Source organism: Sinohyriopsis cumingii, chromosome 2 (genome assembly GCF_028554795.1).
Source record: "Sinohyriopsis cumingii isolate HCF-2022 chromosome 2, ASM2855479v2, whole genome shotgun sequence".
NCBI lineage: Eukaryota > Metazoa > Mollusca > Bivalvia > Unionida > Unionidae > Sinohyriopsis > Sinohyriopsis cumingii.
The window spans coordinates 114,134,160-114,206,248 of record NC_142962.1 but is presented as its reverse complement, the minus strand read 5'-3'; the positions used below and the strand labels follow the sequence as shown (position 1 = coordinate 114,206,248).

Below are 72,089 nucleotides of genomic sequence, written 5' to 3'. Positions count from 1 at the left end.
TGCAACTTAAAGGTGTGATTATTTTGTATTTTAAAACTAACGGTTAAGGAACATTTGGATTGGTTTAATGTTTCACAGCACATCTTTTACTGAGTGCCTAAACGTTGAAGTGAACTGCCTTGCCAAGAGAAACCACAGAGAACTGGATTGATTGTATGCCAGAATGTTAACTCTCATCCAACTGAACCATTGCAGCTCCTTTCTCCATTATTGGCCTATTGCGACATGGAGGATGGTGCATGTCATCCCGTGAAAGGTTAACTACGTAGGCATGTAGGTTGTTGACTGTAGGCTGTGTTTTCTCAGTTTGGTATCCTACTGCAGTACACGAACTTTTTTCTTCACGGTTTTAATTACTTTTAGTAACAAAAGCAACTTTTTAGAGCTAACCTGTCGTTACTTGAATAAAACCGTTTAGACAAAGGTTTCATTTAAAATTCAACCAGTATGTAGACCTATATAAAGGTTAATCACATTCTAGTAAATGTTTTAATTGTAACTGATAAAAAATAACAGCATATATAAGAATGCGGGCTTCATAAAACTATTAAAGACAAGGTTTTCGTTTACCTAACAAATACATCAAGAAGAATGTTTAGAACTGTCTTTATTTTTTTTGTGGTAAACTCATCAATTGAAATCGAGTCGTGGTTTTTACTCTTTATATCGTAATTTATTAACAAAGCGAAGAGATATTTTGACTCCTAAATAGTCATTAACGTGCTGTACATACTCGCGTGTCACTCAGATAAGTAACATAGAGCCAGATCTGCCGTTGTATCGTGCATCATACAAATTTAGGTCCAAGTAGTTTATTTTAGACTAATCAGTAGAAAACAAACCATCATAAAACATCTGATCTGCCAGCAGATCTATGCATGGGTTGTTTGCAATTGGGTCCACCATTTACACGGGTATATACGGTAATTGCAATTAGATCCACCTTATACACAGATATATACGGCAAATAAGAAGCTCTCGTTGTCCCCTGGCTTTAAAACCGTAACATTATTCCCATGGCTTTATGAATTTAAATCCTGGCATTAAAAGAGAGATTCAACATATTTACGTTTTACCACCTCCTGTGATTGATTGATAATGATTATTACCTCCAGACAAAGGTAAGACCCAATTTTGTAGAGAATTTCGATAAAGCAAACATATAATCAGAACTGGTTATAGATGGAAAGTGACCAACGTTTTATTGTTAATTCTTATATTTGATAAGTCGTATTGTGTTTCGTACCGTTTTATACTTCAGTTTAATGTGTAATGGGCAGTATATGTGAGATACGGTTCAGTAATACGAAATATACAGGTTACTTCCTCATTTAATAAAAATATATTATAATTACATTCAAAAGTTTATGATCGGAAATATTTGTTAAAAGATTAAAAAGAGGGTAGCCCGGAAAAATTACGAAGAAAGGCATGGTACAAATAATTAAGGCAACAAAACATTGTTATGTCTTAAATTTGTTCTTACAATTTAAGTAGGTGAGTTTCTGGAGTACTCTTAAATGAGAGCACAGTGTGATTATGTCTAGGTTTAAAAGGCAATTCGTTTCAGGAAGCTGGTACCTGGTACCCAAAATAACGTTGTCTGTAGGACTTGGTTTTGACAGTCGGAATAACGAGAATATAAGTGTCAGATGAGGAGCGTAAGGACCAAAAGGGTGTGTAAACAGGGGTATGATCAAATAGGTCTGTTGGACTGGATTTTGATTCTGGAGCGAATGGGTAGCCAGTGGAGGCGACAGAATGAGAGAGTTGATAAACAGTGAGGTAGTGGTTCTAAGTCAATCATTGGTTTCCTCAAAAGCAGGGTTACAATGGCAATTTGGAAAAATGACGGTAATTCACGGGATGAGAGAGAGAAGTATTTATAACATCGGTTAGAGTAGGCAACATTGACTCCAAGCACTTAAACAGCAGTGATGTAGGAATCAGGTTTAATTCACGTGACTTTTGCACGTTCTTCATCAGGACAACTAGAGTTGTCTTCGCCGGCATTACACTTTCACCTTCTGCTATTTTATTTTCCATACAAACATAAGCTTTCAAACTCTCCAACCATAACAGATGTATGATTTTTCTATATAGATGAAATCAGCACACAGTTATCGGATGTATTTACAATACAACAATGTCATTCGTAACACAGCAGCAATAGGTATGAACAGGTTATTTCCCTTTTCTGTTCGTATTGCGCAATAAATGTATGTAACAAAGACGGCAAGTTTTAAGGGATATTGGTAATACGAATTGGCTTAGCGGGTGGGTGGGTGTGGTATAGTCAAGTATCACGTATATCACGTACTGAATTTAAATTTATATATTGTTAACTTCATAAACCGTCCCTTAATAAACCGTCATATACACTGGGCATACAATGCACGTGGCAAACATCAGGATGCGAAGCAATCTTAGTAGCCGTATTGGTCTTCTTGCCAGTCAACCCGGTCCATTGACTGACAGTCATATTACACGCATACTTGTAACCTGATGCCAATCAAACTTTCCATATTTAATGTACAGTTATGATCGGTTCTGATAATAGCAAAGATAACTGTAAAACATCCCTGAAATAATACTATAAAATGACTTATTTGCTTGTTTACATTTTACTTCTGTTCATTATATCTTTCACGCTATGTACTTCTGTAAGTATTAATCCGCCAGAGTTTATATCATTGGGTATACCCAGTCTCTCGTTCTTAATATCCCGTCTAGTGGTAATGAAAAGTACTTGTCATTAGGTATTTCTTCTAAATAAATCTTATATGTATAGTATTCATAAATTATATGTATATTGAATTGTATTGCAAATAGGATAACTATTCTAGTCGTGGCATGCATTTTCGCTAGTGTGGGAGAAGGTACTTCTCGCAAACAGAAAGACTGAATCAATTAAGAAAAAGACAAACTTTAACAATGTTACAAACTGATCATGTAAGATATATCTCCAGTTGTTTAGTTTACAGCTGAGTTCTGGTGGCTGTCACGATTGTCACTAATCGTGAAGGTTAAACGAAGTATATAGTACAACATGCTCCAACATGTATTCGGTGTTCTCGATACAGCCTTACTATGGTTCAAGTCCTACTTAATCAACAGGACACACATTGTGTACGTAAATGGAAATCATTCCGGCCCAGTTGATCTTGCTTTTGGTGTTCCATGAGACTATGTTCTCGGCCCTTTTCCTTAGCCTCTATAAACTCAGCCGCTCTCATGTGTCTTCTTATATCGATCTCTAGTGTCTCAACAAATGTACGCTGATGAATCTCTCATATAGAAATCTAGGCTGGTAAGTCAGCCCTTCACCCGTGATGATGTTGATTATCGGGTATGGGGCTGATATAATCTATTCATTAAAAGCTGCAATTATCTGCATGCAAATTTGACTGCACACATCGGTGTACATTTGATAAACTTACCGGTATTTCTCGTGGTTGTGCAGCTACCGCCGGATGTAGAGCTCTTTTGGTGATATGTACATTATATTTCCGGAGCAATTAATATGTTTGGTGACTTGTCAATCCACCTGCACGAGCACAACCATCTGTCCTGTGGCCATTTTGAATTTCGCGCTTGATATGACTGTTATCAATTACCGGTATGTGTCTAAAGTGTACGCATGTTTATTCCGGAAAGATTTGCATGCAGCAAAATTGCACATTTTACTGAATAGGTCACAGCAGACCCACATATCGTCCATCAATATCAACACAGATGGGTGGGGGGTGGGGTGGGGCTGATTTATAGGACTAATACAAATCGAGCTGTCCAACTGAAGTCGATGCTACTATTCAAGGCGTAGGGAGGCGCATTTCCAATGTGAAGTCATGGATGACATGTAACAAGCTGCAGATGAATGATTATAAAACTGAAGTCCTCCTGACCACCACGCAAAGACTTTCTAATTTCCTTCCTTTACCTCAGACAATATGTATCAGCAATACCAACATTAAACGTACATACACAGTCAGTCCGAAACTTAGGTGTCACTCTCGATAGTACGCTCCCATTACACCACCGATACGGTGGCCTAGTGGTTAGAGTATCTGCCTCGGATGCGGGAGGTCGTGGGTTCGATCCCCGACCGATTCATACTAAAGACTGGTCGGCCTGGTGTCAGGGTAATGTGACTGGGTGGGACATCATCCTACATGTCTGCGGCATGATGCCCCAGTGTTAGGCCTCACTATAAACTGTCACACTGCAGAAATCGGAGCGTTAAAGCTGAAAAATTGTTAAAGCTACGTTAAAAATCCAAATCACACACACACACACACATACACACACACACACACACACACACACATTACACAAACATCTAATGAATTCATGCAAGGCTGTATATCTGGAGCTGAGACGCATCGGTTCCATTCCTAATTTTCTTTTGGTTGATACCACTCAAATACTGATGTGTTTCTTACTACTTTAAAGAGCGGACTATCGTAATTCATTAATATCTGCTTCGTCTCAGTATCCACTACAAAATCTCCTCCTCCTCCCCCCCCCCCCCCCCCCCCGCTCATTAACCTTCATTGGCTAACCGTTGAGTCTTGAGTCTAGCTACGACGTTGTAGCCTCAACTTGATCTGTTGTGGTTGAGGCTATGAACTGATCCCATATGATGTAATGGAGCACAAAAAAAGCATCACTAAAGTCAGAAAAACAAATAGTGTCGAAATCTAATACATAAGTATAATCATGCTGGGAAAGAAATTTGGCTTATTTTGAATTTATTAAGCACTTACACGATAAAATAAATTGGCATGGTTACACTAACCTTACCCTGTCCACTGTGACAGAAAACGTGATACCCTCACCGTGACCCCTTTTCTATATAAGGCTTGCCAGACCATATTTGGATATTCTACGCTATGTTATTATCAATCAAGTGACGAATAATGGCTTCTTGGTGGAATTTGGAAGTTGCTGAAAAACCGTATTTACTTTTAATGCGCTGAATTTCTGACTCAAACCGCGCCATAGTTTTAATACGATTTGTTTACGTTTCCAAGTAAGGCCTCAATGTCCTAACATGGCACACAAACAAACGAGGCTGAGAACGGAAGTAATCATTATTTGAACTAATATGGCGGACGATCTAAACGAAAATATCGTATAAGAAAGATAAACAAGATTTTACAAATATATTTAGGTGGCAGGGTCCAGTTTCGTAAATTGGCCCCTGGCAAATTTCTTAACTTAAGGCTATGGTGTGACTTTTTCAGCTATTATTGTTTAGTATTTATAGATATGGATATATTTGTGAACTAGGTGTTTTGGGCTTGTGTTGTTCTTGAAATTGATGTCAGACATGTACACCTTCCATAGTTGCTCTGCAGTATGTTGATAGTGAAATACCAATAGTTGGCTAGGAAGAAGAGCTAGCCTCCCATAGCAGTAGACACGTGGGTTCAAGGCAACTAGGGTATCTCAAAAACGGCTTGGATGACAACTATTTCTGAATTGCATCAAACTATTTAGTAGACAATGTTTTTCAAAATTTTCATCCAGGGAAAGGGCTTGCGTTTGCACTGTGAGCACCACATGCTGTCAAAAATGGCATTTGGATGTGAAAAATGCAGGTATAAAATAGGGGTTGGGGTGCATAAACCTCTTCTGCTTTGAGCTGCCATTGACTTCTCTGGTCAAGTGAATGCTATTCTTATGCTTTGTTTTAATATAGGTATCTAAAAATATGGACCTTTTTGACCTCACTTGTGTATTTGATTTTTTATGATTTTTTATACTAGGTCGCTGATTGCGACATTAAATTTGTACATAAAACTGGACCCTGCCCCCTTACAATGATTTGCGAATAAGAGTTCTACTCAATTTATTGCAGTATATGCAAGGAATATGTTCAAACTGTTGATATTAGGCTAAAAGAGTACCCGGTGTGAATCACACCCGGCTTGCTCCATTGACACGTATATGCTTACGCTCCTTTTCCGGTACTCGCATTCTCATTGTTCCCACTGTTTAGAAGAAGTCATATATAGAATGTTCTTGTGCGTAGAAAGCCACAGCTACGTGGAATGAATTGCATGTAGAGCTAAGACACTTGGACACTATGATCGGATTTAAGAGTGCCGTAAAAAATCACCTATTTCAAGTACAAGAACAGACTTAAAGACTTAAAAGACTTCACAATGTTTACTTCCTTATTTATTGTTAGCATGTTTTTGTTTTGAAATTTGATGGTGATTGTTTCTGTAATCGTGTCGCTGTATGTTTTTTATGTGTTATCGAATATTATAAGGCACTTAAAGCTTCTAAAGATTAGGCGCCGTACTAAGTCCATACTACTACTACTACTATTATTAATAATAATAAGGCGGCAAAGTTGGCAACTAATTTTCTAGGTTGGTGGGGTGCGAGATAAAAATTCGTAATTTTGTTATGCCTTTAAAAATTGTTTGGCAAATTATGTTCTGCCTTAATGAATCGATGATAATCATCCGTTTGACATGGTTGTATGAGTGTTATGACGGTAGTTCAAAGTAATCAAGAAGACATCATTGTGAAAATTCAGTGTGACTCCATTTCCAATGTCAACGTCGCGTGTGCAACGATGCGCAAGAGTGTCTTAGCATTTAAATTCTAAATAATTTGTAAGAAATATAAACAGTGGTGTTTTTATTTACAAATTTATAAATGTATTGCTGAAAATAAAATGACTGTTTTTACTTGATTCAATGCATTGCTGTGAACTTGGGCATACGTGTATGTAAATAGCAAAAGTAGAAAATCCCACTGCGTACGACACGTGACCTTCACCGTGGAAATTAAGTCACACCGAATTTTTTTATTTTATTGAAAAGTCTTTGTCAGGATTGTATATGTTCCTCTCCATCACAATCGATCTGGTTTATAGGGCATTACCTGAAATTGTTTGAATTCCGATCTTTATCTATGTTCAGTTATTTGAACACCACATAACCAGTCTGCGTCAGCTACCGTGGTGTGTACACTAGCAGCAGAGAGGGTGAACAGACCATAGAATTCCGACAAAAACAAATAAAACAAACAAATAAATCATCTCGTAGAAAGGTCCAGATTTTACAAATGAACTTTCCTTGAGATGTTTATTTTTGCAATGACCGATTGTGCTAATAAAACCTCAGTTCGAAATAGTAGCTGAAAAAATAAAGTACTCTACGTGTTTATTTATTTCTTGTTTATTTTTTTGACGACCAACGTTGGTAGGTACCCTCTCTGCTGCTCCTCTTCTGCTGATATTAATTAAATTATTATGTTATAATAAAAATGGTACATCCAGAATCTCATACTGCAAGAACAGCTCGAGAACGATTAGAAACAATTAAAAAATTTCTTCCTGTCAGAGACTCATTTAGAAAAAATCTGCAAGCGCAGCAAGAATCAAAAGTTGAGTTTGAAGAAGACACTAAAAAACTATTTAAACCCGTCACTGCAGCTACTGAACAAGTTACAACTGTCATCAAAGAAGATCTTCTTCCGGTATCAAAACAAACTGTGGTACAGGCTGAAAAAATAGCAAGAAGAACCAAACAAACAAAAAAGATTTTACGAGACCTTCCAACTAACATAGCCGCAGCTCAACCTCCACCTGTTGATGAGGAAATACTTGAAGGTATTGAAGAACTTCGTACTGAAGTCGCCGATGTGAGAAAAAAACTTGCATCTAAATCCAAACCAGCAGGAGAAAACGTAGAATTAATTGCAAGATTTAAAGAAGGAGTTGTTGAGGAAATTAGAAAAACTGAAAGAGAGAGATTACCTGAAGCAATATTAAATAGTTTATCTAATAAATCTAGTATTTTAAAACCCCGTTATGAAAAAACAAATGATGATAATTTCATTAAATGGATATATCGCGTATATTACAACAAAAAACAAGCTAGAGGTTCAGAATTTGAAGGACTTAAAGAAGAAGTAAAAAGACTTTATAGAGAGAGACGGGAACAACCAAAACAAGGAGAGTCTTCCCAGTATCAGCTTCCTCCACCTCTGCAACAAATAGAACAACAACAATCTTCTTCGCCACAGCAAAGGTTGAAGTCGGAAATTAAAAAGACTAAAGAGCTAATTAAATTACTACCCTCGAAGAAAATTTCTGCACCGAAAATGACATTTACACCGACAGGTTCACCACATGGATTTCGAGAAGGTGACTCACCCCCGGCCACCACTGAAGTACTTACTCCGGTAATGCAACCACCAGTATTTAAAACACCTCAAGATGAACCTAAATCAGGATCTGGTTTATGTCCTGATAATATCATCAATGACGTGTCACGGTTAGAAGTTCTCATAGGAGGAAAACGTGCCGGAAATAATTCACCAGAAATAACCAATGAAGCAGCTGATATTTGTCGGCGACTATTTCAAGGTGGTATCATGGATATCGGCGTTTACCGAGAACTTATTGATGAGCTCGTTGATGACTAGTTGTTAGATAAATGGTAAATAAAATAAGATGATTGTGCATGATAATCATCGTAAACCCACACAGGTTAGAGCGGTAAACTCACGATTACCAATCTATGAAGCAATTTACGGAAATGGACTTGGTGATGTCATTCGGGGATTATTCACGAGGATAGCTCCAAAAGTAGCACCTGTTGCAAAACAATTATCGATGAAGGCTATTGATATTGTTCGTGATAAAGCTCCTGGTGCAATTGTCAATGTTGCTGGTAAGGCGTTCTCGGCGATCAAAGAAAGACTAGCACGATTATTGCGACGAAAACAACAACCACCGGTGAAACTGGCAAGTACTGAGGTGATGCCTGCAGATGTCAGTAAAATAATAAATCAGGCTGCAAATCAAAAACTAGCGGCGATATCTGAAGAAGCAGAAAAAAATATAACAGCAAATTTAATAGCAGGAAGCGGTCTTCGTCGACGATGATCATCATTTGGAAAAATGGTAACTATAATAAAAATGTTCAGGCGCGAATCAGACCCAGCATTTGATATGGAGGCACCTGTCCTTAAGTACGAGTCAGTACGTGATTATCAATTTTATTCTTATGACGCAAGACTACCAAATCAGCGGATATTGCCCCGACTTACAACTTAGGGTTTGCAACACGCCGATCAGCGCTGTCGGGAGATAATAGAAATTTTTCGTGTGCAATTCCATTATCTCACATCTTTGGATTTTGCAGAAATGTTAGAAAAGTCATCTTTGGAGCTAAACACACAATTGTGCTCGTAAGAAAAGGTGATGATAATGATGCAATCTGGCGAGGTGCTGGTGTTGCTGATGCTGGTAAAGTAAATATATCAAAACTTTCATTGTGGATGCCAGTAATGACTCCATCTATTACTGAGGAACAAAAATTACTATCTTTTATGGATCAAGGGGGTAAATCATTGCTATCATGGTTAACAGTAACCACAGATGCTGCTCAAAGCAATATTAATGGTTTATTTACATGGCATATAGCATCACAACAGGGTGTTTCTGCACCACGACATATTTTTATTGCACTACAAGATAATGCTCGGATAAATGATCAAGAACGTTCACATATGATATTTGATAACCTTGGAGTTAGTGAAGTTTCTTTATGGATAAATGGACATCAAGAACCATCCGAGGATATACAACTAAATTATGCACAAAATCATGTAGCGCGCGCATATCATCGTTTAATGTCATTCATGGGACGTGATCAAAATATAGATACCGGGTTGCAAATATCACAACTAGATTTTACAGGTCGATATCCGATTTATTATTTTTCACTAGAACATCTTGATTTATCCAAACAATCTGTTGTTGATATACACTTTCGAGCTCATGTTACTAACCCACCAGCTGGTGGTGCCTACAGAGCGATCGCGGTCATACTTAGCGACAAGGCCATGTTACTTGAAGGTGGTAGTGGTCGAATGAGGGTCGTTGATGCACCGGTGGAAAATCTTTAATCGTGTTATTTAGAAAAATATATTTTATATAAAAATGTCGTATGGTCATGTTAATGTTACTCTGACCCCGGGTCAGGTAAAAAAGCTTCAATCAAAAACCGCCAACAAATGCGGAACTAAAATATCACTAAAACGAGATCAGATTGGTGGTGGTCCAAACAAATTATCGTTGACAAATAATCAGATTAAACATTTCAATAAAGCCCTAGAATCAAAAACTGGAGTTCAATTCCATCTCTCCCCGAGCGCCATCAAAGACATGGTTAAAACGGGTGGTATATTCCCATTTCTTGCGGCCATTCCGGCATTACTAGCTGCGGCTGCTCCAGCCTTAGCAAAAGCGGCCGCGTTAGGTGTTGCTGGAGGTGTTGCTGGAGCGGCGGGTAAAAAAATTTTCGAAAAAGCTACTGGTGGACGATATAACAAAAAAAAGGGACGCGGTCTAAGATTACCGGGATCTCGTTGGGGGAGAGGCCTAAGGCTTCCAGGGTCATTTCGTTAAACGTTCCATCATCAAATTTTGATTTACTTGATGCTGCTAAAAAATTAAAAATATCCGCCTTTAGAGGTGTTTTTATGCGAGATCAATTACCGAAACAACCAAACAAACTAGAAACAGGTATTATTAATCTTGACAAACGTTCCGGACCTGGTACTCATTGGGTATCATACGCGATTGATCCGCGTGGAATTGTTTATTTTGACTCGTACGGGTTAGCTCCACCTGTTGAATTTATCAAGTATGTCGCACCACTCCACGCAACAACTAGCGGTTATAAAGTTTGGTATTCAACGCTACCCACACAAACAATGACAGATCCGCCAATATGCGGCCGTGAAGTAATTAATGTACTCGACGCCATATCAAAATCATCCAAGCCGCCACATAAAGTCGTGCACGATTATACAAGCAACCGATATGTTGCGCGTAAAGCATTTTAAACAACGGATCTTATATAATGGTTGACATTTACCGAAGATCTTCTACTGGTAAGAAAATAAAATCCGACGTTGATCTGTCAAAGTATGCGACTAAAGATGACCTCGCTGATATTATGAACCTTGCTGGAGTTGACCCAGATGAAGTTGTTATTTTTCAAGATCGATATGGTAAACTAAAAACCAGCAATATCAAATGGAATGATATAGTTCGACGAGTACTTGGTGCAGTTACGGATAATATTCCCGTGTTTACTGATAGCGGCAAAATCAGAGATTCAAGTATGTCACTTAAAACCATCAGAGATGAAATTGTAAAAAGTGTTGCTAATCGCGTGAGAAACACCGGTGACACAATGATGGGTGAACTCAGCATGAACGGAAACAAAATAGTAGTTTTAAAAGATCCAACATCTGACGAAGACGCAGCAACAAAAAAATACGTCGATGTCAACTATGGCACCGTAGACGGTAAATTATCCACGCTACGGGCCGAGTATGACGTTCACACGGGCGCGTTTACAAGGCTTCGAAGAAATTTTCAAAAAACCGATGATGCCATAAATAAGTTCTTTGGAAATCCTTCCGTCATTGACATGAAACTTTCTGATATCAAAAGTAACCTAGACACGATCAAACGAACACAACTAGACATCGTAGCGGGAATTCCTGAGATTATCAATAAAACCAATCTGATTAAAATTCCAGCTGAAATAACTCCCGGGCATATCACAAACATCGTATGCACGGTATCATCGGGATTTGCAACATGGTCGCAGCAAAATAAAAATATCAAATATACCGCAACAGTCACTGGCGTGTACAGGCTATCTGTGTTTAGTGCTGCAAAATTTGAAATATTTACAACGTTTCCATGGCGTCATTCCACAGACAGGTTTTCCGGGGTTGTATCTGTTATATTAAATAGCGGAATCGAAGAAGTATTTATCCTGGAAGTAGATGATAAGACATTAACCGCAACATCTTACTGGTGGTGTTTGGAATTTGTAGCTGAAACACCTCAATTGTTTACTGTATAAAAATATATATGGACGGTGCACAATACAGATACAATCAAGCGCGTGAATGGCAGGCGGCGCTAAAAGATCAAGTCGATCAATATACAGTAAAAGTAAAAAGATATCGACGACGATTGGTTATCGTTGATGTGATTGTTTATTCAGTATCCGCTGTTGTTGCTGGAACCGGTGTAATATTATCAGCGTTGACAACGATGGCACCAGTAGCTGTAACTGTTTGTATTTCAGCAGCAACAACTATTGCAGGTGTGCTTGGTATCATCACAAAAAAAATATGTACTTGTACGAACGAAAAGTTATCCGATTACAAAATAAAATTACATACAGCGACGGTAGCATACTCGAAATTATCCTCGTTGTTATCAGCGAGTCTCAGTGATGGAATTATATCTGATTTCGAATTTTCAATGATGACCAAAATATACGATGAAGGTATTAAAGATACAAGTATTAATAATGACAGAATTACTCCAGCAGATCGTGACCAACACAACTCCGCCAAAGATAACGATGATCTCGGTAAGTTCAACTAATCCTGAATTTAGTGTTAATTTTCCTACTGCAATTCCAGTAAAAGAAATAGCACTAGCACAATTACGGGTATATTACAGCTGGCCCAATATCAGATCAAAATCGTTTCATGGTACACCAGCAAATAATTCGCTTGTATTTACTAACAAGAACAAATCCGATGGAACACCTGACTGGGTTGTTGTTGGAATACCAACCGGCAGTTACCAGATTGAAGAGATCGGTGAGGAATTTGCGCGTAGAATAAAATCAATAACGGGAAAGGAATCAAAAATATCAATAAACGTTCATGAGCCGACGTTGTCCTCGACGGTTGAAATAAACTCGCCTGATTATGCAGTTGATATTTATCAATCTTCAATCAGATCCGTACTAGGTTGGCCTGAAATCCCCCCGGTGCATAAAGGACCACCAGAACCAACGAGGGGTGATTTTATCACGGATGAAGCTAGGTTTATAACAACTCCAGAATATAGAGAAAAATATCCATGGAATAGAGCCGGTGATGCGTATCGGATTTATAATTTCAGTGATGATATAACCTACTTAAATGTTTTTAGACTATATACTAATCCCATTAATTTTGAGATGAATCAATCAATCGACAAAATACAAAATCTGTTTTCATCGTTATCGCAACATTATTCTGAGGATATAAAACAACAAATTATTGAGTCAATACAGCATCTAAATCAAGTAAGATCAGATCTTAATTATATTAATGATGTTTTTTCTGAAGTAGCATCTAAACATGCTCTTTCCTTCCCCCGTCCTAGAAGACCATTTCTTCATCATTATGCAATATCAGAAAAGGAGTATTCAGAGGGGATGAGAAGTATCGAATTTATATTTCCAAAATATGAAAAGGATGAAATAGACAGAATTATCGACGAAAACTTCCCTAAAATACTCGACGCATGGAAAAAACTAGCACCACCTCCAACTGTTCTCAGATATAATAACGATCCACATGGCGGCGGAAGACACGTATCCCCGCGGATCGTTAATATAACACCGACGGTCGCGGTCAATCTGGTTTGTGACGTAATCGATGGCAGCTATCAAATAGATCTCGGAAGATCAAATCAGGCTCAACAAGGATACATCCTATACACGTTCACACCACAAGTTCCCCCTGGAAATTTAATCGTGCAAGAACCAACTAATCCCGTGTATTTGCGGTGTCACAATAATATGTTAACACGAATCAATTTTAAACTCACAGACCACCTTAATCGCTTAATTGACATACGTGAAGAAGAGCTTGTAATAAATCTGTATGTAAAGTCGTAAAGACTTGCGTCGTAAGACTTTATCGTAGATCTTCATGTGGAGGAAGGTTTTTACACACGAGGATTTCTTAACAGTTAGAAGAACATTTGTAACAGAGATCAGAATCAAATTCGATCAACTTAAAAAAAATAATATTTATTAATTTTACTGAAATTGTACAAATTACTTGATTTTGACTACCAACTACCCCCTCAGAAACATAAAAATGCACGAATTACTTGATTTTGACTACCAACTACCCCGTCAGAAACATAAAAATGCACGAACTACTTGATTTTGACTACCAACTACCCCGTCAAAATCAAGAAAGTTCTAACCTTGTCAAATTGTTCCTAACAAATTTTATTTATTATAAATTAATTTTATTTATTTATTTACTGAGATTTTTATTTTTTTTTTACTAAAATACAACGAAATTGCTCAATTTTCCTGATTTTGACTACCAACTACCCCGTCAGAAATCAAGTAATTCGTGCATTTTTCTTTGATTTTGACTACCAACTACCCCGTCAAAATCAAGTAATTTGTGCATTTTTCTTGATTTTAGTAAAAAAAAAAATAAATTAATTCAGTAAATAAATAAATTAATTCAGAAATAAATAATTTGTAAAATTAAGAAATTGTACAAATTTGTTAAATTTCAGTAAAAAAAAAACAAATTACTAACCCATCAAATTCAGAATAATATTTCTGATCAAAGATCTCAGTCATCTTCAAAATTACTACGCTGGATCGTTTCATCAGTAACGAAGTTACCTTGGATCGTTTCACGATCTAACATTATTTTTCTTAATAGTCTTATGCGAGTACTAATCGTTTTCTTTGCCTCATACTCGTGGGATAATAACAACTTAATTCTTTCTACGGCGGTAGAAAGAGGAACGAACTCCTTCACATGATCATCTTCTACGGTAGCTAGCGACTGAAACATTGCCGATTGAATCCGTTTCATGAGCCTGTATTCAGATGATAGTGTGTGTGTCCCCATGGTTTTACGTTCTTGTAAAATCTCAAAGTCAGAAACTATTTTTTCAGGATTAAGTTCATCAGATATATTAATTCCATCTTTTTTTAATTTTTTAATGGCGACAATTACATCATTGATATTTTCATGGTTCATTATATAATATATAAATCTTTAAAATAAAAAAATATCCCTAGAACACCTATCGAGTGTATTAGCGAGTTCGTCGGGATGTTTCAGGGACAGCACAGCCAAGAACTCGTAGCTTGCCACCGCAATCTACCAAGTTCATTAGGCAAATATTCCCTCTACGAGAGCCCCTAACCCGCCAAACGACGGTCTAGAGGCCCAAGAGGGAGGACAGCACAACCCTCATTAAACTCGTAGCTTGCCACCGCAATCTACAAAGTTTAGAGGTATACACATAACATATAACTAACTAAGGACAGCACAGTCCTCATTAAACTCGTAGCTTGCCACCGCAATCTACCAAGCTTAGAGGATATACATATAACATATATACAATGAATGAAGAGCCCCTATCGAGTGTATTAGCGAGCTCAGATTATGAATACGGCACTAACTAAGGACAGCACAAGGACAGCACAGTCCTCATTAAACTCGTAGCTTGCCACCGCAATCTACCAAGTTTAGAGGATATACATATAACATATATACAATGAAATGGTTATATACAATCAAATGGTTATATACAATGAATGAAGAGCCCCTATCGAGTGTATTAGCGAGCTCAGATTATGAATGAAACGGTACTAACTAAGGACAGTACAAACATATACGCTCAGCAAAATCACACCCACAATAATTAATCCAGTGGGTGATACGAAAATATGTATCAACCACAAGTCAATATTGTGGTTTGTGAATTTGCTGAGCGGAGGGGTTATTGCGGTTCCCCCCACTATTATAAAAATCGCAATTATGCGCACCACCGACAAATTGTCAGCCATGGGGATTCGATCCTGGACCGCGAGCGTCACAGTCCAATACCATACTGATCGAGCTATCAAACATTGTTACGAACATATGTTTCGGAAGTTAATATATAGCTAGCTATATAGCTAAGGAACCAATATTTACACTAAACAGCGGTTTCTGAATAATAACGGTTTCTGTATTTAACAGTTTCTGTATTTGTAGCGGTTTCTGTATTTATAACAGTTTCTGTATTTATAACAGTTTCTGAATAATAGTTTCTGTATTTATAACAGTTTCTGAATAATAGTTTCTGTATTTGTAGCAGACCGAAAATCAATAATAACAGTAGCATTAATGCACCAGTCAAAGAACTTTCCAGAATTGTAAGTTCAGTGAACACACAACTGCAGGTCAATTACAATGAGTAACGGTTTCTGTTTACACACAACTTCCTACGGATCAATAATATTATCATGTGTTGTATGATGGGAAAATATTTAAAAACCATAAATAATACTTATGAGTCTAATGAGTTAGGTTCGTCGGCACTATACGATGTAATTAGTTAAACTGACTAATTACGATCATAAAAAACCAACCATCTACGAAGAAAACTATATATTACAAAGTAATCTCCCCTTAAATCAAAAATTCAGTAGTGTATGGAGGACCTACTGTGACATAAATTAAAAAAATTAATTCAATGTGGTGATGATAGTTAATAATGTGGTGATGATAGTTATTGATACTGAAAGATGATTTTCTGCTTATATTTTTTCGAGAGAGCAGATCTGGTTATATTATCTGCTACATTTTGTACTGAACGCGAGTTAATATCAAAATATGTCGCAGCCGCGTTCATAGACTGAAACATAATTACTTTACCGGTTTCTATGTTTGTAGAAATTACCCCCCTCTTTCCGATTGTCTTATATCTTCCTGTATTACCACATGCAGAGTTCACGCTTCGAGTGACAACACGAAGGTTGGATAAATTATTGTTTTGAGGATTTCCATCAATATGATCAATAACAAGACCGTCATTGATCAAACCCTTGTGACACTCGTATGTAAATCTATGACATAGATATCTTCTCTTTCCAACTGTAAATCTAAGATAGCCAGTATTAGAAACATTACCAACTTGTCTCTTCAACTTGCGGTGTCTGATGATACCATTAATATTTGATTCATAGTTTGTTATGACAGGATGTGGGACAAATATATTTTGCTCCATTATAATAATATTATATGTTTAAATCATTGTTTGTCTGAAATCTTGATATATAATCCTCCACGGATTTTATAGCGTTTTCACCGCTATTATTTTTTTTGTCATAATATCTTTTAAGTTCTCTGAACCGTTTCCCGCCGCACTTCCCACATAATTCTGTCTTTCCTCGCACTCCAATACCACACCGTAGACATGGTATTGGTCCTAGACTTCCTCGTCGTATGTTTTGTGAGTGCATCCAACAAAATTCCTTTCTACAGGATTTGTTGCATCGATTTACTGAGCCGATCATCAACCATCTACATTGGGACATTGTATATATATATATAATTTTCTTTATTTAAATATTTGTTTTAATTATATGAACGCGTTTGAGAGATTATCCCAAACTAGGCCTGTTAAGTATAAATTCAACCTTGACAGATTATCTTCTGACTTGCCAGTACGAGATCTGGTTGATCCGAAAAATAAAAGTTTGATCTCGAAAATTCATGACGCCAAGAAAGAATTTTACACGGATGGTGCATCTCATACATGGTCAACGTTCAAGATTATACGCAACACTGTCACGGACGCCACAATGAACGACAAGCGAGCGGCAACTATCATTAACTACATCGCTGAATACGAGGGCAATCAAAAATATTTCTTCAGAGTAAAATTTATTGTATTAACAGAAACAGGTAGTTGGATTATCCGTGACAAATATGATCCTGTCCTTAATAATAATAAAACTATCATATTAAGTAAAAATTCCAGACCGGGTCTATTGACTGGTATTGATAAACCGTATTATGAGCGAGCGTATCCTGTAACAGCGGTTATTTATGGAATTTATGAGATAAATAAAAAACCTAACGTTGATAAACTAGCGCCGATGAAATTATCATCCTTGACCTTGTCAAGGTTAAATTGTGTGGCTGAACGAGTAATAGAACACTTTACAAACGCGATGCGTGGAAATGGATTAACTGATTTAAGGCGTGAAAAAATAAACTCGTGGGCTGATTCAGTTAGGGATACTGGTGCTACAATAAAAGATGTTGCTGAGTTAGGAAAAATATTAAAATTTCCAATAACCGTAGCAACAATAACGGGAGAAGTACTGTACCAGTCGAAATATAAATCGAAAGGAGCTCCAATAAATATTATCGATCATAACGCGCACGCATGGACTAACGCAGTAACAATATTTCCACGTGATCGAACTGTTAGATTTTACCCCACAGAATTATCTGTGGCAGAATTATCTGTGGCAGAATTATCTGTGGCAGATAATTCTGTGGCAGATATGAGTATGTTTGATTTTATCAACGAAATAAGTAAAACCGATCCTGTATCGGTATGGTTATTCAAAAGTAATGAGGAGGGTGAATTTGATCAGTTTGTCAAACCGAACGGTGAAATATATCGCACAGAATCCCTCCATGACGAGATGAAAAATCTTGCGACGTTTTTACAGTGCAAGCACGCGGAAAATACTGACAAATTACTAACTAATTGTTTTACCGTTCCATCTGTTGCGGCTCATTTCGCCAGAGAACGAAATTCATGGAAACCAACACGATTTGATTTACTCGAGGATGTACGCGCAAGTTGCGTCGAATACGGACATGGCGGATTATGGAATACCAAATACAATTACAATGATGTTATTTCGGTTGATATGGTTGCATGTTATCCAGGAAGTTTTCTGGGATACGGAGATTGTTCTACGTACTTTGAAAGATTTGGTCACCCTACAAACGAGATGACGCGAGTGGCAATTAATGGACCATTACCTGATTTTGATCTGACTGGATTCGCCTGTATTGAGTCGTTCGAGTTTAACGAAAATCTTCACAAGATTTGTTATGTTTGGTTTGGTAGACATTTTTGTGAAAAACGTTGGGCACCTATAGTTTTGTTGCGATATATGCTAGATTGTATGATACTGACATCGTTGGTGGTCAGTGAGGCAATTATATCATATCATGCACAGACCAAAGTTTGGTTGCCCATGTCAGATTCTGAAGTTATCAGCGAGTTTAAGGAAAAATATCCTGAAGTTTCCGAAGATGATATTCCTAAAATTCTCGAGATTAAACTCAAAACCGCAAAAGATCTCGGTAGAAAAATTATAGGAAAATTTACTCAAGGTGGTGCATATGATTATAAAAGACATCACGCACGATTAATTTTAGATGATGCCGAGTACGATTTTATAATCGCTGATACAACGGCGAAAAATACATTTGTAAATCGAGAGAGTGTTTATTTATCCGACGGAACAAAATTAGGTACGATCGTTAGTTACATAAATGACGTATCCCCGCAATATACTCATCTAAGATCTTCCATGTTGGCTTATGTTTCTATAAATTTATTATCGATGATTAATAGATTTCCTGAGACCGCAGTCAGAGTCGCAACAGATTCGTTTTATATTTCAAGTAAATATTTAGAACCTGTTATGAAATTTACAAGTAATGATGAACGATGGGGTTCGTGGAGAATAAAAAAGGAACTATTACACAATTACACAGAATCAGCAGATGTTCCAGTGAGAGATGTTTATCGTAAGGGTAATAAAATATCAGAAATGTCGAAAGCACCATCGTTGAGTGATCCAATAACTAGATATAAGACAGTATATCTCAATGGACCTGGTGGATGCGGCAAAACAACTCGAACGATTAATGTTTTTAGAAATTCAGATATAATCGTGCTGACACCCACACATAGACTTGCACGTGAGATGAAACAGCGGCAAGTACAATCGTGCACGTATCATAGTTTCTTCCGATGGCGCGGGGATACATGGACTCCTCAACGGATGGGGGAAAAATATATACCTAAAATAATTATTTGGGATGAGATATGCACGGTCTCATTGGATACATTAAAAATGTTTCTTGATTGGTTGTTGACGAAAAATACCGCTATAATAATGTGTGGCGATCATGGTCAACCGCCGCCCTTTGTTGGACCATCTCCACATGACTGGTTAAAAAATTTCGTTGATTATTACGAGGAAATAGATGATTATCATAGAGCTCTTGATGCAAATTTGAAGGAGTTTAAAAAATTAATCAGATTACAATCAAACAAAATTCAGTGCGAAATATTACGTGGAGTGATCTCAGAGACATCAATGAGTGATTTTTTGAACTCATGGAGACCCAACGATTTGATCGTAGCAAGTAGAAAAATAATCAGAGACGCTTTACAACAGCAGTTATTTCAACTACATGAAGAACAATATTCAGAACTACCCGTACCGTTGTGTTATAGACCATCAGATACACGAAAACAGAATATTAATGTTGATATTCCAGGACAGACAGAGTCAAGGAAACAGAATCTCGTATTAAATGATATTGTCGCCGTTGATATCAGTGTAGTCGAAGATGCATTACACGCTGACAAATCTCCATGGGTGTTAGGATACGCTATGACGATCCACTCGTCTCAGGGATTAACTATTTCTGATACACGAGTCTGGATTATAGACGATCGTATCGAGTGGTCAAATTTAGTTTATTTAGCGGTATCGAGGGTCAGAAATATATCTCAATTACGTAGAATTATAATTCCTGAAATCGTTGATAAATTTAACATCATCGATGATGATATAATAAGAAAAAAATTAATCGGATACAAACAATCTGACAAAAAAAATAAACGCGACTTTGATCTTGATGTTGAATTTATTATTGAGTTAAAACAGCAGCAGAACAATCATTGCGCAAGTTGTAATTGTATAATGTTATGGCGGTATTCGAGTAATGATTCAAGACAATTTACCGTAGATAGAAAAGATAATAGTCGCGGTCATACACGAGAAAATACCATGTTAACCTGTCTCGAATGTAATCGACGTAGAGGCGCTAGTGCTAGTTAAGTGATCGAAATCACCGGAGTGATCGCGGCGGTAGTTGTGTATCCGCGGGAATTATTTGTAGTTGTTCACGTGTAAATCCACGTTGAGGAGCAGCAGAATCTAATCTGTAGATTGCAGGTCTGGAAACGCCTACATTTCTTCCAGTGGATCTTGTCACGGTAGATATTTTGTGTGTGGTAACACTCCAAATAGGATCAGTTGCTCTCGCGCTACCACCTTCAAGTTCACCAGGCTCATATAAATATCTGACTGTGACATCACCTAATATTTTTTGTTTTCCAGCATCTTTCCGTTGTGTTGGTATATTTTTTTTTGTGACCGCGCTAATGGGTTTCATGTTGGTTGTTCGTGTGATTTCATTATTTAATGCAGCTATCACGATTGGTAATCTTGCAACCCATTCACGAGATCTCTTATCCTGAATAAATTCCCTCGCGTATTGATATCCAAATAACCGTTCAGCAAGTGTTCGATTAAATCGCTCAACAATTGCTTGATCACGGTGAATTGCAGTATGACCTCGTCGTATTTTGGTATTATGTTGTTTCATCAACGATGATACTGGACCAAGAAATTCCTTACCAGGATCAACCTGTAGTAGCTGCGGCCATCGTAGACCACCTTGTGGTCCAAGTCCACGTTGATAAATTCGTTCAAACGAATCAGCTACTTCAGATGATGTTTTCGCCGATAGCGGCTCTGCTTCTTTATATCTACTTGCAACATCAACTACGGTTAGCGCGTATTTGTACGTTTTTCCACGTACAGTATCATGCGGTAAAAACAGAATATCAGCTTGATGAACTTCATTAGGAACACTGACATCGAAATACGAGTACTGAATTTGTTTAGGACGTGGTAGATAAATTTGCCATATTGCTTGTTTGGATAACCACGTTTTAGCAGTAGAATGTTTAACCGATGCTGCATCAGCGAGTTTACCAATTGCTGCTTTGCCTCTCCAGTATCCTCTCGGCGAATAATAAATTGATTCCATTATTAATTACCAGCCCCAATCGCTAATTTACCTTTCATCGAGGATCTTACTAACCAATTAGCTAATGATTCTCTAATATTTTTATTTTTTATAGAATTTAATGAATGAATTAATTTTACATCTGCAATATGCCTATCTTGTAGATTTTGACTTTTATAAGCTACATCATGAACATGACAAGCTCGATCAATAGCATTTATTGGTTCCTCGCCTGGTTTTGGTTGATCTTGATTATCGAGCCTGATATCAAGTCTGGTACCAGGACCGCAATAATTATATCCTGGTAGATGTTTTTCTCCGCTGTATTTAGCCCATGGAGCACCTGGAAACTTTGACATCAAATTAGCAATATCACCACCGCGCTTATTAGGTAAAAACGAAAATTTCTTTCTACCGCATACAGAACATTTTCCACCGTACGCTATTTTTTTGTTTTTTGTTGTAACCGTAGCTAAATCAATAGTTGGAGTTTTAACTTTACAGCGTAAACAATATAAATTCATGTTATAATATATATGGATATAATTGATTTCTCAGCAACTCGGCAGCGAGAGCCAGTTAAGCATCATCCTGCGCTACCGAACTCCATCAGAATGATTATCATAGGACCATCTGGATCGGGTAAGACGCAATTATTACTTAATCTGATAATGAGATGGTTGAAATGGGATAAGTTGTATTTAGTAGCACCATCCGTTGATGATCAACGATGTTATGATGTACTTAAAGATTTCAATGAAAACGCGCGATTACTGGATGAAGATAATGATGTTATAGAGTTTATAACCGATATTGATGAAGCACCATCCGTAGATTCCATAGACGGATTTATTAATAATTTAGTTGTATACGACGATGTGATGCTAGATAAACAATCAAATCCAGCCAGAATATTTTCCCGAGGTAGACATAAAAATACAGACGTGATCTATGTTACTCAACGATATACACAAATACCAAAAGTGATCAGAGACAACTGCAACATTTTAGTTGTGTTTAATGGCGTAGACACACACACGTTGCGAAATATTCATCAAACCTGGTGTGGTGGTGACATGGATATAATTAAATTCAAAAATTTCTTCTCACGAGCGCAAGCTACCCCGCATGGATTTATAACAATAAATTTACATGATCCAAGAACAAGATATCGTGTGGGTATTGATAAAATATTTGGGTAACAGGGGTGATGATAAAATTAAATTGAATTAAACAGATATCATTAATATAATGAACAACTGTGCGTGGCTGCGTCAAGGAACAACAGATAAATGCAACAAAAGGTGCCGTGGAGAATATTGCAAGAAACATAATTATCTTATAAAGAAAAACCCTCATGCTGGTCCACGAAGATGTGTTGGATGTAACAACGGCGTTAGAGGATTATATCAGATTTGCAAAAATTGCGGTGGAGATCGATACAGAAGTTTGATGATATATTATAAACACAGAAAGAACATAAATCCAAAAATAGAAAAACCACCATCAGAACTTGAATATTACTTGAAACATAGAACAAATAAAGATGAAACAAATAAAGATGAAACAGATGAAGATTCCCATGATTCAGATGATGATTCCCAATATTGATAGCAGCAGAGAGGGGCGTCTACGGTTCTGTTTGGGACAAACAATAATCGTAGACGTGGTAATTGACCTCTATGAGTGGTCACTATTTTTTTTGGTAAAACACAAGGGTGACCATTCCCCTAAGTGGTCTGTTCACCCTCTCTGCTGCTACACTTGGTCCAAGCTACCGTGGTGTGTACTTGGGCCAAGCCCCCTACTCCCATTGCCTAGCTACTAATTAACCAACTTGTGTTGCTGTGCCGTGAAGCACTAAAACCGAACCAAAAATACCACACACTTATGCACATGCACAGACGCATAACGCCGTCTATTTAGTACGTACGCATGGAGGGGGAGGGGTTTAACCCAAATGCATATGCTTGCGTATGGGGGAGTCTACTGATAATGTACGTACGCATAGGAAACGGGTGGGGTGAGGGTGAAACCTCAATAATAATATGTATAATACGTAACCTGTTCGACTGGGTTCAGTCGCCGTTTCAATTTTAGCGTGCATTAGACAAACTTTTTAAAGTTACGCAGCTTATTTCTTTTGATGCAGCCAGACATTCAACATCAGTGGACTATCTGTTTTATTTAACACCTTTATGTTATTAATCCTTGATCGTTTCTGCGTGGATCAAATATAGACCGTTCTATAGAATTTGGGGTTGGGGTGGGGTGATGTGCGTCAAGCATAAGTACGCAGGTGAGGGGGAGTATAAAAAGTTACGCATGTGTACAGGGAGGCAGGTCAAGCTTTGCCAATTTGTTTGGCCCCATATATTAAAAAAATATTGTACGCAAAAAGTCACTCGCATTCATTTTTCCTCGTGATAAAGTGTATCATCACGCCATAAATATTTTGAATGCAGTTTAAATTTTATTTCAACTTTATCATTCCTAATTTAAATAATAGAGTACTTCCAATATTTCCGAATATGTGTTTTGAAGGTAGTTGTTTAATAAACCATCTTCGTTTAGTAAAAGATTGAATCCAGGAAATGTTCTGTACACAAATGAACACAACGGAATCAGTTTTAATCCCTCTACCTTAAAATAAGATAAAAGAGTACCTCTTTCAACCCTCTCGGTTTTTAACTGCCTCAAATGAACTGGAAAAATATTTTATTAATTTCATTTTCTACATGGGGTTAATGATTTGGTACAGCTGCAAAAGATATATGAATAAATGCAAAATCAAGGATTTTATGAAAGTAATTTTTCATTAAGATCAATTTATGTTGCTCCACAGCCAAGCATTTTTTTTACTTCATGTTGGTTGAATAATTAAATTCTACCATATCCTCCAAGTTCAAAGAGAAATCTCCTCACAGTAATCATAGACAGGACGTTGATCGGTTAATATAACTTTCAGGACATATTCTTCCATTAGAAAATTGTATATGATTTCCAGTCCACGTAACTTTTGTTTTAACAATGTTACATTGCAGACTGACACCTAGGCAAGTTAATTCACAGTCTGCATGGGTGTCTTCAAGGACAAAGAAGACACATCTAAAATAGAAAAAGCATAAGCAGCGTACTGCCCTGATTTGAACTCCATTTCGGTTGTTAAAATGCATGTACTATTCTGGTCATTTTTAGTCTTATTGCAAGAAGTTCATTTCCTATGGTAAATAAATAGAGCGCTAAAAAGTCTCCACAGCGACAACTTCTCTCCAAATTGAAAAAAAATGAGGACAAAGGTGCATTAGAAATGAGCATCTTTTAGTTTTGATTTATTGCTAAATACTTTGAACCATAGACGAATTAAATCTCCAAAGTTAAAAGATTTCAGAACACTTTTCAATGTGTCGCATTCAATCAAGTCGAATGCGTTTTCAAAGTCCACCAATAAAAGAAGACCAGATTAATTTTATTTCTCATGAACGTGCATAAGGTCATATGAAAATATTGTATGTTCGCCTATGAATCTCTCTTTCATATACACCTTTGGCTATCACTGATAATAAAATGGAGGACTTTCTTGACCCTATCAGCAACATATGATGAAGCAGTCTTGCAATCGACATTATGTAGCTTATTTCAAGATGTTAAATCTTTCTGTCATAAATAAAATGTTGATCATGAATTTGTAAATTATTGCTGTCTTTGCTTTTTCTAAAATATTCAGAACAGTTTTCTGTTGATTTATTTGATTGCTTGGACCTGTTACCCTTGTTCCATCTTCTGTAATTAATTCTTTTAATGCTTTGTTTATGTAATATTTCTTTTCGAGATCAATTAAAAAATTTGAAATTGCTTTCACCAGACTCGTACCAAATCTTACAATTGCACCGTCCACCTGTTTTTTTCCATCATTTCGGCTAAATCAGATTATTTTCTTTCGTTTAGCTCTCTCTCAATAGTACGGGTACTATTTTCAGTCACAAAAGTATGTAAGTCATTTATTTCAGCTTTAATTTTCCTGACATTTTGTTTCTCCTGTTTTACCTTAGCTCTTGGAAACCTAATTGACTACGATCTTATAATCAGTTTAAGGATTTCAAAAAACAATTAATCACTACAAGTTAGCTTTTTTAACTGAAGTGGGCATTTCTTTTACCGTTACAGTCGTATTCTTCTATTGTCTTGTTTATACATTATTTTAGAAAAGTAACGTATTCGTAACCTCTAGGTAATGCAGTTATGGATATTGTGAGTGCTGTTGTTATTGCTGAATTATTTATTGTATAGCCTGAACTAACAGAGGACTCCATACAGTTTGAAAACATGCCATCGGAGATTAAAAATAGCTCTTTCTAATCTGTTTCACAAGGTTTGCATGTCTCCATGTAAATATTTTACTGTCAGAATTGACTATTCTCCTTGGATCTAGAAAGGCAATTGATTCTTGATGTCATGGACAGATGTTTCGTACAGGGTGTTTTTCTTTTCATGCAGGATATTCAAGTAGTCAAGCTACATGCCCTGAACAACATTCCAGTCATCACAAACAATAACAGAGGAATGGCCAAACTTTCTAATATTCTCTTCCAAATTTCTAATAAAAACCCTAATCCTGATTATCATTACGACCGCATAAAGTCACTAGCTTAAACCCTTGTCCATTAACTGGTACATTTGTTACAATGTATCTGTCGTGCCAATCGCATTTGTCACTCTGAATAAGAAACTCTAAATAATTTCGAAACAGGATAGCAACACCAACACTACTGCTAGACTTATGGCTAAAAATACACTTATGGCAACATTCAGCTTCCTAGTTTACTTCAATCTCAACAGTACCGTGTGTCTCCTGTAAACATATAATGGACGCATTTTTCTGCTGACCCATCAGATATCTCAGTAATCTCGAAGTACATACTAGTAGTTTAAGACCGTAGAGTCGTAACACTTTAAATCGTCAAAGTCTGTATATTTGCCTTTCATTTCATAAGTTGCACAAACATACAAATTCTTAATTTGCAAAGTGAAAAGTCTATGCCGGTTTTTCTGTTGACTTTTTTTTATTTTTTTTTTTGGTGAGCACGAACTAGATTATATAGATGGCACTCACAAACCAATATCATACGCCTGTAAGTATGAAATCTGTCTCCCACGTGTTTAATCACTGATGTCATTTGCACGACAGTGACGTCATTTCCTTAAGAGGTATTTTGGAGACTAATCCCTTGACATTAGCGCGTTGCATCATGGGACAATAGTAAGGCGATTCCGAACTTTTACTAAAGATGAATGCTGATAGTTTTGTGCGGTCTCACGAGCACCATTAAGTGTAACACAGTACTCAGAGAACTATATCATTGGCAAAGAAACATATGTACTATAGGATATATTTTTTGTTGCAAAGGTTTTCAAATAAGGAGAAAAATAAAACAATTGATAAATTTACCAAACTAAAATTAAGGGAAAGTACAAAATAATGAAGTATTTAATTATGTATTTTTTTTTTAATTACAAGAATCTTGTATACAGTGCCCGCAGAGTGAACTGGAGGGGCACTATATATATATATATATATATATATATATATATATATATATATATATATATATATATATATACACACAACTTCACCTGTTGCTTTAACACTAACACAGCTAAAGCCGTTTTTTATTGTTGTTGCGTAGACAGAATGTAACGATGTATAGGTACTCGAAAATAACAAAGACAACACTCAAATAGAAAAATGTTGAGCGACATCTTACAGCTATGATGTGCTTACTGTTAGAAAATCCCAAAGATCACAACCTCTTAAGAGACATAGGTAATTTAATTACACAGAAGAAACAGATAAGTGCAACCCAAACCTATTAAACAACCGTTTATGACAACATAATCGGTTTTCTAATTTTTAGAAAAGGCCAATGCAGTATTAGAGGACAACAGGTAAGAATTAAATGTGAACTGTTGAGCTGCTTAAACTAGCGATTTTATGCCCCCTGCGGTTGTCATCGTGGATTACACTAACGAGTGTATGCCCCTTGCGGGCTTAGTGATGTAGAATAGATCCAGTAGGTCCTACTGCATGCTGTAATAAGCGACTTAGTTTTGGCAACCCGTTTGTCGGATGTTGCATTCCCAGTCGTTGGAGGAGAGAATCCTGGCAATTAAGTAGAGGAGTGGACGTTGGTTGCCACGCCGATGTAACATATTACTTTGTCCTCATGTAAGGACATATCCCTGAGGGCGGTTGCAATGGTCAATTGAGTAAAGTTTCTTCTTTGCTCGAGTATATCACCTCGTGTAACCCTGACTTGAGAAACGCAATAAATCAGCGTAAATCTCTGCACCCTTGTTGCACGCAAAGGCGAGTAGCAAGCACAGGTGTCAGAATAATAGTGTTCCATTATAGGAAACCACATCAAAACATCAACCATCAATCTAGAGTGTTATATCTGGTCTCAAGAGGACCAGTAATAATTAAACTAGTGATTCGGAGGAGAATGTTCCTCGTCAAGGAAATTTGTCACTATTTCTCTTCATTGACTCCAATGAAGAAAATCAAAACTCTTAACCGACATATCGCTTTGGTGATAGCGCAAACACGCCAGACCATGAACGGAGAGCCAAAGAATGAATACAAAGTCTTTTTTTGTTTTTTTTTATAGAATGTAATTGCAAAGCTGTCTCTGCCAATCTTTTTCTCTCACTGCGATTTGTGGAGATATGTTAGGGTATTTCCAGACAAATCTCAACTCGTCAAGAGCTGTTGCACGATATAGGGATCTGGATAGGTGCAATGAGACCTAAATGCTGTAAGATCTCCGATCGCAGAACGTCTCCCAAGTGAAACGAACTAAAATTAGGAAATGCAATTTGATTACCACCAACATTTATATCCGGAAGTTTAATAACGCTGCTTTACCTACAATAATTAAAGCTGTCTTCTTGAATATCCCTTTCGACTCGTTCATTCCTGATCCTTTGGATTGTTTTAACTGTCAGAAATATGGCCACCACAACGATGAGTGCGTGCAGAAAGGTGTCTGCCCAGATGTGGGTAGGAGGGTTAAGACGGAGCTTCCTTCTCAGAGAAAGTCTCTGGTGCGAATTGCAACGAAGGATATTTCTCGTTCTCAGATGACTACCCAAAATGAATACTCGAGAAGGAGATCCAACGCGTGACATAGGAGAAATTAATAAGCTTTCTTGAGGACAAGAAATTGTGCAAGTCGCAGCTCCACTTAACAAAGAGGGCAAATCATACGCTAAAGCAGAGAAGAAGCATTGCACAAAGAGTCTTTGCCCAGACAGTCATTAAAGGGGCCAAAGATCAACGCAAGTTCACAGTCTTCATAGTATGAATCAGCAAATGAATTAAGCGATTCAGTATAGCTGCGTGGAGAATAAGCGATCCAATATTACAAACCTAAAATAATATAAATCAAGCTCACGAAAAGAACAAAAAGCCAATGGCTCTAATAGTCACAGAAACAGTGTGACATATAAAATTGAGAGTCATACGAGCAGAAAATCAGGAAAATCCGGTCCTGCTAAAGAACAACAGACCGCTGGCACGAGTGGAAATGCATACTCCAAACTTAATAGAAAGGATTAACGAGCCTAATAGATTTCCGATCAAGATCTTCAATTAGTGTGGAAGTCTAGAGAGCACGGACAATGGTGATCCCCTGATACTATGCTTCGTAGAGAGTACGAACACTGCGGATCCCCCTGATACTATGCTACTTAAAGAGTGCGCACACTAGGGATCCACCGATACTATGCCAGAAAAAACGTCTTGAAGACCCACACTCACACCACTTTCATAAATATTTCTGACACCAAATTACAATGGAATGGTCGTCATTTAAAAGCAAATGTTTACAAAATAAATACTCTACGGGAGATCTGTTTAAAACAAGTGGTGAGATTTAATCTGAAACAATTTCATAACCTACAACAACGTTTGAAGAAATACTGATAAAGCCGGTGAATAATAAATCTTTACCAGTTAATGTAATCTCAGTTAAATTACGGCTTATTGACGTTTGTGTTTCCATACACACATTCTTACACCCGGTTCAGTGTATCTCCTTCCAACCACTCGAATCACTCAAACCGATCTTGGCCATATTAACCAAGTGTTGCCAACACCTCTTCTTATACTTGGCGACCTTAACAGCTACCATATTATTCAGAGAGAGAAGAAGATAGGAACATTTATGTACAAATATAATGATTCAAGGCACAGGCTTTGCCCTTTTACCCAAAAGTATTGTACCCACCTGCATCCGGTCACATGATCATGCTCATCCTTAGATCTGGCCATCTGCAATCTATATCTTTCTCTTGACTTCTTTTGGGACGTTTTTTACGACCTTTATGGTAATGACCAATTCCCTACATACTTAAAAAGTAAAACTTCCAAACCTCAAGGGCAAGGGTAGAGATGGAAATTTAAGTAATCTGACTGAGAAATGGTTCAATAACTCTACGATTCAAACTGGACATCTGATCTTACCGAAATGTTAGCAGACCCAATAACCATATTTACAAAATTACTCCAAAAAATATTACATACTTTGGAGGATTCCTAAATGCAACAACAAACTATTGTTTGATTATGCTTTCACAGAAAAAATCGGGAAAGGAAAAGGATACTTAAAACCATTCAGAACCAGTTCAACAACTGAAAATGTAAATAATTAAGATATATACAGAGGTTAAAGATAAGAGAGAACAAGATGAAAATATGGACACCCTATACCTCAAGGTTGAACTTTCTCGTCTCTATTAAATCAAAATGAAATAACCACTGAAAATTACTGGCAATTTGTTTTTAAAATTATAAATATCTAACGAATTTGTCACGACCTTGTCAGAAATATGAAGTACACTATCCAAAAGGTTCTTCAAGAACTTCTTTAAAAAAACAAAAAACTATTCTTGGAATTGTCACCGTGTCAAGTTCTGATAGTAGATGGTATTTTAAATTTTAAGTCTGATATTGCTGAAGAGTACAATAATTGTGTCTCTCTCAGAGAACTTCGAGTCTTCCGTGATCGAGCTCTTTGGCTTTTATTCGGGATCTAGTGATATCCTCTATCACTTTCCGCAACATTTACTAGAGTACTTGTTTGTAGTCTCTGTGTCGACCAAAGTGTATAGTGCCGTACCCTCGATAATGTAAACGCAATAAGACAGTAGTGTTATATATAATTAATTTGTATTGTTTGTTGGCCATTCTTAATGACAATATGTTATGCACATCTGTGTCTTGTTCTTAACCTTATCCAAAATCAAGTTAATGGTGTTCTTTAAGTGGCATTTATTTTGTAAACAACATAGTACATAACTACTAATTCCCTATCATTGTGGATTAAATATTCAGATCATTTTCAATGGAGGTAAACATTTTTATTGGAAACAGAGTCTAGGACATCAAATGTTTACTGGACATTCCTAAACTTGTTGAATGTTTTATAAACGAGACTGACCTACGTCCTGGGTGTATTATTATGTCTTATTTTTTATAATTTTGGTTACTTGAAAAATTATTCATTCTTGCCTTAACATTTGAAGCAGAATCAGTCTTATTGTTGTGTTCAGTTTTTAATTTGGGTGGAGTTATTTATACAAATTATTATTCACTGGAATTACAAAGTGCTCAAACATATTCTTGAACTAAAACGTTAATTTGGAATTATAGTGAATTCAGACAAGGATAGTTTTTATTACATTATTGTTATACCTCAGAAGACTCGTACACTATCGCTACAATCCAGGCCATTGGCACATTATTACATTCGATTATACAGACACATCAACATATTCAATAGTGGAATTTATTTAGAATGGAAATTCAGTTGAAACTTCATATATTTGGACTTCTGATAGAACTTTCATGACTTACATTTTGAGATTTAATTCACAATGCTGTAAATTCTTTCTAACTTTTTACTTAATGTTATAGGGAAATAAATTATTTGTTGATTTTGTTTTGTTTTACAAAATTTTCTGATTTTCTTTCTTTTCTTTTATTTAGTTGGGGACCATATAGACGTAACAGCAAAATGGAGAATGTCAGTAGATGCAATCAATTACCTTTTGCCAAATAAAATCTTTGTATTAAATTAACGAATAAAGTGAATTAAACATATTCGTTCCTTTTAGAATGGATTTATATCAATGGTTTTAATTATAAACAAATTTGTAAAGATTTTCTTTCTCTTTGGTTTATTTAAAACTGTTCATGTGTCTAAACATGAATATATTTTGGGTTATAATATCTCAGAACAGGCTTATTTATTCAGACAGACAAAATGCCAGAGCACCGCTAAAAACACAGCATTGGTCTCAAGTATGTACTGAAACGACCACAAGCAAAGTCGCTAAAACGGCTGACCAGAGATCAAAGCGAAAAACGTTCCAGTTCAGTGTACTGCCAGAAGACATCCAATGTTGACGTAGTCATGTGTAGCAATAACGGTACTACGCTGACTCATCGAGTTATCCTAAGAAAATAGTGTTTAGCAAACGAATGTTGGTCTGTTGGGGCTTCTTAAACATTTTTTTAAAAAAAATTTTTTACGACCGTACAAAGTTTCTACAAAATATCCATCTGCTTCTTTCTTATAAAACGTTATGGCTTTTGTTTTTATAAAGCATTTATAGTTGGTAACATTTAGCAGTAAATGAATGCAACAGTTGAAAATTTCCTTTATTAGGATCCAAATTAGAACTTTCGACATGCATGTGCATGTATATCTATTGCTGATGTAACACAATAATTCAATATTTACAATATTCTTTTGGTAAATAATATTCATGATATCTCAGAAATATAAGGAAAGCCATTTTAGCTGACTATTGATACACTGCCTTACTAAAATAACAATACGCTTGGATAAAAACGCGATGATATAAAAGAGGTTACTGAGATATAATATTCGATGTTCTGTTAGTTACATTCACTTTATAAGATATTTTTGTGAGATTTAATATTTGTGCATTTTACGTTTATTACATGGTCTGTTATAACTATAAATATTTTCTGTTTTACATGTTGGATCGTCGGTATTTTCACAGCAAAACTACGTGATCGTTTGAAAATTAAACGTCAGCAGAATTTAGACAAACGAAAATTTAATAGACTATGAAATTTTGATTGCATAATTTTTTACGTTATCGATGTCGTAGAACATCATTTAGAGATTAATTAAATAAAAATAAATAGTTCATTAGTAAATAAGTAATTATTCAATATATATATATATATATATATATATATATATATATATATATATATATATATATATATATATATATATATATATATATTTAATATAACTTTTGTCCATGATTGTAAGTTGTAAACATAATGTTTACGTAGGAACATTTCAAGGTCAGTCTTGGTTACAGCTAGACTAGGTGTTTCCGTTGGAAGTTTTCGGGTTCTATTATGATCTAAGTAAGTGAAAATGTGTATAAATATGAATTTCATAAACAAATAACTTATTCCCGTTGTAGATCAGTTAGTCAGATATAGTTCGAGAGAAATTGTCTATTTAAAACAGTGTGACGTGTCGAATTTTGAATTGCAGTGAACTTTAAGTGAAGTTTAATGCACTGAGCATTAAAATTGTATAGCATTTAAGCCAGAAAAGTCTTTGTGACATGGTCACTTCGACCTTTCTTCGTTCACCTACCCCCCATGTCAGTGTAAACTTCAAAGGGGCAGCATTCCAACTCAGTGAAATTGACCGGGGTATCTTAATACGGTCCTTAGAAAGTAAACATTTGAGCTACCAGCCCTAACCGCTTGGTAGGAACCTATGTCCACTTATCATTTTTTCAAAGGGAACTTGTTACGCACTGTCGTTCACAGATTCTGAGCTGTCTAAACCTGATGTAAGGAATTATTTCTTTGAAACAACTTAGGGACCGCTGCCTACGACTGGGCAGAATAAACTAAGGTGTACACTTTAGAGCAATCAGACTTTAAAGTGACGACTTTAGTCGAAATCCTTTAGTCTGAAAATTTCCCGGAAGAGGAAAAATAGTCGACTCCATGGGAAGCCTAAAGTGAATAGTGCTTTTCTCGTTAAACAAGAAAGGTACCAGGTGGCCGTCTTGTAAAAATAAAGACAGGTTTTAGTGCTAGGACGCACAGGTTCTGAAAGAGAACAGCAATAAGGAACAGCCTTTTGGGAGAGAGGCGAAACAGTCTGAAGACAGAAGTCCGAGGAAAAGAAAGACGAGGTCAGAATAAAAGGACCAGGACGTCCATGAAGGGGCAAAGCATAGAGCTTAGGAAGGATGAACTAGCAGACGTTGATATACGGTCAAAAGGAATGAAGGTCATGCACATCAGTCGTGGTCATTGCGATATGTTCACCTCTCGTTATGATGATGAAATAAATCCAAATTAGACACACCTGTTAAATTCTATTGATATAATCTCACTTGAATTGGAATTGCCGTTATTGATATGTTCTAATTAAATTTGTTATTGTTTTTGTCAAAGGGGGCTCGTATTGCTTTAGTTCTTCCCAATATTCCCGCTCTGTTCTCTGTTGAAATTATATTCTTCTTTCACTCCCGCCGGGCTATAATATCGAGGGAGGTCATCCTCTAGATAACGCCAGCCAAATCCAATTAACCACCCCTCTTACTAAGAGGGAAACGTTACAAATAGTCATTCGAATTACCAAAGTGCTAACAGCCGTTTGGACTAATACAATAATTTGATTTCAAAGAGAAAAACAACTTGTTGATTATACTTAAATTGTTGGTTTCACTTCTTTCTGTTCGTATTTTGGGGCCCCGAGTGGCCGAGTGTTCTAAAGCGCTCTCCGTTACGGATCACAGCCATCTCACCTCTGTCTGCGTGGGTTCGAGTCTTGGATTCGGCCGATGTTGGTATGTGAGAAAGCTTGCCAGTAGCTTCTCGTGGGTCGGTAGTTCTTTCCGGGTTTTTCCTTGACCATTAATACTGGCCGCCACGTATAGCCTATCGTGTGCTGAAAAATGGCATTAAACCCAACAACAACTGTACATATTTTCAAACTGAGAGTCCAAACAATACTTGCTGATGGACAGTCAGCTGAATGCAAATAATGATCATTCTTCTCTCTTTCAACTTTTTGATTAAGTATTTCTAATCAATTTTTAAAATAAAATTGTGTCATGCATATACCTCTAATAGCTCGGTATTTGTTATCACAATTCGCTTTCATCATCACTCAAAATAGAACCCAAGCAGGTGTAATCTGACTTTTTGTGATTTTCCTTTGCGTTTACTATGTCAACGACCGTCGGTAATCGCTTAAGTCGGGTATAAATGCACACTGCATTGACCTAAATTCCTTTGCATAATGCTCCCGCAGATCTGGGTATGTATAGTTTGTTAGGAATATCCAGCGGCACAAAAACAAAGACTTTGATTTACCGCGCATTATACTATGCAGATCGTGGTCTGTGTTGTTTGCAGCTGGATCGACTCATACGCGACTCATACAGCACATTTTGTATATGATAGCGATGGTACGAATATACAGGATGCAAGGAATGCTCTTTATTGCTTTTGACAATGTGGAAAACTTAATAATATATAACAAAATGAAGTATTAATAATCCTGTTTAACAGGGTCAAAGATGCAATACAAAACTAGAAACTAGAGACCGGATTTTCAATGCTGGAAGTGTACGCCGTAACCATGGTACTGTATAACAGTACTTAAAAATCATATATTGGTGTATAAATAAATACGATCATACTTATATACAGTAATATATTTGTATTATATAAATTTATATATAAATTTTGAATGCAGGATACAAGCTGCCTGTGATTAACATATGCTTAAGTCCGTGATATAATTCTTCTTCATCTTCCAATAATGTACTGGATTCCTCTGGAACATCCACGCACATGAAATTACACGAATAGATGACACATTGTATGTGACCAATGCATACTTAGATCTATGATGTAATTACATAAATACACATGTTCTGTCTGTTACCAATGCATACTTAAATCTGTGATGTAATTACATAAATACACATGTTCTGTCTGTTACCAAGGCATACTTAGATCTATGATGTAATTACATAAATACACATGTTCTGTCTGTTACCAATGCATACTTAGATCTATGATGTAATTACATAAATACACATGTTCTGTCTGTTACCAATGCATACTTAGATCTGTGATGTAATTACATAAATACACATGTTCTGTCTGTTACCAATGCATACTTAGATCTATGATGCAATTACATAAATACACATGTTCTGTCTGTTACCAATGCATACTTAGATCTATGACGTAATTTCATGAATTCAGGACACATGTTGTCTTTGATTAAACAATACGTAGTCTTATGATGTAATATCACACTGCAGAGAGAATTTAACAGCTGACTTGGTTCGTAATTTTCAGTTGTATTTGACTCAGTGAAATGAATTGTGTACTAATGTTGTTTTTTGTTTTTTCATGGTACTTAAACTAACAAATGAACTAATCTAGTGATTGCTCACAACGAACTGCATACACCTAGATCTGCAAGTTTGCATTTGGACTCGACTTTCAAGCGAGTATTAACGGTATAGTTGGTCGGTTTTCTTGGTATAGTTTTGTCACTCATTGTAAGCTGGACATCTGTTGTGAATGTTTTCCACGAATTGTCAAATCTGATTTGCTTTGCGGCTGTAACTCAGAAATGAAATACATCTTTATGGATTTTTCAACAGTTTTTTTTTTTATAACGCACAACAATCTACTTTATCCCATCCCAAAAGATTCCCATAATCTAAATTATTTTAATATATAAACGTAATTAGATATGTACGATGGTTATGAAGGAAATCTAAATGAAGTTTTAAAAAATATGTTTGGACATTTTATAAACGTCGCTTGCCCTAGAAATGTCGAACTTAGATTACTTTCTTGAATATAATTAGTTAACCCCATACAACGTGTTACTTACACACATATGACAACTTTTTAACGTTTATCAATCAGTACAATAAAGCGAAGTTGATTATTTTACACATTACACAATTACGGTCACGGCGTTGTTTATTAACTTCAAATATTTCAAGAGTCATCTCTTATACATTGTAAGTCAATGCCAATTCTAACTGAATACAAACAGTCTGACAAAGAGGTGCCTTGAAATGTCTTTAATTTTGAACTAAGTTGATTACTCCGTTCACAAATTAGAAAGTAATTTACACCAATTACGACAATTTGATAATTATGTCTGTGTAAAACGATACACTTATATCCTGGTGTTATTTTGCTGATTTTTATAACGATACTAGCAAATTCCTGTTTTATTTCTTCCTAATTTGTCCAGGTTAATTTCTTTCAAGTGTCGATTTACATGGTGTGAATGGAATCTGTGCCAGATATGTCCATTTAAGTGTTGATTTGCATTTTGAAGAGGACATTTAGTACAAAACGATTTTCCCAATCACTGGGTCAATATCTTAGAGGTTCTGAGTCAGAAAAGCGACGTGTGCAATTTCTGTTTGATATTTAATTAATCTTGAACTCATTGTTTCTGCATTTCTAACATTTTTCGTCATTACCGCAGTCGTCTTGAATCTTTGTATATTTGTGTTTTATAGCATATCGGCCAGAGCGCTATGCCCATACTGTTTATCTAATAATGAAATATTTTATACAAAAAGAAATTTTGTTTTCAGGTCCGTTCATAAAACTTAATCAATATTAATATTATTTTTTAATTTTTATCGACACAACAAAGTAATTTCATTTTAGTTTAAATCATATTTATTGCAAATTTCGCACCGAATACGTGCAGAACATAACACTTTGAAACTGGAAACAAGTCTTCAGAATGCTAATATAAATCGGTAACTTTACATTTACAAATTAGCATACAACACCATTTTGAAAGCATGTTAGGTAATTTGTTACGGTGAGGTTGCCAACATCAATAATACCGCAGAATGGTTTCTTTAGGACACAGTAATCGATACTGGACTTAGCTGAATAGTTGTAATAATGGAATGCCAATGTGTCATAAGTTACTAACCACACTTTTAAGTTTTAAAGCGTTGTCCGCATCTCCAGTCTCCTCCACTGAAACATCATGCTAATCACGATCAACTGTGATCTCCCCACGTCTTTCTCGTATGTGGGCTGCTTTTAGCTCTCGCAACTTTTGTTGTCATCTTCTGACCTTCCTGAAACATCATACTAAATACGATTTACCTCCAGCCATTGGTTAGCAATAAGACTTAGTAGGATAGACAACATGACTAATCGTATCCGACTTGTGTGACGATGTCGACGAGGGGTGTAGGGCGTTTTGGAGAAAAAAATATGACGCCCTAAAAACAACAATAGCGCCGTCTACCAGACAAAATGTAAAATGAGTAGTATTAAGGAATTGAGAAATAAACTCATGCGATGAGATGTCTACAACTTCATTTCTTTTTCTCATTAGTGTCGGTTTCCAGAGGACTAAACCCAGACTGATCGATATATTTTTTTGAAAAGTATTAATTAATTCAGAATGCATTGGTGTATTTTGTGAGTTTTTCTATACAAAGTGATTCAAACCAATTTTTTTTGTAATCTTTTTTAGCTGTGTCAAAGTTTTGTGACGTCATAAATGAGAGGGTGGTCTAAGCTTTTGTGACAAAATGTGACAAGGGTTAGGGGGTAACAAAAGTCTGCTAAAATTGCGTGACGTCATGTATAGATGGCCCACGTGTTGTACGCTCCTCGCCTAATAATATGACGGGTTAAGTTTGTAAGACATGTCCATTTAGAATGTGTTGGGCAAATTCAGTGAAATATCTGAAGGGTGATAGTGATTTTATTTCCTACTGTTACACATATGTGCATGATGAAAAAATCGATCTGGATGTGCTGCGTAGACATGCGCATGAGATTCTTTCGTAGGATCTATACTTACCAAAGAATACTGACTTGTTTTAAACGTAGATTTTTTGACCTGGTAGCGTGTATATATTTGTGACTCTCGACATTGCAGATGTAGGTAATAAGATGCAATTGTATTGCTTATAAATGAACGTGTATATGTGCATACATATTCTAAAAGTAACCGAATAACCAAACTCTGGCTTAAGGTTTCTCTGTTTATTGCAAAACAAATATATAATCACATTCAACAATGACAGATTTAAGTATGTAAATTAAACAATACATGTGAAAATTACAATAACTTAAACTATTATCATATTTGACTATACTGACACAGTAGTAAATATCACAGTAAAAAAAAAAAGAAACTTTGGTGGATAAAGTTAACTTTCAATCATTCCAGTTGAAAAATAAATTAAATGATGAAATTAAAATGAACATCTCAGATCAATCAAACTTCATTTGGGCCATCCAACTTTAATTCAACCCTTGCTATATAAAATTTTAATCTGCATGTTTATAATTATATGAAAATAATTGAATTAAATCATTTCACTGTATAAATTAAATCTCCAGCAAATTGTATTATATGTCATTCGAACGATATTTCCTCCCTGTTTTATTAACTGCAAGTTCAAGTGCGAATGAAGTTAATATATGAACCTAAAATTTTGATTATGGACCGAAAATGGATATGAGAACGCTTGACCATCCACCTAATTCCCACAAGACCTTGTTTTAATTACACTATGATACCCCTAAATGTGTACTGAATTTCCACAGAATTCTGTGGAACACCACTGCGGAAAATCCCACACTACATAATTCATTTAAGAAAATGACATTATTCAATGAAAAACAACGTAACTTTTACAAAAACCTTATAGATACTCGTTACCTCTCAAATAACACAATTTCTTTGTGACGAAATATACAAATCAATAAAAGTGGGTCCTCTACAAAAATGTTAGGAACTCTGTTGCGGCAATCAAAACTAGTAATGACCCGGAAGTGAAACCAAACACCCTATTAGACAAAACAGTAACAGTAAGGAAACAATCGCCGATCACGTGCTCAAATCAAGACACAGTAAGAAAACTCCATAACAAATACAAGTGTTTATAACATTAGATTTAGCAGCATTCACTATCAACGAATTTCATTGCTGATTATTGATAAAAACATAGTCATTACATATTGACAGAGGCAACTCTATCCCTCTATAAATGAAATTTAGCTGTAAACATGTTATATCCCCGAAGTACTGTAGTTTAAAGAACATGTTTTTATCAGCATTATTAATACATTAACATGATGTGTAATGTTATATCATGTGCGTCGTAACTAATTATCCGTAACTTTTGCCAGCGATGCCACATTCGATGTAAAAATCATAGATATGAGCTTAAAACAGAATTAACATAAAGACCTACTAAACCAGCTTCTTCAGCAAAATCGAGATAGTGTATAAATTAACTGGAATTGGTTGTTCCTGTGTCAAAGACAGGCAAATGCATCTTCTCTTACAATTTTACTGATTCTGTAGACTTTTACAAGCAGAAAACGAAACTAAGCCTTTTAAGCCTGTCAACGTTGCAGCCTTATTCAAGTTTCAGTTACAGGTTTTCATTTTCAACCTAAACTCTTTTAAAATATGTCCTCATTTCATTTAATGTACCCAGTTATCTGTGCTTTTTAACGTGATTGAAATATGAAGTATATATCGAACATGTACGGAACGTCTACTCGTATCGCACGTCAACATCAATCTGGTTTCCACAGTATAATGAACGTTAAATTCGGTTTCACCATCGTCAATAGCAATCTTACGGAAACAAACTTTGCAACGTCATATCCTGAGTACGTGACCTGAAACTGGCGGCATTTAATGAAACACATACCTTTCCCCGGGCTACAGATAATTGCATAGCAGAGATCATCATAAGTAAAACATGCATTACTATAGGCATAAAACAAATATAGATTTTTACCATTATTTTTTTATGGTGTCATAATTGACCATTTCCAATCGTTCGTAAGTCCAGATGCAAGTCATTGACCTATTTCATGTTCCAAACATGTATTTATGGAGAATTTACTTCACTATGAAAGGCATCACAATAATTATCCAGACAACCAGATACTGAGCTGTGCATTATTTACTTTACTCAAGACAATTGTCGATACTGCTTCACCTTTTTCTATGTGTGTATGTTTTGTTTAAATAATTGAATATTTCTTCGTCACTTATCTCTTTTTTTGTCTAACTTCCTAATTAGAAGATTTACAATCAAGAAAGTCGATCAGCATAATGGTTTGTGGAATTTTTCAAGACTAAGGAAATTATTTCAAAAAAGGAAGAATATTCGTACGGGACAGGATTGTAAAGATAAAAAAGGTAAACGGAGATAAATAACAACAATAACATAACAAAAGTAGAATCAAATGCAAAAGTAAATTACTTCAGGAATGTAGTTATAAGAGTTTGGAATAGGTTGTTGTTGTTCGGGGGTTGGGGTATTCTGGTAGAAACTGTCAGTTGCCCAATCACACAGCAATCGCAAGGGGCCTTATGTAAGGTGTGCGATTCGGCAACTGACTGTTTAAAACATGATGAAAACAGAGAAGAAAAGAACATCAAACATTTAAATAGTCAAAAGCCTACAAAGGGAATTTCTTGCCTTAAATCGCCAATTTTGCGTTTGTTATAACTTTCAACATCGTTTTAGATGAAATTTTATTGAAGGTCGATTATTAAAATCAGTAGGCCAGTGGTTGGTCGAGTAGGTGGTAATAAGTTATATACTCCCTTATAAAATCATTTCTTTTTATGCCTATATTGTTTCTAAATGTCTTATGTTACGTGTTTAGGCTATAATGAACAGTAACAAAGAAAAAGGTGAAAACAACAAGCTTTGTAAAATATAACAAATAATTTATTTCCCTGGAAAAAATGTCAAAATGAAAAAGTAACTACGGTTTTAAGAATCAAATCCAAAATAATCCAAGAATAATCCATGAATTAAATTTTAGAAGTCCTAGTAATGAAATGTTCTAATGAATTTGAGCTCGAGTCTCGACGAAAAATCCAAAATGGATGGCGATGACGCCAGTAGAGTGATGTTTTGTCTACATTTCTTTGTTGATCTACAAACAATAATACTCCGAATAAAATTTAAATAAATGACTTTGTCCAAGAATTCTGTATGAGCACTCAAATATTTCCAGGGAAAAGAATTAATAATTTCAAAAATAAAATTTCAACTCATCCGGTAACAACAAGGTAAAACGCCCAACTCACTAATTTCTGTATAGACAAAGGTTATACGGTCTAAGTAAGAGGCAAACTAGATACGCGTATAGGGTCATGTGATCACTTTCCAGAACAGGGTCGAATCCATTTATATGTCTAAGGTCACGATTCCAGTACACCCTCGACTTCACTCTATGTATCCCACACACACAAACAAACAAAAAATGAAAAAAGGGGGTATTTACTCAACTGTTACTAATTTTGAATTAATGTCAGTAATTCGGGCAGCTTTTAGATACAAAGTTCTATGTTTACGACAAAACAGTCAGGTAAAACTAATTTCTGGAAAATATCAAATTCCAGTAAACAGAATTACATTACTTTAACATGTAATATTTTTTTTTTAAATTTACAAATTAAATCAAATATAAATTAAATCAAATATACATAACAACTCCGTCATAGCAAGAAGTAACGATGATTTGACCATATATACCAAATTCACCTAATAGACGACGTCGGATACTATAATTTGTATGAAATTCCAGCGTGAAACAGTTTATTTTCAGATATAATTAAGTAAACTAAGTTTATAAAATACACATGTCCTTACTTTTCTCTACAACTTAGACCAAAACCCTTAATATCTTGCTGAAAACATATGATACTTTTGTTATGCATATCTTCATTGTGTGTTTAAATTTTGTCTATGATTGTAGATAGTCAGGGTCATATCTAAACAACATATTACCTAACTTTTGTTCATGATTGTGCATCATACATTGATTCTTATGAAGAATGAACACTGCACAAACGAAGAAAAATGTCTTAACTCAACAAATACGTACCATATATAGAATAAAGGAATAGTTCAAGGCAAAGTCCGCCAATACAATCACTGAAGAGGCAAGTATGACCCTCATTGCCTGTTTTCCAGTACTCAACATTACATTGTCCAGAGTTACAGCTACGTTTGTAATCATCTAACACAACATCAGATGTAATCTTCCCAAAGCCTTGATATACCATTTTGTGTTGTTCTTTCCAGTTAAATATCAAGTATTAGCTGTTGTTATATTGCCCTTTGAGATATCACCAGGCATGTTGTAGTTAAATTACACAATTGTTGCAGATCACACAATGTTTTTACATATATATATATATATATATATATATATATATATATATATATATATATATATATATATATATATATATATATATAATACAGTAGTATGTTTTCTCATATATAAAAAAATAAACATAAAGTTGCAAACAGGTTTAACTAATTCTGGTACATTTTTATTTACTAACTGCGTGAACAAAATCCCCAAACCATACACCCAGTTTAGCGGATTCTCACAAACTCTCGAACCATTGATCTGCCTTTTTTCATCCAATAAACGCTGACAAATTTTGACGTGCAGATATAAAAAATGTTTAACAGATTTGTATGTAACATATACTTTCTCATGTAGTAAATTATGATTTTGATAAACGTTTTGCAATACCATGTTTCACTGTAGGGTGAAACGAAATTGCTGGACAAGAGTATGGTGATGGACTTGTTAGTTTTTGGTAATCTGAAGTACATATGTGAAGGTTAAGTATTCTAGTGTGAGGACACTTTAGAGTTTGTTACGTTGAACTGACATCATATACTGTCTCTCTTTGGTCTACAGAATCAATTTATTGTCTCCATCCGTTAATAAAAATAGTCATTTTATAGATTTTACTGACTACATACATATTAGGCATATTTTTTTGTGCTAAATAAATTAGTATGTAGTTAACTTTTCGTCTATTTACTATTTGTCTATCGTTTACGTGTAATTTTATGTACATTAGTTGTTTCTAATCTGTCCATTTTCTCGATTGTAACTCCAGAATAATCTCGTTTCTTTATGCAATATGTGCATCCTTGGTATTTTGTATTTGTTTGTGGGCTTGAGGAGTGAAGTATTTTGCCTAACATTGTATCAAGATAGTTACACGGGTAAAACTGAAAAGCAGCGCTTGTGTGACACTCCATTTACCAAGAGGAAATAAAACGTTTTCGTCGTCTTAGATTATGGGCTCTAAGGCTCTTAGTTTTCTGCCAAACCTTCAGTTGCTTTTTTTCTCCAATCTAGTATTTTGACAGACTTGTAAATTGGCACGTCACTGATAGATATGCGATAGCCCTTGGCCTCATTATGCTTTTCTATTGATGTATTATTTAGACCCCTAGAGAGCACTCGTCATAGTCGTAACCATTCTGTTTGCGATAAGATATGATTATTATCATAACTAGCTGTTCTAATGACCAGAACGGTATTTTCAATTACTGAGACTATCACTTCATTCGTTTGCTGCTTTGAAAGTTTCGTTTCTGACTCAGTGAATCTAAACTGCTACTTGATATATACAAGGTCACAAAATGTTTTTAATCGAAGTTTTGTGTTCCACATAATTTCTATCTCTAATATTGAGGATTCGTTGTATGACGACTTTGTAATATTCGCTATATCTTCAGGTTACAGTTTAAATTTAACTATATACAAATCTACATACATATCTACATCGAAGGTGTCATTTATTTCTTCTACATGGTACACTGTTTTGGTCATCTTATTTTCAAAGATTTTGCTGCTTAATTTGTATATCATTGTAACTGCGTATAATCTAAATACATTTCCGACTTTAGTATCGACAAATCAGCATTATCATTTTCACGAATATTATTTTGTAAAACAAAATGCTTTGAACATACTTTTATATCACCCACACTTCAAACGTATACATACTATCTCTTATTTCTGCATTTGTTGGTTTTTTATCACAGCGCTAATTGTACCTTTGTGTCATTATTGTTGGTTGTGGAGTAAACGTTTAATTTTTTTTATTTGCTCAGCATGTCATATATCTTTGTCTCTGCGTACTCCGATCAATGCACAATACAAAAAATTAGTGCGTGAACCTTAGAGGCTTTAATGTCATTTTTTCTTTTTTTAGAAATTAATGAGAAGTCCAGAAATTATCAGAGGAGTTTATAAATGGAAAGTGTTGAAATAAAGAATATATTCATGTATTGTTTTTTAATTTAGTCCACGGAAATAAAAAGTGTAATATTTTATTTTAAATTCACGTGATCAAATTCTCACCTTTGTAAACTACTTTTATGAGCAACGCAAGTAGCGCTTCTGATTTACCTTGGAAACACCTGCTCTAAAATGTTTATTATAGTGATTGGTTTGCCCTTTCTGGGTAATGGGAATAAAAATGTCTCGCATATGGACACAGCACAGCAGCCAACCTGGCTTTATTTGGTATCGAACTCCAGTACTCCTTCGTAATGTCCAACACTATAGTAATATTTAGAGGCTATGCATTCTCTTTATCTGTGTGCATCAGAAACGTACAACAATATTTTTGTCTAAATACACTTCTGATCCTCGACATCATATTTTCGTGGCATTAAATTTCATGATGGCCTTTTCTTTATTTGTGTGCATCAGAGAGGTACAACGATATTTTGATTTGGTTGAGCTTTGCCAACTTAAATATTTTTGTCTAAAGATCCTTCTGGTCCTGGAAATCACCCTTTGGAGGCATTACATTTCATGATGGCCTTTCGTTGGAAAAATAATACTTGTGCAAGAAGAAATTAACTTCAGACATTTGCCGCACCATTTCAACTTGATTTTAGCCTATTACTTCCTGGAAAATGCTATGAAGTACATGATATTGTCCTGTCTGAATGCAGATTAATAGACTTTGTGCTGGTGAAAATAATCCTGTGATTTTATCGTTTCTATACTTTCAGACTCCTTTGCGAGAAATACCTTCAGCATCATCAGCATCTATACCACGTCTGTATAGATTTCAGAAAAGCCTTTGATAAGGTATGGCATATTATTAAGGATATTTGATTAAATTTAAATTTAATTTAATTTAATTGTTTGAAATATTTTTTTAAAAAATATATTTTTCATTACATGTAAATGTAATGTAGTTTTGTTTACTATGAACTTGATATTTTTTCAGAAAATAATTCGACCTTGACTCTTCAGTTGTAAACACCTATTGATCACAGTGATCCTCCTTTAATTACTCATTCTCTTTATGCTAATCAGGGTGACAAACGACAATCACTTGGCATTGAACAGGAAAAGGATCCTGAGATCTCCTGTTTGTTTCAAAGGACCATTAGTGAAACTGAAGCCACTGAAGTTCTTGTAAGTTATTTCATCAAAAATGGAATTACTATGAGAAAATGGAGACCACACTGGGTACCTGCTGTTGATGAATGGTAAGTGAACATCAAATTTTAGTTCCAAAACCTTACAGTCATGAAATACTTAGTCTGACCGAAGAAACTCCTTTTGCTGGTCATTTAGTGATTAACAAGACTTCTCACAAGATCTTGGCTCACTTGTATTGGCCAAAAATCAAAAGTTATGTTGGCAAATACTGTAGATCTTGTCAAACTTGTCAAATGTTTGGAAAGCCCAATCAGAACGTACATAAGGCTCATCCACAAGCTATTCCTTCGTTTTACGAGCCATTAAGGAGAATTATGGTAGATTGTGTTGGCCCCTTACCTATGACAAAGTCGGGTAACTAATACCTGTTGACCATTATGTGCGCATCAACAAGGTTTCCAGAGGCGATTCCTTTAAAGAATATTAAATCTAAAATAATAGTAAAATTCGTTGCTAAAGATTTTTTTATACTCGATTTGGCTTTCCCAAATCTGTCCAATCGGGTCATGGGTCAAATTTTAGGTCTGGAACTTTCCAGTCTATTATGCTTGAATTTGGCATCCAGCAAATTGAAGTCAGATGTGAAATGATGGTTTGACAGAACTACAATGAAGGGAACTTTTGAGTCTGGTAATAGAGTTCTGTCTCTCTTGCCCACTCTTCAAAAATAATTCACATTAGCTATTACGGCCCTTACAAAGTTACGAGAAAATAAATGAGTTAAATTATATTATTAGTGCTCCTGGGATCTAAATAAATTATAGGAGTGCCAGTATATAACAAGAGATAGCCAGGTTAAAAAAGCAATTAATTTAGTTGTATCTGTCCCACTCAGTGAAGATTTAAGTGAAGGAATACCATCGGAATCTACTGATATTGCAGTGACAAATCTTCAGAAATCATGAAATATCTAGATTAAAAACTTTCACATTTGCAAGAGCAAGAAAGAAATGAACTTACACAGTTATTATATAAAAAGAGCACTTTTTTCCGGATATTCCTACAAGAAAGAACAAAATTTTCCATGACGTTGAAATTGTAAATTTCAAACCTGTCAAACAACGCACGTACAGGATGAACCCTCTCAAACAGAAATAATTGAAAAAAGAAATTCAGTATTTGCTGAAGAATGATTATATAGTGCCCAGTAAAAGTGAATGGAGTTCACCATGCATGCTTTTTCCAAAACCAGATAAAACTTTTCGTATGTGTACTGATTATAGGAAAGTCAATAGTGTGACAAAAACAGATTCATTCCCATTCCGAAGAATCGATGACTGTATTGATAAGATCGTGAATGCCAAGTATGTCACCAAATTAGAAATCCTGAAAGGCTTTTGGCAAATTCCACTAGCGGAAAGAGCAAAGGAAGTTTCTGCATTTGTGACTCCAGATGGGCTTTATCAATATTAAGTAATGCCGTTTGGAATGAAAGGGTCGCCAAGTACTTTTCAGTGTCTCATGAATATGATTACCTCTGGTCTAGGCAATGGTGATGCTTACATCGATGATGTCATCATGTACAACGACACCTGGAAAGAACATTTAGCAACAATTCGGAAATTCATTGACAGACTCATAAATGCAAGTTTGACAATTAATTTATCCAAAAGTGAGTTCTGCCGCGCTAGTGTAACTTTTCTAGGGCATATCGTGGAACATGGACAAGTTAAACCAATAGATACTAACGTGAAGGCTATTTATAAATTCCATGTGCCTGTAAATAAAAAGCTACTGATGCGATTGTTAGGTATGGGTGGATACTATCGGAGATTTTGTTCCAAAGTATCTGTAATTGTTGAACCCCTGACAAATTTGGTAAGTAAGAAAAACAAGTTTCTTTAGACTCAAAAATATCAGGAGGCTTTTGACAAGTTAAAATCCATACTTAAAAGCGCGCCAGTTCTTACAGCTCCAAATTACAGCCAATCATTTAAATCGTATGTTGATGCAAGTGATATTGGGGTTGGAGCAGTTTTGATTCAAGAAGAAGAAAATGGTATTGATCATCCAGTGTGCTATTTTTCTAAGAAATGAAATAAGCACCAAAGAAATTATTCAGCAGTCGAGAACTAATGTTTGGCTTTGATACTGGCATTACAACATTTTGATGTATAAATTAGTTTGGTTCCTTCTTCGATTATTGTGTTTAATGGCCACAACCCCTTTACTTTCATCGGCAAGATGAAAAGAAAAATCAAAGACTACAAATGTGGAGTTTGTTGTTACATGAATATGATATTTACAACAGGTACATCAAGAGAAAAGATAATTTAATGCCAGACGCACTTTCCTGTGTATAACAATGTATTATTTCTTGTATACTGTGTGTAATTTATAAGAGTTTTTTAACCTCATGTATACTTATTATATGGTACAAAGATAGCTTTATTATATAAATCTTTCTTTTTCTTTATGGGGAAGTGTTACTTATACTTGATTTCATTTATATTTGATTTAATTTAATTGTGTGCAAGTTTAAACTTTTTTATATTTTCGTTACATGTTGATGCAATGTAGTTTTGTTTACTATGAACTTTTTATTTTTGTCAGAAAGTATTTTGACCTTGACGCTTCTTTTGTAAACACCTAAATCTGAACTAGTTCCAGACCATGATTTCAGAAATCACCGAGACAAGTAAACAACTTTTTATTTTTATCTTATTCTTAGAGCAAAATGATTGGTTTTTGTCAAGGTCATACTGGGACTACCTACTTTTAAACGTAAATTCTTCTCGAAGATCCTGAAAAGTTGACCCTCATCCGGGAATCTGTTTTGCTTTTCAAGTTACTGTATGAAGTTTGTTTATAGAAATATTTGGTCATCGGGTTTTTTCTTTACACTGGAAAGTGTGTGTTTGTAACCAGTTTGGGAACTACATTTTAATTTTTATTCGAATTATTTGGATTTTAAAGGATAATTTTTTTTCCAAGGAAATATTTGAGTGCTCATACATAATTCCTGGACAAAGTCATTTATTTAAATTTTATTCGGAATTCAAACACCGGAATATTGTTTTCTGCAGTTCACAAAGGACTGTACACATCAGCTCTATACTGGCTACAGTATGCGTCATCGCCTACCATTTTTGATTCTTCGTCGGGACTCGAACTTGTATTCATTAGAACATTTCATTATTAGGACTTCTAAAATTTTAATTCGTGGAATATTCTTGGATTATTTCTGGATTTGATTCTTGTTTATAATGTTTTTCCAGGGATATAAATTATTTAAATTTTTTAAAGCTTGTTGTTTTCACTCTTTCTTTTGTTACTGTTTATTCGAGTCTAAACATAAGAATATATATATTTTAGCTTCTTATCTGTTTATTATTATTCATCAAATTATTATAATTGTTCTGCATTATATTGCACATACAGTTCAGTTACATGTTTTTCTTTCGTACTATTTAAATATATTCATAGCCGAATCAATGTTGACTGATTAATTTAAGCACGAAAATGAGTTGCAAAAATAGAAAATACATGCATATTATTATGGCGGTAATCCCCCTCCATAGATTTTAGATATGTATTAAGCGTGTATAACGGGAGTCAACTCTTTCTAGCTTGTGCTTGACAAGTTTACAGTGTACAGGGTTGTTAATAACGACTTCCTTTCCATTAGCGCATTGAAACGGGGACAAAGAACACAAATGGATTCCTTACAATACCTGTCAACGTATTATGTTGACTTACTGCTGGATAAGCAACCGATAATTCGTGACTGAAATGCAACACCCTGTATTCAAATAAGAGACCAGTACAGTACTCGGTTGAATGCAATACGTTTAATATGATGCTTTAGAGTCGCTTTATTCCGGTTAGATGCTCAGATCTCACCGTTAATGAATGATAGAGAAGTTGAGATATTTGTTTATCTAATTTTTTTATTTAAAAAAATAAATAAAAATTCATATCCATAACTACGAATCAGCGAAAGGAGAAATGCATAAAAACTTAAGACGCATACAGAAAGATACACAGGCAGACAGTCAGACAGGCAGACAGACATTTTATGTGTGGACAGAGCACGATGTTGTTGGGAAAAGTATAATTCTGTCCTGGAATGTTCGAGAGGAGAGCAGTGTAAAGGAAGACATCGTGATTGTGTCAAGAGTAACTAATAGGAACAAAAATGGACGTCAGAAAAAAGGAACTTTGTTGCGTGACTATATCCCATGTCTCACCACTAGTAATAAACGTGACCCATGTAAGACTACTTGAGGAATGTGTGAATAAATGTTGATTCCGGTTAATCAATTCGTGAGAATGAGTTGATTCCGGTTAGTAAAAATAAATGTATGTACAACTGGAATAAGTTCTACCTTACTTATCCAGTTTAAAAGGGGTTTATACTTTTGTCTTTTTAATTTGTTAGCTTTATAATCGTTGTTGAGTCTAGGAGAGATAATACAAATCTACTGCTATTATTGCAACCAAATGAGAAAATAATTCTCGTAAGTAACAGGGAGCATCAGATATGACTATACCATGTACTACTTGTAAAAATAAATTCTAATCATGTTAACTATAATACAAAAAAACATCACTGGTCGCCTGATAGTATGGCACTGAGGGGGTGGGTGGTTTCCATCGCTTGGATGAAATATATTCAAGCATATTCGTCTGAAAAGCATGAAAAATTCTGTCTACACTATTAAATAAATCAAATCAAGCCAATAAAATCATTCATAATTTCTATACCTTATTTTTCTTTAATGTGTGCGTACCAATTTGCAAGCGAAAACCAATTACCGTCTGAAAGAGCAATGTAAACGTGTTTTCCTGTAATCATTACATGCCATGACATGTGAAAGCAAAGGGATCTATTATACAGTCAAAATAAATTACAATAAAAGCCTGCATTTGAATGACTCGCTGAAGGTTAAAACCAAGGTATGATGGTAACCGTCAAGAGATGTTAAGAGCAGAAGAAAAAAAAAGCTTTCATTTGAATATCGTCCGATCAATTCCTTTATAAGGATCACTTGAAAATTCAGATGTTGCATGAAGCAATATGCTGTTCAACATCTAGCTTGGTTTCCTTTATAAGCATAAATCTCAACATGGAATGGAAAAATTATTGAAGAAATTTTGGTCAGGTAGGTAGAAATTAATCTCTTATACAATGGCTATGTACACATGTAATGTATGACGTCTTTCGAGAAAAAGTTTTTTTTTTCTGCCTGTGTGTCTGTGTTTGTGTCTGTCTCTCTGCTTCTCTCCTGTAGAACGTTGCCTTATATTACCACGTCGCGAAATATATTCATAAGGAATTTATCACCCCCACCCACCAAAATATAGTTTGACACTTTCTCAGAGATGAACAAACTGATTGATAGAAATTAAATGTAATGTTACATTTCTGAACAAAAACTAAATCCGAAAACAACTGAATGTACATTTATATTTAATGAATAAATTAACTAGCTATTTTATGTTGAATGTGGCGATGTGACGTTGCATTATCTCAGTTAACGCATCGTCGTCTATCAGATAAACCCTAACGCGTGCCGATACTTATATGGTAGCTAGCCAATATAATCCCTGGCCAAACGTTTTAGTCATCACGGTATTTATAGAAGTACTGGAAGCTTGTCAGACAGCCTACCACTAGGTGAAGATGATAATTAAAATCGTCATTATTTCAACAGTTTTCAGCTGCAAGTATTCTCTATTAAATTTTCAGAATCCACCAAAACTTTAACACTGATTCACATGGAATAAAAGTCAGCAGTTGGTCAGTGCATAGCACACCACACTCGCGATCGAAATGATGCTGGTTTGAATCCTACTGTGGGATTAATTCTGGTTAGTTACTGCGGCGTGTTCTTGGGCAAAGCGCTTTACTCCGGTTGTCTAGGCACTAAATAACCTACTTGTGTTGCTGTTCCGTAAAACAACAAAACCACTCGCATGGGGTAATTATGAACATAAATTACCCAAGTTTTATATGAGGTACTATGCAAATGAGTGGCATGGTTATCTCTACTCAGCTGTAGGTCAAATGACTGGCATTGGTTTGAAGGCATACTTAAGCAAACGCCAGGTTTTTGTAAATAGCTTTTTCTACCAGTTCTTTGTTAACTGAGAAAAGATATAACTTGATACTTTATGGTTCTAGTATTTGCAAATGATTATATTAAGGCACCTAGCTAGAATTTCCTATGTTCAAACATTTGAGATAGGTATAAAGAAAATCTACACCCTCTAAAGAGAGCGGGATGGTTTATTGATAATATTTGTCAACTGCGGTACACTAGAGAACGGGGAAATAAATAACTCTTGTATATGAATGTTATATTGAACTAATCCGATAAAATATAGCCTCAGTTGAAAAAAAACCTTTGTGGTAGTCGGACGGCTTCGAGAAATCTTGTCAAATTACTTTACTGACGCTTGCAGAGTTCACACATGGCTGCTGTGATGAAATTGCTTTGATTTATTACCATAAAAGAAGATTTTTATTAAGGTAAGAAGATAATTGTTTAAAATAATTTAAATTGAAATTTTTTGTACTATCAAGTATCTGGTCCTGATTAGGATGTGTTACTGCTGATAAATTTGTCTTGGTGTATCAATGATTGGTCATCTCCTACAACAAGAACAACAGCAACTACAACTACTACTGCTGCTGCTGCTGTTACTAACGTTACTACTACTACATGACGAGGACGGAGACACTGATGACAGAAAGAGAAGAAGGGTGTGATAGTTGTTTTTTTTAATTGTTGTTGTAATTTGACGGATAGGTCTCGAGTCAATTATTTTTCCTTTTCTTCTTCTTCTTCTTCTTCTTTTATTATTATTATTATTATTATCATCTTCATTACTCTCAGGATATTTTTTTAATTTTAAACGTATTTCCTTTATTATTTATTCGTTTCAAACATAGGGGTCGTCCATTAATTATGTCAACAAAATAGGGGGGAGTGGGTTTGAAGAAGTTTGACAATTGTTGACATGGGGGAGGGGGGAGTTCAAGATAAATTGACGTCAACAATGTTATTTTTTACAATAAATCAAAAAATAGGAAATTAGTCGGTGAGTTGGTATGGCTCACACTCGCTCGTCCGTCAACAGCCCACCAGTTTAATCCCAAACCGGTTGAACTCTTGCCAAGGAAGTCTAGGAAGCTAGAATATAAACTCTCGATTTTTTCATGAATTCAAAGTGTTATAGTCAATTTGAAATCTGTTAACCAAGTAAAAAAATGTATTAAAATTTATTTGTAGACCTTTTAATTTCCATAATTCTATTTTTAGCATAAAAGCCAGCCGTATAAAATATTGTTAGTTGGGGTGGGGGTGGTAAAATTTTATTAGGGGGGTCACTGAAAGTTTGACAGTTGTTGACAAGGGGGGGGGGGAGGAGTGTGTGTAAAAAAATTCCTAAAAATTGTTGACATAATTAATGGACGTCCCCATAGCGCACATGCCATTGTTGGATTTCGTGTCCAATAAGCCTAATAACTTCGATTAAAACTTTAGTTTACATACAATTTAATCATCTGGCGTAACTGTGAATTTAGGGACAAGTAGTATATTATGAAAGTTAAAATTCGTGTTTAAGTAAATAATCTTCCATTGATTCTAAAACAGTGGCTTGGTGTAGCGTCCAATGTCACGGGTTTAGGCTCAGATAAAAGTAGCAAAAGAAAGAGTGACAACAACAAGCTTTTCCAATTTTTACAAATAATTTATTTCAGTGGAAAAATACTGTAAAAATTAATTTTTTTAAAGAACAAACGGTTTTAAGAATCAAATCCCAAAAAAATCCAAGAATTAACCCCGAATTAAATTTTATAAGTCCTAATAATAAAATGTTCTGAATCACTCAAATTCGAGTCCCGACGAAGAATACAAGATTGAATGCGATGACCTATAATGTATCCATTGTGATGTTGTAAGTTCTGCGTTATTCATAAACAATAATCCGGTGTTTGAATTTCCCAATAAAATTTAATGAAATGTCTTTGTCCAAGAACTCTGTATGAGCACTCATATAATTCCAGGAAAAAGAAGTATACTTTAGAATCCAAATAATTCGAATAAACATTAAAATGTAATTCCCAAAATGACACAACGAAAGAAACACCTTTACGTCCCAGTGTTTAGAAGCTCGAATGATATAAACAATGATTATACAGTAACTCGAAACGCAAAACTAATTCCCGGATGAGGGTCAACTTTCCAGAACCTTCGAGAAGTATTTACGTATAAAAGCATGTAGTCACAGTATGACCTTGACAAAAAATACATAAAATTATGACCTGTCATATAGGTATGATTTCATGCCTGTTTAATTTATACTGTGCATTTATGAAATCGTGTATTGAAGCATGCAAATATTTTATTGATAACAATCTTAATAGTAGCACACTATCTAGTGAAGATATATGTAAAAAAATAAAACTTTTCTTGGAAAACAATTATTTTCAATTCAATAATGTGAATTACATACAAATAATGGGTACAGCAATGGGTAGTTCCATGGCTCCTTCATAAGTTTCCATTTTTATGGGTAAATTAGAAAAAGATTTTCTTCAAAACGAAAAGTTTAATCTATCTGTTTGGTTTAGATTTTTAGATGACATATTTATGATCTGGAACCATTCAAATGAAGTACTGAAAAAATTTAATGATCGCCTGAATCATTTTCATCCGACAATTAAATTTACTTATACTGCATCAAGTACGCATGTTTCATTTTTAGATGTAAATGTAATAAAAAATATTGAAAACACTATCTCTACAAATATTCATATCAAAGAAACTAATATCCACCAATATGTAGAATATTCTTCATGTCATCCCATGTCATGTAAAAACGGTATACCATATAGCCAGGCCAAAAGATACCGACGCATTATTTCAGATGATTGTCAATTACAAAATTCTTTGAATAAATTACAAACTTATTTCCAAAATAGAAATTATCATACATACATAATTGATTCTGCACTGAACAAAGCCTTTAATCTTACTCAACATGAGGCTTTAAATACAGCAGAATGTAAAATAGAGAGAGATGTAATTCCTTTCACAATACAATATAGTCCTTCATTACCTAATATAGGTCGTATAATTAATACATATTATAGTCTCCTAAATTTATCCAATAAAACTAGCGTCAAATCACTTTTCAAAATTAAACCAGTTCTCGCTTATAGAAGACCCAAGAATTTGCAAGATTTTTTAATCAGAACTAAACAGACAGAAAATAAAAAAATACACTTTTCGTCATCTAAATGTAACAGACACCGGTGTTCTCAATGTGCAAACATAAGAGAAAGTACTTCTTTCAGTAGTGCTAATACAAAAGAGGTATTTTCTCTACGCGATAACACTAACTGCATATCAACTGATGTGATTTATTTAATAACCTGTAAAAAATGTAGCATGCAATATGTTGGACAAACACTGCAACAAGTTTCTAAGAGAATGAATAATCATCGCTTTCATATAAAAAATTATAGAGATCCTCAGTTTTCCTCTAATGTTTCAACACACTTTAACACCAATAATCACTCTCTACTTGATTTTTCTTTCATGCCAATAGATATTGTGCATGGTAACATGAATAGACTCATAAAAGAAACTTATTGGATTCATAAGTTAGATACTCTGTATCCTAATGGACTTAATGCTAATGCACTATATAAAATTGTGTAATTTAAACTGATATATTGTATATCCTTTATAACAATATAATTATATGTATGACTGTTTGTCTCTAGTTTATTTTATTATTTTATGAAATCATGGAATAGAACACTCTAAGTTCGCAGAATGTGTGACTTGTTTTCCAATCCCTTAGTCTTATATTAAGAATCTGGCAATAAAAGTATTTAAAACTCTATAAGGCTTTCAAATAAAAGATCTAAATAGACAGACTCAAATTCATTTCCGCTTGCCAATCATATAAAATGTATTCTATAATTCTCTACTGCAAACAACCAATTACTAATGGCCTAGTTAGTTGATTAATACCGTTACTCAGATATACTATTGAAAATCACAATCAAGTTGGCAAACTCTACCGAAGTACTAACGTTACCGACCGCTCTTTAAAAATGTGAAAGAAGTACGCCCAATGTTTGTCATGAAGGTTTCTATTTATATTAAAATTGCGTATTTTTTTTCAAGTGCTCTTAACCTACGATAATATATTGATAAACATCAACGGTTTTGTTGTACGTTTGTCTGACTGATTATTTTTATGTTAGGTATCCAGATACTACTGGAAATCGGAACTATGCTGTCAAAGTCTGTTAATTGTTCCACCTACCCGTTAAATGTGCAGTGAAATTTGATCATCGACTAGCCGAGTCTATAGCATTTCTGTTTTCCTTTAGAGTGCCCTGTGTTTAGTGTTGCTCGAAAAGAAACAGATAAAATCCGGTGTAGTTGAATAGCACGTGTCTACATTGCTCTTGGAATATGTTTGTATCGAACTCCGATCGCGTACGAAAAATCATGTATGAAATTTAAATGGGGCGAGTACGTGTGTTGTAACACCAGAATACATTCGATATAAATATATAAAATATTGAATAACATATTTGAAGAAGTCAAATGAAGACCAAGAGCATTTGCTTTGAGAATCTATATAAAGAAAATCAGAATTGGTATAATCTCCAACTCACGCTCTAGGGAGCTAGTTGACATCAGAAACACAACGGTTAGCTAAGTCTAGCTGTATGCATGCTTCTATATTTTGCACGAGATAATCAAAAAATTTCCAATGTTCGCATTCGACTTAGTCGCTGTTTTTTCGCATTCTACAGAAACAGTATCGCGTTCGACCGATCGACACTACTTCCCATGTGACATTCGAGCCTGTAGTATGCTTCATTTGGAGGAAAGCGATATAGCTGTTCCGTCTAGGTCGAATGTGAAAAGTGCAATTTGCCTCAGATATCTTCATCGTTTTCCCTGTTCCTGATGTAAATTACATATATTTCTTTTTTTTTTCTCTAAATATTTTAATACTTACGAGAGTTCGTTCAGTGAAACCGGGCAAACATAAGTTTTAACTCATAGTTTCGCCAAGATCCAAAATCGAGCGGGAGAGATAGAAAGATTTGGTAATTTGTGCTACACAATAGCTGTAATTGGTATAGCAGGTGTAAATTTCCTACCTAACCAAGCCGAACAAGGTCTGAAGAACCTAACACCTTACCGGCTGATATCGTGGTGCAAAGAGTTGTGGATTAAGTAGCCCTCATCAATAGCCAGAATTTTGAGTGTCAAGCTAGAACTGTAGATCACTGTGTCAGATCTTAGGTATATTTGATTTAATATATATTTATTTCAATTTAATTGTTTGTCAGTTTAATTTTTTATATTTTTCATTACATGATATTGTAATGTAAATGTATTCACTAGAGATGATACTTTTTTTTAGAAAATAGTTTGACCTTGACTGTTAGTTTATAAACGTTAGGTGTTTATCTAAATCCTAACCTACTCTCAGAATTTGTAGCAACTTTCGTAAACAAGTTCTATTTTATTTTAAAATGATTGGTTGTTTCCAAGGTCATGATGGGACCTTGTCTTTAAGATAAAATCAATTCATTTTACGTTTTATTTCTTAGAGTAAAAATGATTGGTTTTCGTCAGGGTCACACTGGGTAAACGTAATCTGTAACAAGTACTTGTTTCTATGAACTTCTAGAAAATGATCATGTGACCCTTATTTACGTTTTAGAAAGCCCACATAACCCATGTTTTGGAGAATTAATCCCAGTAGAAGTTGGGCTGTTAAACTGTTGTATGTTGTGATATTTGGAGTTATTTCAAATCACTTGGATTCAAAAGGATTAATTATGTTATTTTTCTGGAAAATACTTTTGCTCATGTAATATTGTGGAACAAGGACAGTTTTTTTTATTATAAAAATATATTCATCTATCAGAAACCGGAGTGATAATTTTTATTTCTACAAGGAACTGTAAACTTCAACACTACAGATTGCACCAAACGTTATTATCTTCTATCTTGGGTTCTTCGTCGAGATTCGAACGTGAAATCAGTAGAACATTTTGTTATTAGGACTACTAAGAATTTTATTCTAGGATTATTTTTTGATTATTTTTGGATTTAATTCTATAAAACCGTAAGCTCATATTTTTTCATTTTTACAAAATTTGTCCAGAAAAAAATTATTGTATTTTTCAAAGCTTGTTGTTTTCACTCTTTCTTGTGTTACTGTTTATTCGAGTCTAAACAAGTGACATAAGAAATAAGGGGTTCGTCCGGGACAATTTTGCATTTTGGATAGAATATTTCAGAAAACTTTGTGTTTTGAAATATGAATTCCCCATGTTTTTGAAATCTTAGTGAAATCGGCACGCTTTTTCATCAAAAGTGGAAATCTTTCTTTCAAATCCTACACAGGAACAATTAGATCTTTTAAGAAAGATGATCTGATTCAACTTGCCAGAAAATAAGATCTTTCTGAAGTAAAGGCTTCCTTAACGAAACAGGAAATAAGAAATATTTTGGTTCAGTATTTGGTAGAAAAGAATGTTTTAGATACAAGTGCTTTGGTTTCAGTAAGTAAGTCTGTATCAGACTCTGACATAAAAATGAAGGAATTAGAATTCAAATACAAGATGGAATTGGAGTTGAGGAAGCTGGAACTTCAGAAAGAAGAAAGAGAAAAACAAATGTAGTTACAGTTGGAAAAAGAAAAAGAACAAATGAAATTGGAGAAAGAGAAAGAACAAATGAAATTGGAGAAAGAAAAAGAACAAATGCGATTACAAGAAAAACAAATGCAGTTAAAATATGAGAAAGAGGAGTGAGATACAGGAAAGAGAGAAAGAAAAACAAATGCATTTACAAGCAGAAGAAAAAGAGGAAGAAAGACAAATGCAGGTACAAAAAGAACAAATGCAAATGGAAGAAAGAGAGAAAGAGAGGGAACATCAATCTAGAATGAAAGAAATGGAACTGGCAAGCGAAAAGCACATTCATACTTCAAATCCCAATTTAAGTTTTAACCTTTCAAATAATATTATATTAGTGCCCCCTTTCAGAGAAAAGAAGTAGACAAATATTTTACTCGTTTTGAAAAAGTTACTGAAAATTTGAAATGGCCAAGGGAACATTATTACAATGTGTACTCACTGGCAAAATAGTCATATATACAATTCACTGTCAGTTCACCTAACTATAACTATGATGCGGTCAAAGAATGCATTCTAAGGGGTTATGAGTTAGTCCCTGAAGCTTATAGGCAAAAATTCAGAAACTATAGAAAAGAAGCTGGACAAACTCATGCCGAATTTGCTAGAGAAAAAAGCATATATTTGATAGACGGTGCTTAGCCAAGAATGTTGAACGAGATTACGAAAGTCACAAACAACTTGTATTACTTGAAGATTTCAAAAACTGTGTCCATAGTGACATTAAGTCTTATCTTGACGAGCATCAGATTGAAACCTTGGAAAATGCTGCTAGTGCTGCTGATGAGTATTCTTTAACTCATAAAGTTCATTTTGTAAATAAGACTTCTACTCAACAGTCTTTTGGCAAAAAAGTATTTCAGCCTAATACAAGTCCTTCTAAAACTCAAACTGGCACAACTTCTAAAAATCAAACTTCAGAGAAGCTTGATTTAAGATCCTTGTCTCTTCCTACGTGTACCTATTGCAAGTAAAACGGACACGTTATTTCTGATTGCTACAAAGTGAACAATATGCATCAGAATCAAGACAGACATATTCCAATTGTTCTTATTTCTAAGAGGTCAAGGTCACGGTCATGTATTGAAAGCAATACATGTGCTGGGTCTAATAAACAACAGTCGGATTTGATTATGGAGAATTATGAACCTTTCATATCGAAGGGTTCTATATCACTCTTGAGTGATTCGGCCAATCCTATCCCATTTAAAATTTTAAGGGAAACAGGAGCTTCTCACAGTCTTTTATTGTCGGGTACTTTGCCTTTTTCTGAGAAGTCTTCTTCTAATGAGAGTGTTCTTATTCAGGAAGTACAGTGCGGCTTTGTTAATGTTCCTCTCCATTATGTAAATTTTTCATCAGACATAGTCTCAGGACCCGTGACAGTCGGAACTGTCTGTATTACCTGTTGAGGTTATTACTTTATTACTAGCTGGAGACAAGGTTGTGGTTATTCCACTTGTAACTGACAAGCCTTGCTTGGATCAGAAAGTCGATCCAATTGAAATAGAATTCCCTGATGTATTTCGAGCTTGTGCAGTTACCAGAGCTATGGCAAAGAATGCTCTTGAGAATGATTTTGATAAGGAAAGTATTCCTTTAGCTGACACATGTATTGGTCAGGCTTTTGATGAGGTCACTTTCACTCCTTGTTTGCATCAGTCAGAAGGTATTGATCACATTGATCCTCTTGTAAGTACTCATTCTCTTTATTCTAATCAGGGTGATAAACGAAAATCACTTGTCGTTGAACAGGAAAAAGATCCTGAGATCTCCTGTTTGTTTCAAAAGGCCATTAGTGAAACTGTAGCTACTGAGGTTCCTGTCTGTTATTTCATTAAAAATGGAATTCTTATGAGAAAATGGAGTTCTCCCGACGTACCTGTTGATGACGAATGGTCAGTGAACTATCAAATTGTTGTTCCAAACCCTTACAGAACAGGAAACACTAAGTCTGGCCCATGAAACTCCATTGGCTAGTCATTTAGGGATCAATAAAACTTATCACAACATCTTAATTCACTTCTATTGGCCAAAAATCAAAAGTGATGTTGGTAAATACTGTAGATCTTGTCATACCTGTCAAATGGTAGGAAAACCAAATCAGAAAATTCCCAAAGCTCATCTACAACCTATTCCTGCCTTTGATGAATAATTCAGTAGAATTATGGTAGATTCTGTTGGTCTCTTACCTAGGACCAAGTCAGGTAACCAATACAGGTTGACCATTACGTGTGCGTCAACATGGTTTCCAGAGACAATTCCCTTGAGGAATATAAAATCTAAAACAATAGTAAAAGCTTTGATAAAAAATTTAAACTCAATTTGGGCTTCCCAAGTCCGTACAGTCTGATCAAGGCTCAAATTGCATGTCTGGAATTTTCCAGAAAGTTATGTACGAATTAGGCATTCAGCATATCAAATCTTCTGCCTATCACCCTAAAAGCCAAGGGGCATTAGAAAGATTCCATCAGACTCTGAAAAATATGATTCGATCATATTCTATTGATACGGGTAAAGATTGGGATGAAGGAAATCATTTATTATTGTTTGCTGTTAGGGAATCAGTTCAAGAATCTTTCGGTTTCAGTTCCTTTGAATTGGTGTTTGGACACAGTGTGCGTGGACGATTGCAGTTATTGAAAGAGAAACTTCTTTCTAATGAAGATTCTGAAATTAATCTTCTTTATTATGTTTCTAACTTTAAATACAAGTTGTCAAAGGCTTGTGAGGTCGAAAGAGCAAATCTGCACTCTACTCAATCCAAAATGAAGTCAAGATGTGATAAAAGCTCGAAGGAAAGGAGTTTTCAGCCTGGTGATAGAGTCCTGGCTCTCTTGTCAATATCACAAAATCCTCTTCAGGCCAAGTATTATGGTCCCTGCACAGTTGACAGGAAAATAAATGATTAAATTACATCATAAATACTTCTGGAAGGCGTAAACAAAAACAACTCTGTCACAGTAACATTCTAAAAGAGCATATTGAAAGAGATAGCCAGGTTAAACATGCAATTAATTTAGTTGTACCTGTCCCACTCTGTGAAGATTTAAGTGAAGGAATATCAGAAAAATAAACAAACCTTCGGAAAAGTACCCCAAATTATGTGTCATGCTGAACTTGGACTAAATCAATTTGAGGCTTTTATAATAAAGTCGAATGGTTAACTAATGGATGTCTTTTATAAGCGGTAAAAATTGTAAACTTTCAAGTCAATTGTACAGGTTCAAGTTGGACTATATGGCATCGGGATTGTACAATCATTATTGGATTATTCACAAATGGAGTATATTCAGTAAGAAAGGATATTTGGTCGTCTTGTCTTATCAAACATCTTCACTACCTAGTAAGAACACCATTGCGTGTCAGAAATTAGAAAAAGCTGCATGTACCTTACGATTCTCTTGTAATGGCTTAGCTGACCCAAATGTTTTAAACATCAGTGGAACTTTTCAATGTACTTCAAAGTATTACATTTATATTAGATACCCGTATTAACATTTCGTTGTTATAGTCGCAAATTGCCTATAGAAATAGGGCGCTTTGAGAACTGTGAATATTCTGAGCGAAAAGTACCTTAAGTAATGATGATAAAATTGGGAATGAATTCCATTATTTTTTGAGTGCTCGTGATTTATAACAGAATGAAAATATATAAATAACTCTTCAGACTTTGCAAGACTGATGACATTTAAATATATTCATTGTAAGTATTTTTAACGGAAATTTTGATAATTTATGTAGTTTGGACATGGTATTAGCCTGACTATCCACTGTACACAATTCTCTTTTTATTTCCTGTTAATTTCTAGTAATTGAATTGACTACAATTTAAATGAACGTATTTAAGTTTATTCCAGCTCATACCGACATCTCTAATGTAATAGCCGTTAAATGTCTTTCACATAATTGTTTTAATTTTAAAGTAATTGTTGAGAATCGGAATCATACTTTTCCTCATCCCATTTACTGTACTGTTCCGGTATTCACCGCACTATATGGTGTTACTGTGCTTTTTACTAATTTAACTACTGAACATGTTATAATTGTCTTAAATAAAGAATGTGTCATTTTCGTCTTTGTATGTACCCTTCCGCATATTGTACGAGGTAGCTTGATGAAGCAGAGAACTCCTTTGTAATTTGTCGCCATTGAGAACTATACTATGAACTACTTATTGTTTACACGGAACAATATGGCGGCGGTAGGAGACAGTCATAATCGGAACATTCTCGGCCTTTTCTGTCGTAACATATGTGGTGCACTCCACTGGTGGATTGCTATTAAACACCTCAAAATTAATTTCCTTCTACAACTACTTCTGATGTCATTTTACGAGTTTACGGAAATGGCCGAGCAATATTTAGCTACCATGGTATATCCTTGGGAAAGGTACTTTTCTCCCATTTCCTGAACACTAAATAGCCTGCCTGTGTTTCTGTGCCGTAAACATCAAACCAAAGCAAGCTTTAAGATACATTTTTAATACATATAGTTTGTTTTTGTTCTTAATAGCCAGTTCATCCCTGTACGGAACAAGCTTCCTCAACTACAGCTTAGTATGAACTGACCCATTTGATGTTTCACATCCTTTTAATTGTGGAATCTTGGCCTTTAATAATTGTTTTTTTTTTTTATTTCTGTATTAGCTCAAGCGATAAAGATAGAACTTTTATTTCAAATGAAAATAGGCGACAAACATATATCATTAGAATATATTCGGGACGATGGAAAATGACTTAACGTCTCTAACTTGTAACATAAATACACACTTTAAGGTAGTTACAGAAAATGAACTGCCGCAGAAAAATTTGGTACAGCATGATGACTTCTTAATCTGATATACAATCACTAAGCTGATGGAAAAAATAAGAATGCCCTCAAGAATCAGCTTTCATACGTCACAATCAGAGTTTTAAGACAGCGTGTACCTTCCTATATCTAATACAATGACATGAGGAGGATTATAATATTTTATGAGGCACACATTAAAACAAAGTCTCGAAAAACAGCGTCTAAAAATCAAAGTTAGCTGATCCCAATTTTTTTAAAAAAATTGACACATATGAAGAGGTGCCCTAAAGATGTAATACCTCTATGTCTCCGGCCTGCACAAATCTCACTGTGCATGTGCTAATTAACACAGCTAATTAAAAAATAATGGTCTCGGTGTGGATATAGCCAATTAAAACTAATAGTATTGGGGTGGATACAGCCAATTAAAAATAATGGTCTTGGTGTAGATACAGCAAATTTAAAAAATGGTCTTGGTGTGGATATGGCCAATTAAAAAAAATGATGGTCTTGGTGTGGATACAGCCGAGTTAGAAATGGTGATCTTAACGTTGATACAGCCGATTTAAAAACGATGGTCTTGATTTGGACACAGCCAATTTCAGATAACCACCTTGACCTAGATACAGCCGATTTAAAATAACCATCTTGATGTAGATAGAGCCGATTCAAAAGCAGTGGACATGATATGGACACAGCCGATTTGAAAATAAGTCTTAATAGAGATGTAGCCGAAAATTAAAAGTAACCCTGGTGGTGCAGACACAATCAGTTTAACAGGTTTAAAGATGAAGGGAACTAATACATTTCCATACGGTTATCGCAGATGTGGGCAAACCTTCCAGTGCAAGTGCCGCATACACAAATTTACACTTATCGCGGGCCGCATATTTCATTAAGTAAAATAATTAATATTTGAAATAGCAAATACAAAAGGTTTTTCTAAATAATATCTAATTAATTTTCAGTTGTTAATATTTGAAAACTTAAACTTAAACTTCAAAAGAAGCACATTTATTTGACGACCAGAGTAACATAAACAGAGTCAGTGCGAATGATGACTTGTTCCTAGGCCGCATGAAAACCGTTGGCGGGCCGCATGAAAGCCCTTGGCGGGCCGCATGCGATCCGCGGGCCGTAGTTTTCACACCCCTGGGTTATCGGAATATTTTCGGCTAATCTGTAGTTTTGACAATCATGTATGTGTTTGTTTATATATGAAACAGAAAGATCAGTGGGAGCGCGATGTTGGTTGGGATGGAACGAAAATAGTAATAACTGAGGGTTTTCGTTCATAGACACAAGATATTAGAGTTATCACACACTAATTAGATTATTAAAGAGGTTTCAGGAAGGGACTGTATATTTTAAGGATGTAATGTTTTATCTTTGCATCATATTTTAGATACATTTACAGAATTTTAACAACTATTGTTAGCTCCACATTGCAAATTATCTTAGTTTTATATATAAGTTTTTAAATTAAGTAGCGTAGTGAACATTTTTATGAGATCTCTGTTTTATATAACATTTTAAAACTGTCATTTAAATATAAATTCAATTGACCTTGTTGTTCTTTTGTCCGCATGTCAATTTTCAGGTCGCGATAACTATGATGGGGGTATATTTGTTTGCTTTATCGGGATATACACCAACAATTTACGTCTGAAATAAAACTGGCACACAATAGGTATGCAAGGAACTATTTCAGTAACTTTATATGACAATGTCGTAACCGCGTGGGCAACAATGCGAATCACTGGACATATATAGGAACAGAAAACGCTTTGAAGTCATTCAGTGTTCTTCTTTAGTAGAAGACAGGCGAAATATATATTGAAGCTTTTCACGTGCTAGAATGGGGGAGGAAGACGAGAAAAAGTATGTATTAATGTTAAGTTTTCCAAAATAGTTATCGCCTATATTTTTTACCAAAGGCAGCGAAACTGAGCTTTCTCTCATAACAACACAGCACTCTTCATGAAAATTAGTTTTTTTTTATGTAATGATATAAAGTAACATATTGTCCGTTATAGTCTAAGTATAAGCTTTTAATCTACTCCAATGATTATTGTTTGAGAGGAACTAATGCTACCAACGAAATTTTTCCATTTATTCTTTTCGTGGACAGGCAAGACTGGACGCAAAATATTTAGGTTTTGATGAGAACTTTTGTTCTCTGTAACAGCCGTAGATCATATATATATTTCTTTCCATTACGCAATATAGTATTCCTCTTCAATAAATGCATTTTGTCCCAACTTACGATTTCAGTTGGTGGTCGAGTGTCGCAGCAATTTCGACACGGTTTGTAATAAAATTATTTTGTAGTATAACAGTAAAGAAAAAAATGGCACGCATGTGGGTCGGTTCCTGACCGACATAACCATAACGTTTTGAATGCCCTTCTGTAGCTTTTCGTACTGGCAACAGTAAAATATATAGTTATGGAATAATGTTGTCATAGTGTAACATACTAAGCTTTTGCCGTTGTTTTACGCTAGGGGTCCAATATGACAATCATGGATTGTATACATGCTCAGTTTGCTATGGTTTTACCGTAGGGGCGGGGTCTGGTAATCAAGGATCATACAAAAATAAATCTCTTGAGCACGAACGGCACCGTGATTGCATCCAAAATCTTAAGAATGTAATAGTTTTTTTTCGTAGGTACTACTGTGTGCGTTGGGCCTTTGAGAGTCTTTTAGTGTTTGTACAAGTAAGGTGAATTACTTTGAACTACAAACACATTGCTGAACTTTCAACTTGGAAAACTAGAATCAAACAAGAGCGGAAATATCAGACCTTTCCATATCAGACTTTGACCCCAACCACTTTTCGCACCCTTTCCTCTACTATTAGTGCTCTTTATCTATCCACTTCAGAACTGTATTAACCCTTCTTAGAATGGTACTGATAAAAATAACACTGAAAAAATCTGCACTCAGGTTAGCTGACATACCCCATACGGAGAAAAGGCAACGACATAAAATCTTAGCCGGTCTTTATTTCACACATGCTGAAACCTTTCATAATAGATCTTGTTACCGAATATGTGTCCTGAATTGAATGCTCCTGCATTTAAATTATCAGCAAGCAGCAGACCTAGTAAACGCCGACTACGATTATTAGCTCTGAAATTACAAGACAGAAGCATATAGTGGGATAATCTGTCCACATCTCGAGGAAACCCAATAACTGAATAATCTAAATCACGGGAGACCAGGCAACAATCTACGTTAAGGTAATCGGGCATATCAGCGAGACAGAGGTAGGGTGGGGTCACTTTGGTGCTGCAAGTAGACCCGTTTCCACATCACTCCTTCTCTATTAATGCACACTGAACAGTGTTATTTTGGTGCCAAAGGTGACCTCTCCGTCAACGCGCATGGGTTGGACAGGATTACATATTGGACAGAATTACATATATTGGACAGGATTACATATTGGACAGAATTACATATATTGGACAGGATTACATATTGGACAGAATTACATATATTGGACAGATTTACATATTGGACAGAATTACATATATTGGACAGAATTACATATATTGGACAGGATTACATATTGGACAGAATTACATATTGGACAGAATTACATATTAGGTCCTGCTACTGATTACCTATTAAACGCCTGTCGCCACGGTTACTCTGATTGAGACATACATTGATAGACAAGCTCTCCTTTGATACCAAAGGTTGAGCGGGTCACTCCGGTAACAAGAGCAGATCCGTTTATCAACATAAATTCTTCCCTCCTAATTAATACACACAAGGTAGGGCTGTAAGCGGACAGGAGCCAGTTAACTACCATAATCAATAGTCCTCTCCCTTGAGCAAGCCGATTCATTGGTTTTACACCCTTCACCATCTGTCGCATGAGTGGGTATATAACCCACTCACCGTCAATTAATCAGTGAAAAGGTTGTTCCAACAGCAGACATTTCTACGTCAGGTCTGATACAAGTCATTTTTCACACTACATCGTACAGCGATAGTGCTCTTTATCTTTCTGCGTTGGAACTGCATTGCTCGCATCAAAAGACGTGCCAATAACGAGAGTGAAAATATCTGCACTCCAGATAGGTAATATACCCCCCACCCACCTTCTAAGAAACGTTAGGGACATGAAATACTTACCTAGAGGTTGTCTATTTTTCACACTTGCTGATACTGTTCATAATAATTCATTCGAACGAGTGCGTCTGAATCTGATAATCTAACAAATGTACAAGGTACTGTTTGTTTTTGACTACAGGAAAATAATAAATGAAAAACTACTTTTTTAAAGGCAAACGATTGTAAACTGGTATGCATACCTATATTTATTGTAACTCCTGATATATGATTTTTATTTAATATTTTTAATGTTTATTCATGGCTGTAACTTGTACAGATTATCTTTAGTTAGACTTTGTCTACGTGACTAGGGTCTATTAAGAGCGTAAAATTGCATAGGATGTATAAATAGATGCTTACGTACGTGTTGATAATTGCTAATAATAATCTTAATAATAACACTTAATGACGACTTTGGCTTAACTTCTCATTGGCTGATGGGGTTTGGACGATTCTAGAATTCTAGAAGAATTCAGTAACTTCCCATTGGTTGGACACAGGACCGGGCGTTTGGGGATGGCAAATGGGGCGACCGCCACAGGCCCCGCACTTGAGGGGGACCGCGCTTCAGGCCTAAGGTCATCCTTATGAGTTTGTCAAGCTATATTCTCCGGTAAATTGGAAACGTAATGCACGCAAATCGCGAAAGTTGATCTAGTCTAGAGATAATCAGTGTTTGCAGTAGCATACCAATGGAGATACCGATAATCTGGCCCCGCGCGGTCATGGTCGGCCCTAGGCCACGCCTACTCCTAATGCTGCGTCTGGTTGGACAAGGTCGCATGAATGTGTGTGAGTTGGATTTTTAACGTAGCTTTAATCATATTTCATTCATATCGCTACGATGTCTGCAGTGTGACAGTTTATAGTGATGTAAAAAGATGTCCCACCCAGTCACATTATCCTGACACCAGTCCGACCAGTCCTAACACTAACCTCTTAATGCTGAGCGTCAAGCGAGGCAGCTGTTAGTACCATTTTTGTAAGTCTTTGTTATGACTCGGCCTGGGATAGAACCCATGACATCCCGCATCCGAGGCGGACGCTCTAACCACTAGGCTACCGGAGCAGTTGGACAAGGTCGCATGAATAGGAAGTTTCCTGATAAATTGAGTAGTAAGATCTGTCGTGTAGGGTATGTTGTGAAATACAGTCGTAACAGAACGTGTATATAAGGAGAGAACTGAGCAATCAGGTTCATTCCTATTTCGGAGTCATCCTCGTTTCTTGTATTCCTGTTGTAAGTCTACACACTTGTTTAATATTGTACTTAGATATTATTCGAGAAGAAAACATATTCGAGAGGAAACATTTGTTTGGACTGTTTGAATTATTCAAAGGAGGAGTTCGTGATAAAGTCATCTTGGCAACGTCATGATTCTTGGCGAACCAGTAAATTTCCGGTTTTGAAATTTATACGGAACATTTCATTCTTTTGGACTTTCAAATAACTTTTTCAGGGTTATTTTGGATGCATTTCATAACACTTTAAGTTCTTTTCACATTTTCATGTCTAAATGTTTCACATTTTCATTTCTAACTTTGATAATTTAATTATTTGTTAAATTTTACTAACCTTGTTGGTTTCCCTTCTTTCTGTGTCTTAGTTTGTGACATAAAGTCTTTACAAAGTAAAATAAAGCCATTAACTAGATTCATACTGTCAGTTTCACAAAGAATGATGGAAAATTAATTACTCTTATTCGTAAATGTGACATGTATATGGTGACGGTCTCATATGTATTCATATTTTCTGAAAGGTTATTGGATGGCCATGGCAAATTTAAGGCTGTTTCATTTCAAATCTGAAACTTTTGTAGTAAAGTGTATATATTACATCTATTTCCTTACAACTGAACGTTTGTTTACGTTTTGGAATTAAATATTCTAGCTTTCTCACTTTGACAGATCAGATCTCATTCTGTTGTGCATATATTTCAAATGCGTGCGCTTACACACATATAGGATTATTCTCTGAGAATTACCAGAAGCAAATGAAACTTCAGATCATGCAAAAAAAAAATTGTAGGAGTTTAACTGGTCGGCTGACGTGTAGTTTAATGCTTTACAGCTATTACATCTAGATTGGCAATTTCAATTTGCATTTAAAAAACGGAACACTATAACTTAAAACAGAGATTTTCTCCAAAGACTTGATCAACTCTTACAGGTGTAGCTTTAACACTTTCCAGCTTCTTTCTCTTGAAGGTACAAGTGAGCCTGTTGCGCGGTAATGAAAATTCATCATCTTGGATGAGCGTCGATAGTATCTCCTATACACCACACATGTGAAAATTATGCAATTCAACTCAGAAGTGGAAAGTACGTTTAATTTACTACAGCGCCATCTGTCCTAGATCACATAGCCATGTAAGTTAGGGTCGGTTAGACGATTCACATTCCTGACAAGTCAAATATACTGAGTTAAAATGATAAACACTGATGCCAATCAAAAATACTAGCTACACAGTTCGAAATATTGAAGATTATAATTTGCTTGATATTTTATTCTTCAGGGAGAGACGTAGAAATAGAAGGCAATCCATTGAAGACCGCATTGCCATGGAGAGAGACCGGCTAATTGAGAAAAGGAACCGTGAAGCCGCAGTTCGGATCCGAAAAATGAATACTGTAGCTGCCCGCCTTCTGAAGGAAGAGATTGGCGTTCTGGACCGAACTTTTAACAAACAGGCGCGGCTGCTGAAGTTGGAAACGCAACATATTCAACAAGAACTTGAAGAGATTGGACTAGAAAGTTCAAGCATTGTGACATTGCCAATTATCTCAACGTCTAACAGAAATCTCGTGTCATCCAGTTCAAGTCTCGTCACTACCGAGAGTCGACCTGCGACTTCAGGTGATGTAGAAGAGCAGCTTTCATGTCGGTTTAATGCCATTCAAGGTGGTGAAGCCTGTAAACATTTTCCATGTTATTTACCACGAACTTATCACAGCCTTAGCATCCTACCAAAAAGGCCTCAAACCTACTCTATACTAAGCAATTATAGACAGTTATTACGAGGGTGTAAAAAGATCAGACCACCAACTTCAACAAGTATTCTTGATAGTTACAGCACAGTGACAGACGAGTCTTACTCACCTGGGACGGCTCGTCTCAGTGTAAAAGATCGGGAGCGAGGTCTTCGGCAGTTGGTGAAGGAAATGAAAGAAAAAAATGAGAAGACAAAACCAAGAGATTGGGCCATAAACTATGGTGACCCAGTTCCTAGAAGGTTGCTATTTAAAACAGTAATTCCTGTCTCAGACCAGAGCTAACTCTGAAGAAGCAGAAATGTTACTTCATTTTACTAAACTTCGGCCATTTCAGCATATTTTGATTATAAATAATAATTGAGAGGTTCGGTGAAATAATCAAATACAGTATGCGAAAACCCGTATGAATGTCTTGATAAAGCTTGTTAGGCAATCAGATTATGCCATATTTCTAAATCAGTTTCGGCATAAAAGTTTTCTTTTCTCAAAAAGTCTTAGCCGTCTATTTCATATATAATTTGTAAGAAATTAAACAATTGTAAAGCAAAACTTATGATTTGTCCACAGCTGTCGCAGGAAAAATGTGTCGCTGCCTTCACAGAAGAAAAATCGGCCTTTTAACACCTGTGTATAGATATAATAGCTACCGTTAATACATACCGGTGTTGGTATTGTGTAGTTTTGTTTTGTTTTGCAGGTGTTTGACTTATTTACAAATGTTACCTTTGCTATAAAAAATGGGAAGGGATACATTTTGGCGAGTTATGTTTTAGCGGTATATATATATATATATATATATATATATATATATATATATATATATATATATATATATATAGGATGGAGCATGGCATGAGGAGTCATTAATATTTTCCATACCTGTGGATAGGTTGCGGTCCCGTATCAATGAACAGTGATTAATTAATTGTACTTAATAATATAAAAAAACGTTTCTTAAAGTTGTGTATTATTAATAAGAAAGAGTGTTTCCGGGGAAAATTAATTATTGGCTTTGGATACCTTATCTAATCACCATTGATTTGTTTTTACTGTGTATGCTGAGGATGAAATATTGTACAACATAAGAGAACTGATTGTCATGCTTATTTCAGCCGATGATAAATTTATACGAGATTATTTTTCGCGATCTCATTTTGAGACCGCTAAATTGCTAAAATGTATCCACCGATAAAGCACTATACAATATAAAAGATTTTTGCTGACACTGATGGAGAAACTATTAAAAGTTTTAAGGATTTCATCACTGAAAGCACTATGTTAGGCTGTCTCTTCCAACAAATCACAAAGTTGA

At 35.3% G+C, this 72,089-nt stretch overlaps 1 protein-coding gene across 9 annotated transcripts; it reads left to right on the top strand.

The window, feature by feature from the left end:
* Positions 1-51,056: 51,056 nt before the first annotated feature.
* On the top strand, positions 51,057-71,448 carry LOC149805635 (uncharacterized). Of its 9 annotated transcripts, none has more exons than XM_089950277.1 (2): positions 51,057-51,273; positions 70,300-71,448. In XM_089950277.1, exon 2 carries the CDS (start codon positions 70,346-70,348, stop codon positions 71,057-71,059), a length of 714 nt encoding a protein of 237 aa, XP_089806403.1. In that variant the 5' UTR covers positions 51,057-51,273; positions 70,300-70,345; the 3' UTR covers positions 71,060-71,448. The 9 variants fall into 9 exon arrangements, with proteins under 9 accessions (XP_089806403.1, XP_089806402.1, XP_089806401.1 ...); XM_089950276.1 differs by lacking the exon at positions 51,057-51,273 and adding an exon at positions 52,494-52,643; XM_089950275.1 differs by lacking the exon at positions 51,057-51,273 and adding an exon at positions 65,468-65,540.
* Positions 71,449-72,089: the final 641 nt, after the last annotated feature.

Bases quoted from the DNA above. Each gene is read 5' to 3' on its own strand.
- LOC149805635 (XM_089950274.1), top strand. From the start codon at position 68,371: ATGAGTTTGTCAAGCTATATTCTCCG. The intron at 68,397-70,299 runs GTAAATTGGAAA...TTTATTCTTCAG, and splicing joins TTGTCAAGCTATATTCTCCG to GGAGAGACGTAGAAATAGAA.